The sequence below is a fragment of the Primulina tabacum genome, chromosome 15 (assembly GCF_025594145.1).
Source record: "Primulina tabacum isolate GXHZ01 chromosome 15, ASM2559414v2, whole genome shotgun sequence".
Classification (NCBI taxonomy): Eukaryota; Viridiplantae; Streptophyta; class Magnoliopsida; order Lamiales; family Gesneriaceae; genus Primulina; species Primulina tabacum.
Window position 1 is genome coordinate 6,952,666 of NC_134564.1, and position 72,089 is coordinate 7,024,754.

At 35.8% G+C, this 72,089-nt stretch overlaps 3 protein-coding genes across 13 annotated transcripts; all 3 read left to right on the forward strand.

Annotated features, from left to right (window-relative positions):
* Positions 1 to 12,998: 12,998 nt before the first annotated feature.
* LOC142526418 (ubiquitin domain-containing protein DSK2b-like) lies at positions 12,999 to 18,292 on the forward strand. 3 transcript variants are annotated; one of them, XM_075630799.1, is made up of 9 exons: positions 12,999 to 13,131; positions 13,293 to 13,557; positions 14,708 to 15,427; positions 16,026 to 16,231; positions 16,313 to 16,426; positions 16,977 to 17,032; positions 17,676 to 17,704; positions 17,776 to 17,871; positions 17,963 to 18,292. In XM_075630799.1, exons 2-9 carry the CDS (start codon positions 13,332 to 13,334, stop codon positions 18,109 to 18,111), a joined length of 1,596 nt encoding a protein of 531 aa, XP_075486914.1. In that variant the 5' UTR covers positions 12,999 to 13,131; positions 13,293 to 13,331; the 3' UTR covers positions 18,112 to 18,292. The 3 variants fall into 3 exon arrangements, with proteins under 3 accessions (XP_075486914.1, XP_075486916.1, XP_075486915.1); XM_075630801.1 differs by having other exon boundaries at positions 17,676 to 17,698; XM_075630800.1 differs by having other exon boundaries at positions 13,013 to 13,131; positions 13,306 to 13,557.
* Positions 18,293 to 26,647: 8,355 nt separating this feature from the next.
* Positions 26,648 to 33,246, forward strand: LOC142527286 (alpha-1,3-mannosyl-glycoprotein 2-beta-N-acetylglucosaminyltransferase-like). Its single transcript, XM_075632048.1, has 18 exons — positions 26,648 to 26,815; positions 27,020 to 27,070; positions 28,248 to 28,335; positions 28,811 to 28,873; positions 29,265 to 29,299; positions 29,385 to 29,461; positions 29,574 to 29,619; positions 29,721 to 29,783; positions 29,942 to 30,008; positions 30,107 to 30,175; positions 30,270 to 30,339; positions 30,446 to 30,507; positions 31,545 to 31,634; positions 31,771 to 31,865; positions 32,340 to 32,402; positions 32,484 to 32,522; positions 32,625 to 32,795; positions 32,939 to 33,246. The coding sequence occupies exons 1-18, from the start codon at positions 26,747 to 26,749 to the stop codon at positions 33,047 to 33,049; spliced, it is 1,329 nt and encodes a 442-aa protein (XP_075488163.1). The 5' UTR covers positions 26,648 to 26,746; the 3' UTR covers positions 33,050 to 33,246.
* A 6,918-nt stretch (positions 33,247 to 40,164) lies between these two features.
* LOC142526273 (calcium-dependent protein kinase 26) lies at positions 40,165 to 45,113 on the forward strand. Of its 9 annotated transcripts, none has more exons than XM_075630541.1 (8): positions 40,175 to 40,323; positions 40,821 to 41,719; positions 41,797 to 42,165; positions 42,618 to 42,733; positions 42,925 to 43,092; positions 43,501 to 43,725; positions 44,316 to 44,462; positions 44,924 to 45,113. In XM_075630541.1, the coding sequence occupies exons 2-7, from the start codon at positions 40,972 to 40,974 to the stop codon at positions 44,433 to 44,435; spliced, it is 1,746 nt and encodes a 581-aa protein (XP_075486656.1). In that variant the 5' UTR covers positions 40,175 to 40,323; positions 40,821 to 40,971; the 3' UTR covers positions 44,436 to 44,462; positions 44,924 to 45,113. The 9 variants fall into 9 exon arrangements, with proteins under 9 accessions (XP_075486661.1, XP_075486656.1, XP_075486664.1 ...); XM_075630549.1 differs by having other exon boundaries at positions 44,929 to 45,113; XM_075630550.1 differs by lacking the exon at positions 44,924 to 45,113 and having other exon boundaries at positions 40,176 to 40,323; positions 41,797 to 41,940; positions 42,013 to 42,165; positions 44,316 to 44,445.
* Positions 45,114 to 72,089: the final 26,976 nt, after the last annotated feature.

Consider the following 72,089-nt stretch of genomic DNA (forward strand, 5'->3'; position numbering starts at 1 on the left):
TGGATATACTCCAATCATTGTGTACCTTCATCCATGCACCAGTTACTCTTAATGCGGAAAGAGGATGAAGTGGAAGTGATCAGGCTGATTCACAGCGTATCAATCGAATTCCAATGCAGTAGAAGCTAGATATTAAGATGGAGCCTTCGGTTCCATTAAAATTCGTAACTATAAGATGAATGGACAACCAGGAGCAGTCTACATGGATACTCAAAAAGTGAGAGAAGCAGTAGAGAAGATTCTCAAACCCACTGCCATGGTCTCTTCAGACCCATGGTCCGACCTATTATTGAGGAGGTCGATGATTAAGTTCACTAAAGAAGAGATGGAAGTAGCTGCAAATTCTGAATGGAAAGCCGCATTGCAGCATCTGGTGAGTGAAGTACAATCTCAGAAATCGTGGAACATTGACGAAACTGAAATAATATTTGAAGATGAATGTGATGATAGTGAGGAAACATAATTACAATTGGAAGACATAGTATTAGCTTCGGCGCAGATGGAAGATCGACAACCGGAGACTCAAGACCCTTTGAAAGAGGTGAATCTGGGGACTGTGGAATGTCCTAAACCTAAATATATCAGTGACTTATTATGGGAAGAGATGAAGAGAGAAATTGTGAAACTTCTCATGGAATTCAAATATTGTTTCGCATGGGAATATGAAGATATGCCAGGTTTAGACCGTAAATTGTTGGAACATCGGCTACCAATTAAAGATGGTTTTAAACCATACCAACAGCCAGCTCGAAGGATGTCCAAGGAAATTGAAGCAAGAGTAAAAGAAGAAATTGAAAAATTGTTCAAAGAGAAATTCATTCGTCCATTGAGATACACAGAATGGCTTGCAAACATAGTCTGTGTTATGAAAAAGAATGGGAAGCATCAAGTTTGCATAGATTTCATGGATTTAAATTGTGCCACCACGAAAGAAGTTTATGTCATGCCAATAGCCGATATGTTAGTCGATGTAATGGCAAAAAACAAGTTGATGTCATTCATGGACGGATTTTCAGGATACAATCAAATAAAAATAACGGAGGAAGACGTATCCAAGACAGCTTTTAGATGTCCTGGGGCAATTGGAAAGTTCGAATGGCTTGTTATGCAATTTGGATTAAAAGATGCGGGAGGAACTTACCAAAGCCATGAATACCATTTTTCACGATATGATCGGTCAGTGTTTGGAGGTATATATTGATGACATTGTTGTGAAATCAAAAAAAAGCATCAGATCATCTTGGCAATCTCAGGAAGAGTTTTATAAGGATGAAGCAACATAATTTGAAGTTGAATCCTTTGAAATGTGCTTTCGGTGTACTGGATTGGAATTTCCTTGGTTTTTTAGTTCACCGGCGGAGAGTAGAGGTGGACAAAAATAAGGCTAAAGGGCAGTAATGCCACAAAAGAATAAGAAAGAGCTACAGAGATTCCTCGGTCAGGTAAATTATTTAAGAAGATTTATCTCAAACCTGGCAGGTAAAACTCGAGAATTTTCTTTATTATTAAAGTTGAAAGACTCAAAAGAATTTAGGTGGGAAAAGTGTCACCAAGAAGCCTTTGATAGAATAAAAGAGTATTTGTCTAAACCTCCTGTTTTGATGCCCCCAAAGCGTGGTTTTCCCCTCAAATCAGGCGCTCAAGATTCTATTAGATGTCTTTTGGCACAAAACAACCAAGAGAATCATGAGCAAACCATCTATTATTTGAGACAATCACTTACAAAGGTGGAGGTTAAATACTCAGTAATAGAGAAATTTTGTTTGGCGTTATATTATTCATGTACTAAATTGAGGCATTATATGATTCATTCTAGAGTGTATGTGATTTCACAAACAGATCTTGTCAAATACATGCTTCACAGGCCTATTCTGACTAGAAGCATTGGAAAATGGTCGCTGGCATTGGCCGAATTCACTTTGATTTATTGCCCCCCAAAAATCGGTGAAAGGCCAGGCTGTTGCTGATTTTCTGGCAGACCACCCTATAGTTGATGTGGCAGGGAGTATACCAGTGGATATCCCAGTTTTTTTTGTCAATCAGCCCTGGACTTTGAAATTTGATGGTTCCAGTACAGAGAGGGCATCAGGGGTTGGAGTCGTGATAACATCCCCAATGGGAGTTAAGACAGCTCTGCCATTTAATCTGGACTTTTCATGCACCAATAATCAGGCTGAATATGAAGCGCTAGTGATTGGCTTAGAAATTTTACGAGATTGGGAGTGAACGATGTGTTGATTATTAGAGATTCTCAGCTTGTTCTCAAGCAAATGTCCGGAGATTATAAATGTTCAAGTTCGGCGTTAGCCCCTTATTTTACTGCTGTTTCACAGCTCCTTGATGATTTTGAAGTGGTGACATTCCAACACGTGCCAAGACAAGATAATTGGGAAGTTGATGAATAGGCTCAGATTGCTTCCGGTTTAAGGAAGTCGCCCGAGCTCACCCACAAAATTTTGTTGGTACAAAGGAGAAATCATTCTTCTATTCACCAGCGAGGAGTACAAGTGGATACTTTTGATATTGATGTTGAACTCGCCGGGAATTGGAGAGATGAGATAAAAGATGCATTGAGGAATCCTGAGCAGAAGTAGGATTACGATTTGAAGATGAGGATTCTACATTATGTCTTGATGGAAGATGAATTGTACAGGAAATGGGACGATGGTTTATTGTTGCGGTGTTTGGGTTTCCCAGAGGCCATGAGAGTAATGCAGCAAGTACATGAAAGAATATGTGAACACCAGTCAGGGATCAAAATGAGGTAGCTAATCCGTAGACATGACCATTACTGGCCATCGATGCTAAAAGACTGCATAAGATATTCAAGAGGGTGTCAGCAGTGCCAAAAACATGGGAATATTCAAAGGATACCAGTTGATGAAATGCACGCTGTCATAAAGCTGTGGCCATTTCAGGGGTGGGCCATGGATTTGATAGGTAAAATTTATCCTCCTTCATCTAAAGGGCATTCTTTTATAATGGTGGCTACTGATTTCTTCACTAATTGGGTTGAAGCCCTCCTCATGAAAAAGGTAGAGCACAAAGATGTTATTATATTTGTGAAAGAGCATATTATTCACAGATTTGAAATCCTCCAATCGATCACAACCGACCAGGGAACTATGTTCGTGGGATCATAAATGAAGGAATTTGCTGAGGAATATGGGATTCAATTGATTAATTCTTCACCTCATTATCCCCAATCCAACGGTCAAGCTAAAGTTTCAAACCAATTATTGATTAAGATGTTGAAAAAAATTATGGAGGATAACCCCCGAGATTGGCACCGGCTGCTGTCGGAAACTTTGTGGGCTTATCGAACATCGAAGAGAAGTGATACTGGTCTAAGCCCTTTCACCTTGACTTATGGACATGATTCAATGTTGCCTATGGAAGTGGTGATTCCTTTTTTAAGAGTGATGAAGCATAATGAATTACAGCCAGAACTCTACACGGAAGTAAAGATTATGGAACTGGAAGATTTGGGATGAGTTGAGAATTCAAACGTATAATGCTTTGATGCTTCAGAAATCTAAGGTGGCTAGAAGTTACAAAAAGCGTGTGAATAAGAAAATATTCGAAGAGGGAGACATAGTTTGGAAGGTAGTTCTACCTCTCGGATCCAAAGACAGGGAGTTCGGTAAATGATCGCCCAATTAGGAAGGACCGTTTAAAGTTCATCGAGTGCTGGATGGAAATGCATACTAGTTGGCAATTTTAGATGGTGAGCCACACAGGAGGTGCATCAATGGCAAGTACTTGAAGCATTATTATCCTAGTAGTTGGGTAGGGACATTGAAGGTAAATGATTCATGAAACTGGAATGCAAGGAAGTGTAGTACAGAGTAGGCTCAAAGGCCACTTTGTTTAAAATTGTCATACTGACTTATAGAAAGTTTATGTGATATGAGGAGTAGGCTTTGAAGCCATTCCTCATTGAACTTGTTTATAAATAGTGATGAAACATTTTTAAATAAATAAAAATATTGGCTCATGGAGTTTGTTGTAGTTAATAAATTTTGGTTAAATTGTTTGTTATGTTAGTTGGCCAAATCGATGACAAACTGAAGGTCATTTAGTGCATGTCTCGGAACTTCGGTGAGCATTAATCGGAAAATGTTATTTAACCGTTTGTTGGTGACAAATGTTGACTTGCGGTATTTGCGTTAATATTGAGGACACTCAAATTTTTAGAAAATTTTGGCAGAGTTTTCTCTGTAAATGTAATATGCCAAAAATATAAACACCTATAAATAAATTCCAAGCAGCACAAACCAAGACAACAAAGTATTTTAACAGCAAAGTTGGGCTTCCTAGCTACTTTCCAACATTCACTAAACAAAAACAAAATAAGCCAAATCATGGCAAACAAGTGTGACATATCAAGAATGTACCATACTTTGGTCCAAACATTACATAAAAGTGCCAAAACATAAACCAGGATCGCAATAAGGGTGAAAACTAGTGCTCAAGAGAGATCAAGTTGACGTAACTCTTCCCATTTGGACAAGCACTCAGCCCGAGTTTACTCAGCCACTTTCAAGGTGTCTTCCCACTGTTAATAGGCATGCCTTTGAATTACTAAATCGCCACCCAGGCATTGGATGTCAGCCTTGAGTCTATCACAGGAAGACCTCGCTGTCATGTAGAAGGGTTACCATGTCGGCTTTATGTTGGGCAAGCTCCATCTCTAAATTTTTCACTAGCTCTTCCTTGACATCAAACTCCACGTTCTTCTGATGTAAAGTGGACATGGCGATTTTTCTCTCAGAGAGCATGCCATCCAACTTCTCTTTTTGCCCCCTGAAGTTTCTCACTTGAATCAATGTCTCTGAACAAGTAGAACTTGAAGCCTGAAAAGCTGAGAACATGGTTGGCAAAGTATTTAGCACATCATGCAGTGGGGATGGGGGGAAATCAGGGTTACTTTTCAAAATAGACACATCAGACAAAACGGTGGCCCTTTCCATGGCCCTTAAGGCATTGAGATTCATTCTCAGAAAATGCCGCAGTGAAGCTTTACCCGTGGCTAATTCCAAGTCAGGGGATTGGATGAAGAAACCATGCTAGATGGTCTCAAATCTAAAAAGTTGAAGTTGAAGTCAATATCCTCTTCGACCAAAGAAACCATGGCTCGCCTTGCCGTCAAGTCCTTCAATATCAGAAAAAGTGAGCTGCGGATTATAACGAAAGGAAACGAATGGGGTTGCATTTACCTGGAGGTTGGAAGTGACCGCCAATGGGCTTTCATCCAAGTCGTCGGTGTGACTTTCTGTAGCAAACTTCGTGTGTTTACTAGGAGACGACGGAATAACCAAGCAAAGATAATCATGTGATTCGGTCTCTGGATCAGCTGAGAGAGGGTTACTTGTATCGGAGGAAGAACCGTCATCTTCCACGGTAATGCCACAGCAGACGGGCTTTGAATAGGTTAGATGTTCCAGAAATTGGTTTAGTTGTGGATCGAGTTCGTCTCCTCAATGGTTCAGCCGCAGATTCCTTCTTTCCTCGGTTAGGGGTATGCAATTTGTCAGGGACGACTTGTGGCTCTTTACCTTTTTTGTTGTTCCGGGCAACTGACAGATCCAGCGATTTTCGAACATCTCGAGTACCTACAAAAAAAACATAACAAAGCTTAGGAAGTGACAATAACAGATAACAAAAGTATAAGGGCGAATGTGCGTACCCGAAATTTTTAACGTCGTGGGAACAAGGGAAGTGTACCTTACATCCCACCAATTAGAATAGCCGTCTGATACAGTAATGTGATATTCAATGACAGGGTTATTGAAGAATTGCGCTTGCTCAGACAAATCGATGAGAGACAATGAGGTGAACTTTTTCTGGGAAAGTTCTGTTTTCATCATGTCGTTGATGGAGTGAGGCAGATGCAATGTGCTAGAATGGAGACTCGGGCACTAACCGAGCTGAGAAGGATACAATGCTGGATTGTAAAACTCAAAGGAATGAGTGCTTTGGTCACGAAGGGATGTCCCATCACACACTAAGAATCTCGGGTGAAGAATGGTAACTCAGACAGCATCGACGATAGATCGTGCATCGGTATTCCTCACAGTGACCATGTGTTCAATCCATTAGGGGTGGGCGTAGTTTGGTTAAAACCGAAATAACCGACCGAACCGAAAAATTCGGTTTAAATGGTTCGGTTTTATCGGTTTTTCGGCCGGTTACGGTTTCAAAATTAAAGAAATTCGGTTTTTCGGTTCGGTTTATGGTTTTGATCCTCAGAAAACCAAAATAACCATACCGACCATATTATATTTAACCATAAAGCTTTTTGTATAATGGGCTAATAAATGGACCTTAGTCATATTACAAGTCCAATATTGACAATTGAAATTTCAAATTTTTATTGAAGCTCATATTGTTAAATGCATTGAGATTTAAGATGCAAAATCTATGTGCATTTTGGAGTTGAAAATTGGAATTTAATGACTGTGTATCATTTTATTGAAGAGCTACGGCTTGAAATTGTATTCAAATTGTTATTGAAGCTTAGATTGTTAAGTCATAAGTGTATTGTGATCGTATATGTTCTACTAATCTACTGTCATTTTTTTCTTTTATATGTGTTGCATCCATCAAGCATCAAGTGATGTATAATTTTATTTCTTAACAAAATATTATAAAACCGTATATAACCGACCATATAACCGAACCGTATTACAAAAAAAACCGGACCGAACCATTATAAAATAGTTTGGTTTTGGACCAGATATATTCAAAACCTAAAACCGAAAAATCGAACCATTATAGAGAAAAATCGGACCGAACCGACCGACGCCCACCCCTACAATCCATGGGTAATATTCGAGCCTAATTGTGAAGCAAAGTGGACGACGGGCTGGCCAATCAAATGGCAAGGACTAAAGGAAAAAAAAAGTACCCGCGACAGTGAAGTGACTTTGACAGGACATAAGATCCTTACATGACAAATGTTCAGTGAGAGAGCCAAGAGGAGATGTCAGTTCAGGGAAGTAAGAAAACAACCATACTTGAAGAATCCACATGGCACCATTTACCTGAAGTAAGAAAACAACCATACTTGAAGAATCCACATGGCACCATTGATGTAATTCTCGGTTACTCGTACAAATGATTAATAATGCGTTAATATAATTTAGTATGTGGTTATTTGACTCATTATGTTTCACGTGTTGATTGAGGTATCGATAGTGAGATTGAATATGATTTATATAGTGTCCATGGTGTATTGAGAATGAATATATGTCTAAATAGTGATAGTAAGATGTGTAGATAAAGGTAGTGTAATGGAAGTTGGTATGGAAATGCAGGAAATGAGATGAAAAATATGACAGTTCTTACGGGTTTTAGCATAATGATTTGGATATTGATCCAAAATTGTGTGAGGCCACAACCATTAGTAAGCCAAGATATAAGGTCACAATTTTTATGTTTTGGATTTTTTCCAAATCATTGTGGAAGACAAGCCAAAAGCGCCCCGAAGTGTGTCGTGTGTATCGTCATTCCTACAATGACACATTTTGGTAGATCGAGCATAACGTTTTGCTCAGACCTCCAAATGACATGAAAATAATTGGAGATGCAAGCCAAGACATAGGACTACAACTTTTGTGGTTACCACTTATTCAGATTATGAAATGAAAAGACGTTTCTGGAGCAATTTTTGATAAAACTGTGTGCATGGACAGAAGGTTCGGCGCCCGAGCGGTAAGATCTTACTGACCGAGTGCCCCTACACCAGAAATTCAGTACTTTGGCAGAATGTTCCGCGCTCGAGCGGTAAGATCTTACCGTCCGAACGCCTCTTTGTATATGAAAAGATAAGTTTCAAATTTTCTAACCATCTCCACCATTCCACAACTTCTCTTCACAGCATAAACTCGAAAGAAAACCAAAAACTCTTCCTCCAAGTGATCTTTTCTTCCTCTTCTTCATCATTTTGAAGTTAGAATTTAGTTATCCATCACAAGAACATCCTAGGAGTGTAAGTTTTCATCTCTTTTGATTGTTATATATGTAGGGGTGACTTTCACCTAGTATAAACATAGTGATTGGGTTATTGATATATTTGACAGCATAGGAGCGAGAAACATCGTCTCAAAATAGTATCATACTCTTGGATTGTAAGTTGGCATGTTATTGAAGTAATACATGAGTAATATTATGAATTTCAAATGCTTTCCATTGATTATTTCTATATGTACATTGTTAGTATGTTTATTAATGAAAACATAGCACCATATTCCATTGTTATGTATTAAATATGAAAGACATTCATGAATATTGAAGATATGTGCTATGTCATGAACATGAACATGAAAAAAAAAAGAAAATGACTGATTTTTATATGATATATGAGCTTGTTGACATCATGGGTGGTTTTAAGTCCACCAAACCTATCGGCCAATATATGTTCATGGGGCGTGGGGTTGTCACAGGGCACACTGACGTCCAACATAGTAGTAGCTATATAATAAGGCAAGCACAGTAGTACATGTCAACTAATGAGGCTCAAGTACAGAAATGAACATGAATATATTGTAATGCCCGAGAATTTTGTTATTATAATCTGAAATGATTTATTGATAATTGATGTGATTATAGGCGGAAAAAGATCGGACCGGGGAAAACTGGAGAAGGAATGTTATGTGCGAGGACTGAGCACCTCGCGCATATGCGCGACCCAGCCGGGCGCATATGCGCGAGGTAGGCAGAGAATTGATATCTGATTGATATTGTATCGCTGGATATATTGAGATTGTGTCGTTATGCCATTGAAACATAATTTGATTGAGTTCTGATTATATCCAGTATTTATTTGAGTGGTATATTGATATTATACGCCTCGATATTGTCATTGTCAGATTGAGTAGTGACAGATTCGAATTCGAGACTTCGACTTCGTCAGATCGACAGAGAAAGGTATAAATCAATGTTAACCGAGAGATCGACTCGGGTCAGATTGGACTTGAGTTTCCCAAAAACCACATACTTTATTTATTGCATTGATATTTGCAATTTATGAGATCGATATGCTTAGTCTATTGAGTTATAGTAAAGCGTGTATTGAGTCATGGGCGGAGATGCCTAGTTATTGGCGGATATGCCAAGTTTTTGGCGGATATGCCAAGACACTGGATGTTTGGATTATATTGATGTTGCGTAGGAGCGGATCGGCTTCTATTGCAGAGATTTGGTATATGGTAATATCTAGGAACAGGGATCCCTAGATTAGAAATGAGTCGAGTCTGAGATGACGAGTCCAGAGTTTATTTACAGCTTTATATTGATTCATGTTTTTCAGATTTTGATACATGTTATTGATATCTGTTTCATGCTTTTATATCTGTTATATGATTGCATGTACACATTGTTTATACTGGGAATGTATTTCTCACCGGAGTTATCCGGCTGTTGTTGTGTTTGTATATGTGCATGACAACAGGTGGGACAAGATCAGGGTCAAGAAGAGGATGAGAGATTACAGTTAGCGTGTAGATCCGGCCCGGAAGTAGATTAGGATTCAGCACTTGATATATAGTAGTTGAACCCTAGTTTGACAAGAATGTATTTAGTACAAGACATATACTTTTACTTTTGACATGTATATAATACCGACCACTTATAGCTACATTTCGGGTACTATGTCTATTAATTGAGTGTCATTTTGGCCACCTAAGGACTAATGAACCAATACTAATTCCACATCACTTCATGTACATATTTACCCAGATGTGAAAAATATATGAATGGACACAATTTAGTGAACTATATAATAATGAAATCATACTCAAGTAGAAGCTTTATATCATATTAGATCATATGGATATGAATTACATTAATTTATGCAATTGAAAAATCTCCAGTTCATATGATTGATCCCAAAACTATGAACCACAATGTTGTGTTTCGAGTATCATTTCTGTTGGTCTCACGTGCAGCAATTTAAGATAATAAATATGAAAATAAAGAATAAATTGGACACCGAGATTTACGTGAAAAACTCCTAAAAATTATTAGGGTAAAAAACAGGGGCAAGATGAAAAAAATTTCACTATAATATTTTATGGTGTACAACCACTCACTGTATTTCCAAAGTGAACACATAGTCTCTTAATACGGGAAAACAAAACACCTTACAAATATTATAGAACTAAACACTAAAATGCTATAAGATGAGAAAAAACTCGAAGAAGAGATGAAAGAAATGATCGAATTGTGTCTCTATTTATAATCGAATTTTGAGGTGTGAAACCACGTGCATTTATTGAATTGCGTATGAAATTACTGAAACCAGCCGTCTGCTTCCAACCTTCAAATTTGACAGCATACACATTTATGCATTTCATGGAAAACACGTTTATTTGCCGACAATTTCGGCCATCAACGGACTTATGAACCATCCCAAAATATGTGAAACAATTTTCAACTTAAATTTTTTGCTTATCCACAATCATATACCATAATGTTGTGTTTCAGTAACATTAGCTTTCATGTGTTTTGATCGAGTATGAGAAAGGTAGCAATAAGGTATGTTTAGTTCCAAACTTAGCACTATGTGCCATATTTCGAGTACTAATGTCTATTAATCAAGTACCATTTCAGCCACCTATGGACTAATGAATCATCTCAAAAACTATTAACCATTTTTCCACTCAAATTTACTACTTGAGTAATTATAATATCATCAAATGTCTATTTAAACAACTTGAATTAAACTTTAGTATGAATAAAACATGATTGTTTTAAATGTTTGATTTCTTGAGTTTTATACTCATATACAATTTTTGGGTACTCATGATTTGTTTTTGTTGGAAATGATATATTTTAAAAACCTTTCATTAGTACCGGATATTGTAAGAAAATTCCCAAAATGGGTAAGAGTTTACACTCGATTTTGATACTCTTATCATGTCGGAAATTTGACATAACTCGTTCGAAAAATACTAAACCAACACAAACAAGCAATAAATAAATGAGATAAATTGCAAACCATCATTTGATCCAGTACACCATTCATCTGCAACAAATCCATGAATTTTGCTTCTTTTATTCAAGTCTTGTACCGAATACGATGACTTTAATGCTTAATTCGGTAAACTTTTTACCCAATTATTATAGTTTGGTACTCATTTCGAGGTGAAAATTGACATGAGTCGTTGACATATATAACACTACAACCAATGACCGGAAAATTTTGCATTAAAAACTGGATCTGCACAACTCATCAAAGAAATACATTATACAAATGATAAACCCATAAGAGACCGGGCTTGTAGTCTAGTGGTCTCATCCCTGTCAGTTTAACTGGCTTCTCGAGTTCGAATCTCCCACGTGTGTTGTAATAAAAAAAATTGATAAACCAATAACAAATTATCGAGATAAAACATCAATAAAAAACAAAAAAACATTACGCAAAGAAATCAAATATTTTACAATAACATTACAACAAAATGAGTATCTGACATGATACTCACGGGAAATTTAGGGTCCGATTCCAGCAAGTGTCACTAGTCCAGACACAGGTTTTGAAATTATCCTGAGCCTGAAATCACAAATAAAATCGTTAGGAGGGGGCCAGGAGGGTGACCTGGCGTAGCCCCTCCGACGCTCAAGTCAGAGACTGTGGATATATGGGGGAGCAGCTAAGGGTACTGCTGAAAACAATATAGTGAATCAATCAAATGAATAATCATACCTGATATTTATAGCAGAATACATGGGTCCTTAATGAGTCTGTCTTCCATTTGGGACTAGAGATGGACCAGAGGTAATGGGCTCATCCATGGGATATCATGACACAAATAAACGAATACATTGGGAGTTTATATACCATTGAAAAGCTTGAAGCTTGGTTTTTCAAACGATAAGAGATATCCTACAAAAACAAATTGATTCACAAACTAAACTTGTTGTAAATAACAAAAAATTTCGAAGGCAAAAACTTGTGTGAGACGTCTCATGGGTCGTATTTTGTGAGACATATATCTTATTTGGGTCATCCATAAAAAATATTACTTTTTATGCTAAAAATATTACTTTTTATTGTGAATATCGGTAGGGTTGACCTGTCTCACAGATAAAGACCTATGACCCTAATAAGAGACTTAACTCACAAAATACGACCTATGAGACCGTCTCACACAAGTTTTTGCCTTAAAAAAAAAACTATCAAAATAGCAATAAACATATAATATTATTCAGATGACACATATTTTAAATTTCATATATCGAATCAATTAAAAATAAAAGGAAGATAATAGCTAGGACGGAACGTGCATCACAATATCTTGGAACAAATTAGGAACAAATCATGCGTAAATTCTTTTCTTTGTCTAATATGGTTGTGTCTCCTCGTTGATTCTTTTCCTCCCCAATCCTCCAAACTCCAAAAGTATAGAGACCATTGGCTAAATCTTTTTTTTTTTAAAGAAAAAACAACAAAAAAATCCTAAAATTTGACCGTAATAGAATACAAAACAAAGTTGGGTCATTATTTTTCATTTAATATGAATAAAATACCGGTTAATTACATTCAACTCGACGAGGTTTATCATATTAACGAATCCAACCATATTTAAATAATTAGGTCTCTTGTGAGATGCTCACGAATCTTTATCTGTGAGACGGGTCAACCCTACCGATATTCACAATAAAAAATAATAAGTTTAGCATAAAAAATAATACTTTTTCATGGATGACCTAAATAAGAGATCCGTATCACAAAATATGACCCGTGAGATCGTCTCACACAAGTTTTTGCCTATTTAAATATTACACATATTTCTTTAAAGTTTGTAAAACATAAAAATTAAGCTGATAATTTCAATATTACTCACATCCCTCGTTAATGTAACGCAAACTTGGTGGAGTGAAATATATTTACTATTTAAATATAGTTGGATTTGTTTGTAAATACGATAAATGGTTTAGGAAGATAATTGTAATTATCCTTAAAAGTTAAGGATAATAATAATAATAATAAACTTTAAATATGGCACTAATCGCTGTTACGAAATAGCACTTTTTATCCTCGACACGCAAGAGCTTCGAGGCATATTCCGACCAAAGGTCAACCAAACTAAGCTTCTTCTCTCCACCCCGATCGAATCCACCTCCTCGGTATGCGTCTCCCACCCCTCTCTCTCTCTCTGTGTATGTGTGTGAATATATAAATAGATATATATGATTCATCGTAATCGATTTGATCTCCAATCGTAATCTGATTTGCTAAACTTGAAGTTGTTGCAATCAATTAACATCTGTGGCACTTATCATTCTAGGGTTTTGAATTAGGGATCGAGCTTGTCGAGAAAAATCCAATGGGTACAGAGGGAGAGATAGGCGTCGGCGTCGTGGGAGGGGAAGAGGCGAATATTAACATCCGATGCTCCAACGGCTCTAAATTTTCGGTGCGAACGGCTCTCCAATCCACGGTGGGGGAGTTCAAGGGTCTATTGGCGCAGAATTGTGATATCCCGGCTGAACAGCAACGGTTGATTTACAAAGGTCGGATCTTGAAGGACGACCAAACCCTGGTCAGCTATGGTATGCAACTCTAAATTGCTACCTTGTTATTTGGTATTAAATTTCCTTGTTTTTAGCTATAATCGAATTTTGATGATGTGTAATCATGTCGTTGTGCAGGGTTTCGCGTAGTATTGAATTATTGTTTTTCGAAAATTTCATGTGTTTAATGTTACATTAAGATTTGGTGTTTTGTGGCTTTAGGTTGGGGGTTAACGTACGCTTGGATAAAATATACTTTGTGGTCCCTATGGCGATACGCCTGCATGCCTTGGCTTTGGTGACTTGATTGTTGACATTAGTTTTTTGTGATTGTTTGCATATTCAGCTAAATAAATAGATACGCAGATTAGATATGAAATTTAAATTAGTCGTTCCTGGAATCCTTGAAGTTAAGACAATACACGAACGAGATTAAGACGTGCTTGACGAATTCATAATGCATGTTAAGCGATGTATTCGATTGCTGGGAACATATTGGGGTGGTCAAATTATGGCATTTTTAGTTGACAATTGGTATAGCATTGCCGGAAAATGGGAATTTATTTTGTGTCACCTTTCCCATGATGGTTAACCATTTGATTTTCAATTTCGTGTATTGTTCATTGAAGCCTTTCAAGAAGCACATAAATATTCACTCGTACGTCGTAATAGTACCAATAGGTATCCTCGTTAAAAGAGTGTAAGAGCTTTGTTGGCTGAAAAAAAAAAAGGAGCTGTTCCATATATTGAAATTTGAAAGAAATGTGCTTGTTTGGTGCCTGTCCTCACTTTTCTCCTTTTTTAACGGTAAAAAACAAACGCTAAAAATATTTCTCTTCCTTCAATATTTTCGGCTAAAATAATTAAACTACGTATCATTTTACTTGTCAAATAACGATTTCAAACACAATTTGCTCAGTACTTTTTTCTTTACTGTTATGCAAAATCAATTGTATTTAACTCGTCGACTTCTGTGATGTATATCTGAATGCCAATGAAAATATATATTTTCCAATAACCTTATTTATCTTCTATTTTCCTCAAAAGTCTGAGTTTAACGTGGTGCATTCAACCAAGCACTGTCAAATTTCCCCCTCATATTACCAATTATTGTTAGTACTTTTTAATATTGATGCTGGTAATGTTTGTCTTTATATGTAGCATAAGGTTTCATTCTTTTCTTAAATAGGTTTACAGGCAGATCACACTGTCCATATGGTTCGTGGTTCTGCACCTGCTGCAGTACCACCCTCTGCTGTTCCTCCCAGTGCTGCCCCCAATAATGGGGCCGCTGGGCTTACTGATGGCGGTGCTTCATTGTTTCCTGGGCTTGGTTTAGGGACAATTGGTGGCACAGGGGCGTCTGGATTATTTGGAACTGGTCTTCCTGAGTTTGAACAGTTGCAGGAACAGCTAACTCAGAACCCTAACATGATGACGGAGATAATGAACACCCCTGCAGTCCAAAGCTTAATGAACAACCCTGATGTTATGCGCAGCTTAATTATGAGTAACCCTCAAATGCGTGAGATCATGGACCAGAATCCTGAACTTTCTCACATTCTCAACGATCCCAGTATCCTTAGGCAAACACTTGAAGCTGCACGAAATCCGGAATTAATGCGTGAGATGATGCGGAACACTGACAGGGCCATGAGTAATATTGAATCTTCTCCTGAGGGATTTAATATGCTCAGGCGCATGTACGAAAATGTCCAAGAACCCTTTTTAAACGCAACAACTATGGGTGGTGGCACTGGAACTGATGCTGCATCAAATCCGTTTGCAGCTCTATTGAGGAATCAAGGTGCTGCTCAAAACCGAGAGGGGTCTGATTCTTCGGCCACTGGTCCTGAAACGGCTACAGGAACCACAATTCCAAACAGCAATCCACTTCCCAACCCATGGGGTAATTCTGGTGATATAAGAATTGATTAATTAAAAGCTTATGCTTGCAATTTTATATTGCTTTGTAAAATTTTCGACCTTAAGCTCTTTACTGTTAATTTAACTATTTAGCTGTTTCTGTGTTTTAGTTAGCTTTTCATGCCCATTTTCTTAATTTTCCAGTTACTGATCTGGAAAATGTGAAGTGAATGATTCTCCATGTCTCTCCTTTCCCTATTTGATGTGATTGATTTCTGCCCTTGGGTTCCCCTTCGATGTCTTGTCAACAGTTGTTATCCTATAATTATCTGCTCTAGTTGAAGCAGCATTCATCCTGCTCCTCATGCCTTGTCCTCGGATGGTGGTCTATGTATTCATTTAGTTTTGATAATGTTTTGTCCATGTCTTATGCTTTTCGTGCTTTACATGCTCAACCAGTTGAAGTAGGGAAGCTTATAGAGCCCCTTCCTATTTGGTTGAGTAGTAACTGTTCAACGAACACAGTAGATTCTTATTTTGGTCCGTATAGAGTTTTTCCCCTCTCTGGTTTGTGTAATACTGTTGTTTCTTTCTCTGCTTTTAAGGAGCTCTCTAACTAAGCTTCCAATTCGATATTTTAGGCGGTTCCCAATCAAATAATGCTACAGGAACTAATACAACTGGTGATGCTAGACTACCTCCTACTGCTGGGGTGAGGGGGCTTGGTATACCTGGATTGGAGCAAATGGGAATGTCAGATCCCTCTGTATTCAATCAATTATTGGAGAATCCGGCAATGACACAGATGATGCAAAATTTGCTTTCTAATCCCCAGTACATGGATCAAGTACAACCATTTATACTATAATGAATTGATTTAGTAACTTTACTTGGCGCTACTTTTCCATGAGCTACAACTTGATTGCAGATCCTAGGCTTAAATCCTCAACTTCGCAGCATGCTTGATACGAACCCTCAGTTGAGAGAAATGATGCAAAACCCTGAGATTGTACGTCAGTTGGCCTCTCCTGAAATGATGCAGGTATGTCTCTACAAGTACCTTTACTCTTTCTCTGCAAACAGATGTTTTTTCTTTTCAATTGAGATGGCACAACGTGTGCCATGGTGCCTGGGGATCTTGGAGCTCGAGGCTCAAGGCGTATGCCAATTTGATACTTGGATGATTGGTTAATTGGTTAGTTATTAACCTCATAGTTTCTTCAGTTACAGAAACAATTATAAACTTTTGGATGGAGACTCTCCACCCACTCCCCATCCACAGTTTAGTGTATAAATCTACCATTTTTTTCAGTTATTTATTAATACTTATTTGTCACTTTGTTTAAACTAACTTTATTATTGTTGCATTTGTATAGTTGATAATTTCCATGATAAGCACCAATTCATCTGTACAGGATGCTAGGTCAATCAGGATTAAAACTCATGCTTAACCTGTTGGTTCTTCATATCAAATAATCTGTTGTAAATAGTTCAGTTTTACAGCCTGAGAAAAATTATATATGATATATGAGTTTCAATGTAGGTTATAAGCTGTTCGTGCTTCTTTTTTCCTGTCTTTTTTTTTGTCACAGCAAATGATGGCTTTCCAGCAACAACTCTCTCAACTCAGTCGGCAGCAAACCACTCCGTGAGTGAGAAACTTCTGTTTTATGTATTTCAATTTCAAATATTGTTGACTTGTATCTAGTTGTCTATGTAAAATGATTACCAATGCAACTGTTCTTACGTATGAGTTATTTTTAATGTTTTCTGCTGTTTTATGACTTTCTTCATCCAGTCAAATATCAATTTTTTTTTCTTCTTTGCTCCTGCTCAATCATGCGGTACTTACAGTTAATGTAGTATTTTGTGGTTGGTTATTTTCTTTCCATTAACCTTGCAATTAGTTGGTATTTGTGTTTGAGTTCTTTAAAATTTTGTCAGAAGGTTAATTCTTCATTGGATCGAGCGCCATTAAATTTGATACAAATGCTGTTTAACAAATCTGAAGTGATCTTCATATATTTAAAATCTGAGGTGATCTTCCCCTCATATATTATGCTTTGGCAGTGTTGTTTAGACGCGGATTAGACTCCCATCTAAATGTTAACAAGAGATCATCTAGTAGGTTCCATCATCAAATCCATATAATTCTGTTTGTTTCTCTGCTTTGGTCCTACCCAGTTTTTGCTTTTTTGGGACGCCTCTGTCGTGAATGTGTAAACCAAGTATTGTATTTCAATATCAACTTAGAAATTAGTTGTGACATTTACCTTACTTGCATATTTCAGGGAAGGAGCTCAGAACAATCAGGGTACAAGTATGAACCAAATTTAGAATATTGTGTAGATATTCTTGCGCCTTTGCTTAATTGATGTCTGCAAAATGCAGGAAACCAAAATAATATGGGTTTGGATGTTCTGATGAACATGCTTGGTGGATTCAGAGCTGGTGGTTTGAATGTTCCAAGCACAAACAATCCTAATGGTTAAACTCTCTTTTCGACTTTGGTCCGATATTTATTAAGGGTTTTTTTTTTTAATCAAAATCACCATGTTTTTCTTGGTTGTTACTGTAGTGCCCCCGGAGGAGCTGTATGCTAGGCAACTATCACAGCTTCAAGATATGGGTTTCTATGACAGGGAGGAAAATATCAGAGCTCTCCGCGCTACATCAGGAAACGTTCACGCTGCTGTGGAACGACTTTTGGGGAGCACAGCTCGATAGTGTTTTTGTTTTGTTTGCCTGCATTGTTTGTTTGAGACCTGGGATTATTATGCATATAGTACTTGTTATGGGCCATCTTTTTCCACAGCTATTACTATTTATTCACACCAGGCCTCTTCCGGGACATTTGATCATTGGTTATGGTTATATTAAGTTGAAAATTATACAATTCTTTTTCTCATATTTAACTTGGAGCCTGAAATTTCAAATTGTTTTGATGAATTTATGGTGGATGAATTTGAAATCAATTTGGTTCCAAGTAAAATATAACACTGATTATGACAAATTTGAAATTTATTCATATGTAATTTCAGATCTTTTTCAAATCAAATCTCTTTTTTTTTTCAAATTATATCTTAAATAACTTGTCTGATAATATTGTATAAGCTGAGAAAATTGTTTGGTAAAAGTTTTGGGGCAACTTATTTAAAAATAATCAACTTTCGTTTCAAATTTATTTTTATTACACATCCCCTCAAAACTTAGTTTTAACTACCTCAAATTTTGAAAATACCAATAATATCTTTTTTCTCTAATTATGATATGTGGAATTGTTATACCTATCGAGTCTGTTCTTGAAGACATATAGTCTCAAGAAATACAGTTACGCAAGGTTTCCAGTCTATATATCACACTTAAATGATTGAATTTTTTTTATTTTTTATAAAAGGTCCATCATGCTTCCATATGATAAATTGTACAGTTTACCTTTTTGACCAGAGTGTCACCGGGTTATATCCACCGAGTTTTACAGACTGCTCCTTACAGTCCAACCACACAATCGCAACCGATAGTTTCTGACGCAGATTCCTTCAGTAACACTTAGCACAACCCTATTTCATTCCTACCTCAGGGTATAGAGTAAAACAGTTCAATTTGAAACTAATACATGAGAGGAACGAAAGCCTTGGCTCTTTTATTCAAACATACGAACTATTATTACGTAGTAACCTCCTGTAGAGGAGGAGAAACTTGTTTAGCTACTCTTACAACACACATAAACTTGAAAGAGAAAATATTACAAATTATTTTGAAGAAAAATGAATATGTTGAGTGATGCCTTCATCTTCCTTCTGCCTGATTATTTATAGAAGTTCTTGGCGGATTTGTTTTGCGAACTTCAAACTCTTGCCATAACTTTTAATGCCTTCCAGCTTCTTTTTAGCATTATCTCTTAAGTGGGTCGAGTGGGTAGCTGAGTGGTCCCTCTACTTGAGTTGTCTTCTTCCTAGATTATTAATCTAGAAACAGCTTGTTCTTCTGATCTTATCTCCTGGCATAACCAGTTGATATGTATCTGTATTATATCAGCTGATATCTCATTTCCTAATTCTTGTAGCCGTTTGTGGTAGGCTTTGAAATTTGCCAGCTGCCTCCTTATTGCCTTGATGCGTCTTTTAGAAACCTTCATAATACATTTTATTTAGGTTCTGAATTTTTCCTTGTGTATTTTTACTGGTTCCCATTTACTCTTTATTTATAGGTGTAATTAGGTCCAATTTTCTTTATTCATTTAGTGGGTTAGTCACATGACCACTATTTTTTGTCGGGGAATTGTTTGCTTTTGTTATCCCCACGGAAAAGTGATTAGGTTCACATGTCTACTTATTTTTGTCGAAGAATCTTAAACTTTTGATGTCCCAGAGGAAAACGTGATTGTGGTCCTTCACCACTTGGTCATGTTTCTGCAAGATGCTTCTTGTCTGACAAAGGTCTGAAGCCCTTGCCAAATTTTGGCTCCTTTTGGTTTGGGTATTCTAGGCAGATCTGTTCTGACTATCTTCCCACATTAGCCATATTGCAGAATTTTCGACGAGTTTCTTTACTCCCTGGCAGCTTTCTATTCAACAAAAGATTTTTTTTCTTTTCGAATAGATCTTCCGCAAAACTTGTGGTTTTTCCTGTCACAATATTTAACATGAATGATCCATTTATCGAATTATGATAAAATTTAAACGGAAACTTGACTTTGTCCATCTCAGTAAGACAGACACATAGACCCCATGCTCTTCTGGTGGAAATGTATCTTCAGTTATTGAAGCAACAAGGGGTGTTTCTTCTGACGGAGGATCTTTGATAAATTTCTGAACATTTGTATATGGTCTCCTTAACTTGATGAAATGAAAAGCTTCGTGTGAGCCTTTTCATGCCTGTTCTGGGGCTGTACAGAAGAAGTATAACTCCAGAATATCTCCTCTGGACAAATAATCGTTATTTGCCCAAGTTTCATGTATCGCTTCCTAGATCCATTTTGGTAACCCTGAAATTTCTGGGAAGCTTGGCGATGTGGATAAACTGAGGCAAGAGCCCCGAATTCATACCAAGCTTTGACATCATTTGGATATGAATTTGGTTTCATCCATACCCTATGATATTTTCCTAAAACATCAACCCTGATAGTAGCTGGGTTAATGTCTACTCTTATTTTTAATTTCTCCCAGTTTTGTTGGTAAACCTGAAATGGAGAAATTGCAGCTTCCTTAGTATCAACATTAGATTTACCCTTGTCAATGTTAGGTCTATGGTTAATCTTTCCCTCTTCAATCCCCTAGGTGAAGGGTTGACTTGAGGACTCGAGATAAGGATCTGGAGTCTCAATTTTTGTTTCAGCCGACTCATCTGGAGATGATCCCGACTTAACACTTGTGCTAGGGGTAGTTGAATCCCCTGCTCCAGATATATAGTCCTGTAATCGAAAACTCTTCATTTGGAAAACCAGTGGCTTCCCAATGCCTTGGAGGATAGGCCTTTGCACTACAGACCATAACTGAGTATAAGCCTGTAAACATCATTTGATTCGATCAGAGACAGTTCTCTTATCGGCTTGTTATAGTCTTCCCGCAACTTCTGCGTTTAAGACCAGCTTGTTAAACTCGTTTTGAAGCATTTCAATGTGTTCCCTCAAATGCCTCTGCATCTTAATGATGACATCGATATCACCGCTGTCCATTTATTGTTAAAAAATCTGCAAGAATATTTTCATTAGATTTAATTATCACAATATCAAAAATATAATTCTGACATAGTGCTTGACATCTTAATAATCTGACCTTCTCGGGTTTAGACTCAATTCTATTTTTTAAGAAAGATTTTACATGTGTATTATCAACTTTTAAAGTGAAATTTCTTTGCGAGTAAGAATAATGACCATTTTTCAGAAGCTTTCTTTACTGCATAGAATTCGTTTTCGTTGATATGCCATCTTATGGCTTCTGCATCTGAAAATAGTTCAGTGCAATATTTGCATGGCTGTTCTCCATCTAGAGTGAGCTTTGATAAGACTGCCACCCACCAATGATCACTGACATCCGTATATAATATCAGATCATCTTCATCTTGAGGAATAACCATTTTTGGAAGATTTTTACAAATCTCCTTTAGTTGACTAAGTTCTTGTGTGTGTTCTTTTGTCCATATAAATTTCGCATTTTTTTCAGTAATAGACTCAACACTTTCCTGTGTTTTGCTAGGTTTTTAATAAACATTCCAACAAAATTAACAACTCCTAGAAAACTTTGAAGTTGTTTATTTTCTTTTAGTTCGTTTGGAAAATTTTGCACATTTTCTACCATATGATCCTGCAAAATTATTCCACAGTCATCGATTTATATTCCTAGAAATTCGATCTTTCTTGTGGCAATGACTGCTTTCTTTTCTGATTGAACCAGTCCATCTTTTTTACAAAAATCATAGAAAATCTCTAAATGATTAATATGTTCTTCCATATTTTTAGATGCTATCAACACATCGTCAGTATAGACGAACATAAATTTGAAATAATCTTTAAATAGATTATCTATTTTCATTTGAAATATCTGTGGTGAATTAGCCAATCCCATTTGATATACTTCGCAGATATAATGTCCTTGTGGTATGGAGAAAGCTGTGAATTTCTTGTTTTCTTCCCGCGTCCGAATATGATAAAATCCGGACTTACAATCAAATTTAGAGAATATCTTTGCATTGCGTATGCAACTGATTAGATGTTCTCTACTAGGTATGAAGTACCCATCAAACTCCAGAATCTTATTAATTTCTTGGTAATTAATAACTAATCTGGGTTTGTTCTTTTTTATTTTACCGTGATTTATTACAAGAAATCCTGGGCTACTGTATGGTGAATTCATGCTTTAATTAAACCAAAGTCCAGATGTTCCTTAATTATAATCTGCATACCCTTTGATCAATTATATTCATTGGGATAGGTTTGCTTCGGAAAAAATCATATTCTTTGCCTTCCTTAATTTTAAGGCAAGCTTTGAGTTTTATCCACCATGCCAAGGGATCTTCATTGTATTTTTCTTTGATCCTTCTCTTGACATCTTCTAATGATATCTTAGATTCAAACTCTACCTCATTCTTATGTAGAGCTATCTTAAGGCATTCTATTTTTTCTGCTTGGAGCTCTTTATTTGCACTTAGTTGGAGCATTGTTTCTCCAAACCGTCTAGAATACTTCATTTTTGGGTTTAGAAGTTTTTCTTTATCACCTCACTTGCTGCGAAACTGGATTGACAATTTTCTGTAAAGTGCCTCTCTTAGTCTCTGGAATATGATTTTTTATCACAAGGTGTTGTGAATACTAATATTCTAGTCTCATTTTCTTGCATATAAGACTTTAACATTTGTAGGAAATTGTTTCCTAGCAGAATGTCAGCTCATGTATCATGAAAATAAATCAGTGGTGTTTTTACCTTATACCAAAGTGTTTGTCCAGCACCTCCGATCACAATTTATGTCATCTTAATCCCCTTACATAAGATTAAGATTCTTCTGGAAAAATCTCTTCCAGCAATCTTTGGTAATTCTTCTTCCAAATTATTTGGAAAAACTCCTCTTTTTCTGTACAGATTCCCGCACCCGAATCAATATAAACAGCAAAATATCATGCTTTATATTGTTCGTACAACATTCCTATTGGGATGTATATTGAGAATGAGTTTGTGGTCATTGGATTTTCCACACCTATCGTCCGCCATAAACTCCATTCCATACTCTGGATGTTTCCAAGATTTGTGTTCCTCGATAAACTCTAGTCCAAGAACCAATCAATCTGGTTCTTTCCCTGACATTCCTTTGATATGAACTTCCAATTCTCCGATCTTAATCATTCTTTGGTAAGTTTCTATCATATGTTGTCCTAAATAGTATATGGTATTACAAGGAAATTGATTCCTTTGTTTCGTAATATAAAATGCTATTTCTACTTCCTTCCACCCTTCTAGGCATCTAAGCTTTCTTATTGTAGAAAAGTTTTTTGGCTCCTGTTGGGTTTCTTGGACATGTATTTTTCCCCACCTGTAACTAGTAATTATATCTCCTTGAAAAGATAGCCTTCTCGATTCCAATTTAAGACTTTGATTTCTTTGTAGAATCGACTTGTCTTATATTTGGATATCTGTTTCCTGAATTAATAGAAAATCAACTCTTTCTAGATAAATTGTCTGAGCAACTTTTCCGAATATCTCAGGTATTTCAATGAACTCATTTCTAGAAGTTTAATGAATCCTTCTCTATTGAGATCAAGCGTTTTTGCTGCGATTCTCATAGCAGATGCCCAATCATCTATTAGTTCTTCTCTGTTTTTGAAATCTAATACATCTAGGTTAAGCATAACCCCATAAGGATGTATAGGTTCCAGATCAGATTTCCCACAGGGTATTTGGTTCAAAGGAATTTGATTCTTCCTTGACCTTGTTCCCGCTTGGTGCGATTCTCCACCAGTGTAAAAGTCTAGTTGGGATTCTCTCATATTTATATTATGAGATTCCTCACTTTCTCTTGGTGGTTCCTGCGAAGATGACCAGGTTATGGTAGGTTGTTCGCCCCCATTTGTGTTCATCTTCAAATCTACAACCTTGAGATTTGCAAAAGATTCTGCAAGTTCTTGTAGATCCTCTAGACCAATCCTTTCAAAAGTTGTCATCAGATTGATTTCTTTTCTAAAACTGTTTGATTAGATTGATCATTTTTTCTTCTTCAGTTAAAGGTTTTGGCATCACTTTGGCCTTCCCTCTTTGATGTAATATGGGTTCAGTTCCAAAGGATGGTGGCAACTTTCCTTCTGAAGTTCTCTTACTAGAACTTGGTTGTTGTTCTAGGATTTGAATTCTTGTTTGAATGTCCTTTAATATTCCAAGAATTTCTTCCTGATTTTCAAGGATTTTCTCCACATTTTGTGGTACATAATACAACATATTGCATAATTTTATACCGTCTTTTGAATCTCTCTAAGATCTCCCGAGAGTTTAGAGGAATCTGATACTATTTCTAAGAATATGTTATTTTGAATCATAAGTTTGGCTTAGGACTTTGACAAGTTCCTTCTTGATATCTAAACTTAGTTAGATCTTCCTGTTTCAAATATTCCAGAGTTCTGGAATAAATCCTATAAATACTTAATCTCGAACCTGGGTTCGGATTCATTTTAATTGAGAAAATTCTCCTCCTCAAACATTTAATTACTTAATAATAATAATTTGTATGTTTGAAATAATTTTACCTAGATTCTGATACCATTTTTCCCCGGAAAAATCAACCATTTGATTTATCAATTATAAGGGCAAATAAGGGTATTTTTGTCTTTTTAAGTGCTTTTTAGGTAGTGGAACCAAAGTTTTTTAGCATAGGTAGTAAATTTAAAGTTTAATTTGGTTTGAGTATTTTTTCACAATTTACCCAAAGTTTTTCAGAAAAACTTGTAGAATATTTGAAATAAGTCATTCAGAAGAGATAGATGAGATAGATAGGTTAAATCGTAATTTATTTATTTATTTATTTTTTATATATTTTAGAAGACTAAAATATCTTAAAATATTTTATTATATATTTAATAAAAATAATTATTTGGATTATTTTGCGTTATCATTTCTTTTTTTTTTAATCATGGTAATGTGAAAAGATATTATAATCTATTCTATTTTATTAAAGTTGAGGACATGATAGTAACCATTTAAAAATGACATTAACTTTACCCGTATATGACATCAAACCGCTAGGGATGTAAATGAACCAAACTGTTTGCTAGATATTCGAAGCTCGGCTCGATAAAAAGCTCGTTTGAGTTCGTTTGTTAATCATATCAAGCCAAACTCAAAATCGATTTCGAGCTCGAAAATTTAATCAAACCAAACTCAAGCCTAATGATATTAGGCTCGTGAACTCGCAAACATGTTTGATAATAGGCTCGCGAGCTCGAGCTCAAGCTCGATTTGTTTAGGTGGCTCGTAAGCTCGAGCTCGACTCGTTTAGGTAGTTCATCAGCTCGAACTTAGCTCATTTGTTGAGTTGATAAATAAAATTATTAGTACTAATGTTAATGGAAGGAATTGAACACAAAACATTATTGAAAAAAAGATTAATTTACAGCACATAGCCACAATTACATTTTTTATCTTACTTGTATATCATTATACTGAAATGTTTTTTAAAAGATAATAAATTAACAGAAATACATCAACTTATTCTTTTTTTCCCAAAAAATTTACATTTCCAAGTCATATATACGTCGAGTTACTTTAAAAATTATTATCCTAAAATATTATATTAAATTGAATATAATGAATTCATATTGATTAAAAAATAAAATTTATTTGGAACACAGCGAATGGAGTATTAAAGGAGTAAAATTATTGCAATGTTATTTATATGGTGATATCAGCGTGTGACAAATATTTGTTATCTGGATGTTGGATGTATTATTTTGAGATGTTCAATAATATAATGAGTTTATGTTTTTTTAGTTGTTCTTTTTGTCGTTTTGATTATTTATGAATGAATTATATTTTTATATTTGATTTAAAATTAGTTCATAAATATATTTAATTTTTAACAAGCTCATAACAAGCTCAAACTCGAGCTCAATTCTATGCTTTACGAGCTCGAAAACGAGCTGAGCTCAAGCCAGACTTGTTAATTAAACATGATAAACGAGCTATTAATGAATCAAGCTCGAGCCCGGCTTGATTAACATGATAAACGAGCTTTTAACGAGCCGAGATCGAGCTTTTTTCGAGCTTAGTAATTTCAATACAAACCGAGCTCGAGCCTGATAATAGGATCTCGAATCGAGCTCGAGCCTCAAACAATCCTAAATGAACCAAGCTCAAGCCTGATACTGTTTGGTTTGGATTGTTTACATCCCTACATCCCGCCATCCGCCGCAACCCATCATTAGGCGGGGCGGAGCAGGCCGACCCGCTTATTTTTTTAAGAAAAAATGCTACACAGTATCACAGTAAACATAGAATAAATATATATTTAAGTCAAATAGTTTCATAAAATACTTAAAAATATTGAAATAAGAAATTAAGAAAGCATACAACATAATCCAGAAAAGTTAAAATGCTTAAACCAAACATGAAGAAATTAAATAAATACTATAAAGTCAATTCTCATTAAATTTCGTTTAATCTTGATCTTTTACGTTAGCATAAAAATCCAAACAGTCTGATATTTTATTAACTAAATTCGTTCAATTTTTTAGTGGGGCGGACCACTTCAACGGGCATGACCCAAATTTGACAAATCTAATTGGGAATAATGATATCGAATTAAGCTGATATAAAAGGAAAATCACAACGGCGGAGTGAACCGTACGAGGCGGAGGGGAACTGAAGACTAAAGGAAAGAAAACATGGGGAACCGGTTCTGCGATTACCGGTACCTCCTCCTCTTCGCCGCTGTCCCATTCGTCTACATCCAGGTCAAACATAGGTTCACTTTGATTTTGATTTCTGATCGGAAAACCAGGATACAGAATGATTGTTTAATCCCATGCTTGTCTGATTCCTATTTCTTATTAGGAATTAAACTTACTCATATGCTGCCACCAGATGAAGCAAAGACCAGTGTTGCTAATATAAGTAATTGCTGACATGATTATTGTTCTTGGTGTCCTTACCCGCAGATGCGACTTTTCACTGCTCAATCAGAGTATGCTGATCGTCTCGCTGATGCTGTACGTTTTGCTTTGTTTTTTTATTCAGCACCAATGCTCAATTCTATCTACAAGACAAGATTATGAACGGGGTCAATCGAGAAACTGTGTTTTGTGGTGCGGGAGCAACCACTGAATGTATTTGGGGCTGATATTCACATTTCTAGCAAAATTACAAATAGAATTTCGATATGTTCATTTTATGGCATCAGTGGTCCATTGACCTCACGCCTGTTATTGGGTCTTAAGATTCTGATGTAGATGCTCAATATCAAATGCCTAGCTCTCTCATACTGTAACACGTTCTTTGCTTACCTTCTACTCTTGATTGGGGGAGCTACTGTTGCTATATCGAAATTAAAAAATTTATTTAGATTGACGTCTTGGCTGAGCAGTGAAAGCTGTATTTTTTAGTAATTTTCTTTTACTATATCCTCATATGTAGTCATAAAAACTTTTGTTCTCAGGATGGGTTAGAATTAGAATGAACTAATCGTCATTAAGAAAAAGATTAATTTTTTAGGTCCGATTTCCGAATATGTTTTCATACAGCAGTAATTTATGTATATTGTCATAATAAAATTCAGGTGACCTTGTTGATTTGATATACAGAGAGGGAATATATGGTGTTAGTTCATAATTATAGAAGTTTGTAAATGCATTTATAGATAATATTTAAAACAAAATTTTTTGAAGATATTAGAAAATTTTAGACTTTTTAGATGACTTTCATAGCCCCAGCGATAATTGGATGCTAGATTTTGAACTATGCGTTTCAAAATGTCTATACCTTGGATTTGGCATGCTTTATTAATTAAAGATTTGATTTAGAGACCTTCTGGTAAAACTTCCTGGTAGTAACAAAATTAGTTTGGTCCAAACAGTATAACTGTAGAATGGTGTAGTGTATAATTAATAAAAAAAATCAGAGTATGTTCAGAAATAATAATACAAAAAATGTATTGGTTTGCACATACATTCTTTTACATTTTTTTTTTCAAACCAAACAATGAAGCATGTCATACTTTGTTTCCCTGAATGGAATTCATTATTAATATAGTCCTAATACTTTTACTTGTGTATCATTGAGTTACCGGATGTAAAAATGCTTTACACTTTCTATATTATGTCGTCATTCAAAAGGCCAAACGTATATCATAGGATATACGGCACCTAACATGTACAGTATTGATGACAGATTGAATCAGAAACTCAGTGTACTAGAGAGACACGACTGTTAATTGATCAGATCAGTCAGCAACAAGGACAAATTCTTGCTCTTGAAGGTGCTTTATCTTTTATGCTTCTTTCCCCGATGACTGGCTTTAAAAAATGCATTGCAAAATCTTACTGCTTAATCCATAGATTTTAATGCTCTTCCTGCCAGTAACTGAAAGTTTAAGAAAGGATCCATTCGGTCTTGAAATATCATAAAGATCGATTAGTGAGCTTTGGGATCAATACAATTCAAACTGCCTATACTTAATGATATAGGACAGATTGTCTCCTGATACGAGAAAAATTGATTATGTGATAGGGAAGAGCTAGATTACTGAGCAGTTTTCATGTATAATCTTTTATACTCGTGCCCGGTCAAGAATGATGAAGCAGCTCGTCTGTTTCACTGCTATTTTTTCTCATTTGTTTTTCTCTATTCTCATTTCTGGATAAGGAAGTATTTTTTATCACTGGACGATGTGGTGTTATACTGTTATTGATGAGAAAAAATTATTGTTTATCTTTTGCGTGCTACAATTTCAGAGGAAAGGAAGCGTCAAGATAAGGAATGTGGACAGTTGAGAGCACTTGTTCAAGATCTTGAAAGTATGTTTACACAGTTCCTTCCTTTATTTCTCATTTGTCACCTAGTTAATTGCTTTCTTTCTGTGCATGTAAAGAGTTAGTTTTCATTCTGCAAATATCTATTATCAGTCCTTTTTCTAGCTTCTGGATACTTGCCTATTAAGGATAACGTCTCTGTACTATTGGCCATTTCTTTTTGTACTTCTGCATGGTTCTATGGCAAATTAAGTAGGATGATAATACAAACTGCGACTTTTGTACTTCAACTTGATTGGCTCAAAAATTAGGTTCTTCCCATCTTTCACCTTTTATTTTTGTTATATATTGAACATTTGACCTCTAGTCCCTTTTGTTGCCCATGATCAATGCCTACATTTGTTAGTAGTGTGATCGTTTCTCTATCCAAATTCAGGGAAGGGTGTAAAGAAATTGGTTGGTGATTTACAGGTTTGTACAAAATATTTGTTTCTTTGTGTTGTTATATGCTATTTTCTTGAACTCTTATATATCGAACATGTTATTTGTTTATCAGGTTCCAGTAGCAGCTGTCGTGGTTATGGCTTGTAACCGTGCCGATTACCTTGAAAGAACTATAAAATCTATTCTAAAGTATGATGTGTCTCCATGCATCCTTTTGGTGATTTGAGTTGCTATCACAACACTTTTAGCTGTCAGCTGACATTTTCTTTCATCTCTTTTTTTTTTCTTTTTTCCTTACTAGATATCAAATTCCTGTCGCATCAAGATATCCTCTATTCATATCACAGGTACCTAAATATGGGACATCTGACATGAGTTTGGAGTTTTTCATTGAGAACAAGGGGGACACTTTGCAAATGCAAATTACATTTGCATTATTTTTTTGCAGGATGGATCAGATCCTCTTGTTAAGAAGAAGGCTTTGAGTTATGATCAGCTAACGTACATGCAGGCACTTGTTTTCTTTCTATCTTTACATTCTAAAATTATTTCTTACTCAGTTCGCTTTACCTGCTTATTTATTGGATTGGATTTCTTTTAAGGTCTTTAAATTTTATTCCTGGTTCTTGTTCAACCACAACAGTTTTAATATACTTTCATGTGCCCCAGCATTTGGATTATGAACCAGTGCATGCTGAAAGGCCTGGGGAGTTGATTGCTTACTACAAGATTGCACGTTAAGTTTTTTGTTAATTTGTTTTCTGTTATTTGCCTTCCTTTCTGTTTGAGGAAAGATTCTCTGGCTGACATAGCCTAATTTTGTTTGCCGTTCAGGCCATTATAAATGGGCACTGGATAAGTTGTTCTATGAACACAAGTTTGACAAAGTAATCATTCTCGAAGGTTCCTGTTTTCTTTATTCTTTTTTACTTCCTTTTCTTTTGTTTCTCTTTTTGCCTCTGGTTCTTTCTTTCACTGAATAAGCCATCATCTGCAGATGATATGGAAATTGCTCCTGATTTCTTTGACTATTTTGAGGCTGGAGCTGCTCTCCTTGACCACGACAAGTGAGTTGTTCTCTCCAAGATATGATGAATTTTAGATCCATTGACAATTTGACATCCTACGTCGATTTCTGATTGGAAGTATTTGATTGAAATGCACCAACGATAGATCTATCATGGCGATTTCTTCATGGAACGATAATGGGCAAAAGCAGTTTGTACACGATCCTTGTAAGTTCCTCAGTTGTCCTATCGATCTGCTAAACTTTCGCAAAAATGTTCCTAGGTTAATGCTATTATCTTCTCTCACTGATAGAAATTGTTCTACGTGACATTGTTGATTACTGTGTTTCTGGGCTTTGATGATGTTTGTCATTCTTGTTCCTTGAGATAACTTGGTTGGGTAGGTTAGTTCTTTCGTATCACTTCCCACACCACTGTTTGTATTGAGTGTTACTCATAATGAATGATAATTCATTTGTATGTAAAATGACTACTTTTGTCGTTTTCCCATTAAACCCGTTATCCCCTGTTTGTTTCCCCTTTATGTAATCAAAATTAGTTGTTCAGTTTTGATTACTTTTAATCATTTAGTGAATCTATTTCCTTCATTATCGTATGAAACAAGTGCACACGATATGCTATATATTCATTCAAGCTATTTTCTAATATTTTTAAAAAGTATTGTATAGATTATAAGCGTCTGATTTTCAGTGTTAACATTAAATAAGGATGAATTGTTGAAGGATCATTAAATTTTGTGAAGCAGGTTCTTTGAGTTCCCGTATGCTATAGCATTTAGTTTTGAACTTAAATCACCAGATTGTTCCGTCACTGATTCATTATATATCTTTGCGTATGGTTCCGTCGCTAAATTTCTTGAATTCATGAGGTTCTTCTCTATCCTCATTTTTTAACTCATGGTTCCGTCTCCGAATTTCTTGAATTCATGAGGTTCTTCTTTATCCTTGTTTTGTTACTCACCAATCATGCTTTACATTTATTTCTCATATTTTTTGTGCTGAGATGGGATATGCTATCACTATTTCTTTCGTGTGCTAATTGATATTCATCTTTATTGAACTGTTTGAAATGAGATTTTTGTTAGGTTGTGTACCGTTCAAATTTGGGAATTTTTACAATCTGTGGATGATTAAAGAAGATGCAAAGCTTCCACAGTTCCACTATTTTTTTTATGTACATTTTTTAACAGCCTATTTGGTCAAACATCAGTAACCTTTCTGCATCTGTTTTCCTATCTCTTGCAGATATTCTTCATCGCTCAGATTTTTTCCCTGGTCTTGGATGGATGCTCTCTAGATCCATATGGGATGAATTGTCTCCTAAGTGGCCAAAGGCATATCCTTCAGCCGTCTTAATAGTTGTAATATTTGACATCAAAATCTTAAATTATTTTATCCGTGCTCCGTCTAGATTTTTTTCTCTTTGGTATCTTTCGCTTCAGTCTTATGCATTTTCTTGACCAAACAATCACTTACTGGGATGACTGGTTGCGGCTGAAAGAGAATCATAGAGGGCGTCAATTCATTCGCCCAGAAGTGTGCAGAACATATAACTTTGGGGAGCATGTAAGACTTGTGCTCATTAGTAAAAACACTTATGTCTCTATGTACGACTTGTTCTCTTTTTAGAGGTTTCCGATTACATTAGTCTATTAGACATGATTAGGGGACAATATATCAAGCTTTAGGTGTGAAATTGATTTTTTCACATCCATGTTCTTTTCTTCAAGAGGAGAGTATTTACCATGACATGTTCAATTCTGGTAGATATTTTTGACTAAAATTCTAAATCATGACTGATGGTTTTTTAGAGATTTCTATCATGGAAAACAATTTTGACCTTTTTTGGGTTGTTAAAGAAGGCTCGGCCGGGTATATGTTTAATGTTTGACATGAAATTTTACTGTTATTTTTGGTTTTGTCATAAGTTGACTTGTTAAATTCTTGTCTGCTACGTGTTTGGAAGCTATCATAAGTAGTTCTTGTTACATTTTTTCAGTCGAACTTGCTCTTACCAGGCTTCCTATTTTTTCTTCATAGGGTTCCAGTATGGGGCAGTTTTTCAAACAATATCTTGAACCTATCAAACTGAATGATGTCCAGGTATGTAACTAGTATGGTCCATGTTACCTTGCTCACCTTGTGCTAGCCTTCGTCTGAAAACTGTTTTTACTGGTCTGGAAGGTTGATTGGAAGTCAATGGACCTGAGCTTCTTGGAGGAGGTAAAGTCTTGCCTTTATAAGTGAAATATATACCATGCAACTGTGCTATGACAAGGAGGAACGTAGTCTATCTAGATACTGAGATTAGCTCTACTTTTATAGGATAAGTATGCAAAATACTTTGCGGACCTGCTTAAAAAAGCGACTCCAATGCATGGAGCTGATGCTATTCTCATGGCACATAACATTGAAGGGGATGTACGTGTCTCTTACCGTGACCAATCAGATTTTGAGTACATTGCTAGACAGTTCGGCATTTTTGAAGAATGGAAGGTACAAATTGTTCTTTAAGGTTCTCTTCCATTCTCAATAGTTGCGACTTGCTCCCCATTGTTGAATCGTAGCTGACTTATTTATCTCCTTCCTGATTTCAAACTCTCAGTTTATCGTAACGGGGTTTATATTTATATAATCAGGATGGTGTCCCGAGAACAGCGTATAAAGGAGTAGTTGTTGTCCGTTATCATCCACCGAGACGCGTATTCCTAGTCGGCCCAGATTCTCTCCAACAATTTGGAATCAGATAGACCTAAAGGCAAGGCGGTGTCTGTAAGTTTATTAGGAACTTTGACGGACTGAATTCCTTAATGCCGGTGGCAACTTGTATTCACAAGACTCGTATTTGTTTTGAGTTCTTGCTAATGCCATCAACACAAATTCACAAATTTTCCATATTGATCATCACACATTTTAATAGAATTGTGGTCCAATTTGATTTGTTTTTTCTCCCCGTCAAACTTTAAGCCTAGCGGTGGATGGCTCAGAATACTTTTGTTGACGGACTATTTGGACAGTCTCTAATAAAAATAATAAGCTATTAATGTCAAATGTAAAATGACCAAATTGTTGAAAAATATATTTAAAATGTGTGTATTGAATATTTGAATGTTGAATATTTGAATGTTGAAAATAAGAGTTGTAAATATTGAAAATTAGTATGTGGTGATGTAGGTAATGATGTATTTTATTTTTGGATTATTTGTAAAGATTTTCTATAAATATATCTCTCATTTGTGAAGAAAATCACAATTGAGTAGAGAGAAAAATATTATAAAGTGTGTAGTTTGGTAAATTTTGAGAGTTTGAGATTTTTACTTTTTACCATAAATTTTTACTTTTTCACAACACGTTATCAGCACGAAGCTCTAAAAGTCCTCCATCCTTTTCCAAGCTTCAAACAGAAGAAAAAGGTAACAAAAGTAATAATATTTATTTTACTGTTATTTATTTATTGTGTATATATTTAATATATAATATAATATTATTAATAATAATAATAAATTTTTCAAAAACTTGTTATAAATCTTGGGAGAATGTTAAGACGACATCTCACACTCCCGGTAAGGGATACGACAAGTATAAAAGTCTATAAAATTTTTAAATAAAATATCTTATGACACATCATTATAATAATATGACATGATATACATAATTATTTAAATATGTCTAATATTTTATACATCATATTATTACCATAAAATTATACAAATACATACCTTTATTTTTTTATACACCAACGGTCATAAACGGTAACAAAATGACTAGTTTTTGCCCTATAAATATGATCTCATAAACACATTCAATTACTCCAACTTTCTCTTCTTCTCTAAAAATTATTCTTCACTAAATTTTCGAAGAAAAAAAAAGATGGCTTTCTCAAGGTTATTTTTAATTATTTTGGTTATCATACTCACGAGTCTTTTATTTATCGGAGAATATCCTACTCGTGTGTTTTCTTTATTTTTAGAAATGCTTGTACTTGTTGTTTATCCATTACTTTGTATTGCAATATTCATTAATTAATAAAATGCATCGTAATTTTTTTTTAGTACCACCATGTCAAATTTGACAAAGCTCGAATTTGTTGCGCTCGACATCACGGGAAAAAATTATATGCCATGGACTCTCGATGTAGAAATGCATCTTGAGTCATTGGGTCTAAGTGAGACAATAAAAGAAAATGGCATATCGACATCACAAGAAAAGGCAAAAGCCATTATATTTTTGCGTCGACATCTCAACGAGGGATTGAAATGTGAATATTTAATTGAAAAAGATCCCATGGCTTTGTGGAAAGGATTAAAAGAAAGATTTGAACATATAAGGGAAGTTATACTTCCGACCGCCCATGATGAATAGAATATGTTAAGATTCCAAGATTTTAAGAAAGTCAGCGATTATAATTCAGCGATGTATCGAATAATCTCGCAGCTAAAATTTTGTGGACATGAGGTCACAGAATCGGAAATGCTTGAAAAAACATTTTCCACGTTTCATGCATCAAATATTACTATACAGCAACAATATAGAGTACGTGGATTTGCGAGATATTCTGAACTCATCGCCTGTCTTCTTGTGGCGGAAAAAAACAACGAGCTATTAATGAGAAATCATCAGTCCCGACCCACTGAATCAACAGCATTTCCAAAAGTAAATGCTGTAAGTAAAAATGAATTTAAACCTGGAAACCAAAATCAAATTCAAAGACAAGGTTTTGGTCGAGGTCGAGGTCGAGGTCGTGGACGTGGACGTGGACGTGGAATTGGCCGTGGTCGTGGTCGAGGCCGTGGTTTTGAAAACAATAGAGATAGTTATTTTTATAATTCATCTCAAAAGAGCGTCCCAAACCATCCACAGAAAAGGCATCATGAGAATACAAGTGTTAATGAAAATCACTCATAAAGATATGAAAGTTCTTGTTTCAGATGTGGTACTCCAGGACATTGGTCCAAAATTTATCGAGCCCCTGAACACCTTTGTAAACTTTATAAAGAATCATTAAAGGGGAAAGAAAAGGAGACCAACTTCACTGAACGCAGTGACCATTTGAGTGATTCAACTCATTTTGATGCTGGTGATTTTATGAATGATTTCTCTGGAAATGATCAATATGTTGGTGGGATATAAATGAACAATATTGATGCTGCAGATTTTCTCAATGATTTCTCTGAAAATGAACAATATAGTGGTAGAATATAAATGTACAATAATTTATTTTTCATGTATCCATATAATGTTTTATTGTATAATTATGATATGTGTTATATTTAAATATATATTTTCAGTAATTTTATTTCATTGCATATTTTTTTGAAGTTCAAAAAATGAAAAATGCTATGAGCAAAGCTGAAGTTTGCATACCTGATAGTAGTACAATGCACACTATCCTCCGAGATAAAAGATATTTCTTGGAACTAAAACCAACAAAAACAACGGTGAATACAATATCAGGTCCTGTAGACTTGATTAAAGGATGTGGTAAAGCACAATTTTTGTTACCTAATGGTACAAAATTTTTGATCAATGATACTTTATATTCACCACAATCGAAAAGAAATTTGTTGAGTTTTAATGATATATATTCCCATGGGTATGATACTCAAACAATGAATGAAGGGAATAAGAAATATATGTGTCTTAATGATATATATTCCCATGGGTATGATACTCAAACAATGAATGAAGGGAATAAGAAATATATGTGTCTTATCACATATAAATCAGGAAAGAAATATGTGATTGAAAAACTACCAATGCTCCCTACTGGATTGCATTATACACATATAAGTCCGATTGAATCAAACATGATAGTTGATAATTCTTCAATATTAACCAATTGGCATGATCGATTGGGACATCCTGGTTCAACAATGATGCGAAGAATTATAGAAAATACACGTGGTCATCCGCTGAAAGACCAGAAGATCTTTCAGAATAATAAGTTTCAATGTAAAGCATGTTCTCTTGGAAAACTTATTATAAGACCATCACCAGCCAAAATCCAAACTGAATCACCAATGTTTCTTGAACGTATTCAGGGTGATATTTGTGGACCAATCCATCCACCATGTGGACCATTCAGATACTTTATGGTATTGATTGATGCCTCCAGCAGATGGTCACATGTATGTTTATTGTCAACTCGAAATGTTGCATTTGCAAAGATCACTTGCTCAAATAATAAAATTGAGGAATCAATTTCCCGATTATACAATCAAGAAAATTAGACTTGATAATGCTGGTGAATTTACTTCCCAAACTTTCAATGATTATTGTATGTCTATGGGAATCATTGTTGAGCATCCTGTTGCTCATGTACATACACAGAATGGATTGGCTGAATCATTGATTAAACGTCTGCAAATGATTGCTAGACCAATGATTATGAAAACAAAGCTCCCTATTTCTATATGGGGACATGCAATTTTACACGCTGCTTCATTAATTCGCATCAGACCAAGTTCATATCATAAATACTCCCCATTGCAGCTTGCATTTGGTAAAGAACCAGACATTTCTCATTTGAGAATTTTTGGATGTATGGTGTATGTGCCTATTGCACCACCGCAACGAAAGAAAATGGGACCTCAAAGAAAGGTTGGAATTTATATCGGTTATGATAGTCTATCAATCATTCGATATCTTGAACCTCAGACAGGCGACGTGTTCACAGCACGTTTTGCTGATTGTCATTTTAATGAGGAAATCTTCACAATGTTAGGGGGAGAACAGAAACATACCGAAAAGGAAATTACATGGCATGTATCATCATTGTTACATCTGGATCCAAGAACAAAACAATGTGAAAAATATGTACAACAAATTGTACACTTGCAAAGAATAGCCAATCAAATACCAGATGCATTTGCTGACACAAAAGGGGTAACTAAATCATATATACATGCTGCAAATGCCCCTGCTCGAATTGAAATTCCAAAGAAACAAATTGAAGATACTCTTGATGTCATTAAACGCCTGAAGCGTGGAAGGCCAGTTGGTTCCAAGGATAAAAATCCTCGAAAAAGAAAATTTATAGAGAAACACGATGATCACAAAATAAAGAATGATGTTCCTGAAGAAACACATGATGATCACAAAATAGAGAATGGTGTTCCTGAAGAAACACATGATGATGAAAATATTCTGTCAGAACCACAAACTGACGAGAATCATGAAATCTCTATCAATTACATTAATACTGGAAAAATATGGAACCGAAAAGATATAGAAGAAATTGATGATATATTTTCTTATAATGTGGCAATCGACATCATAAATGATAATGAAGATCATGAACCAAAATCTTTTGGTGAATGTAAAAATCGGCAGGATTGGATAAAATGGAAAGAAGCCATCCAGGTTGAATTGGATTCGCTAAATAAACGTAATATTTTTGGACCTATAGTCCTTACACCTGAAGGTGTAAAACCTGTTGGATACAAATGGGTTTTTATTCGAAAGCGAAATGAGAAAAATGAAATAGTGAGATATAAAGCTCGACTTGTTGCACAAAGTTTTTCTCAAAGGCCTGGAATTGATTATGAAGAAACGTATTCTCCCGTGATGGATGCAATTACGTTTCGGTATTTGATTAGCTTGGCGGTATCTGAAAATTTAGAAATCCGTCTTATGGATGTTGTTACAGCTTACTTATATGGATCACTTGATAGTAATATATATATGAAAATCCCTGAAGGATTTAAGATGCCTGAAGCACAAAGTTCAAAACCCAGAGAATGTTATTCTGTGAAATTACAAAGATCATTATATGGGTTAAAGCAATCTGGTCGAATGTGGTATAATCGACTAAGTGATCACTTGATGAAAAAGGGATATGTAAATAATTCAATATGCCTTTGTGTTTTTATTAAGAAAACAACATCCAGATGCGTAATTATTGCTGTATATGTTGATGATTTAAACATCATTGGAACGAATAAGGAAATTCAAGAAGTTGTGTCATACTTGAAGGAAGAATTTGAAATGAAGGATCTTGGAAAAACCAAGTATTGTCTGGGTTTACAAATTGAACAAAAAGAATGTGGAATGTTTGTTAACCAGACAAATTATACAGAAAAGATCCTTAAACGTTTTAATATGGATAAATCAAATCTTTTAAGTATTCCAATGGTTGTTAGATCATTAAACATAGAAAATGATCCATTCCATCCATGTGAAGAAGATGAAGATATTCTTCTTGGTCCAGAAGTACCATATCTAAGTGCTATCGGTGCCCTTATGTATCTTACAAATTGTACAAGGCCTGATATATCTTTTGCCGTAAATTTGTTGGCAAGATTTAGCACATATCCAACAAAGAGACACTAGAACGGAATTAAACATATATTCCGTTATCTACGAGGAACGACAGACTTGGGACTTTTGTATTCAAAAGATGCTAATCCAAGTATAATTGGTTATGCCGATGCTGGATACTTATCTGATCCACACAAGGCACGTTCCCAAACTGGATATGTTTTTACTCGTGGAGGCACTGCAATTTCTTGGCGTTCACAGAAACAAACGCTCGTAACAACTTCATCAAATCATGCCGAGATTATTGCACTACATGAAGCAAGTCGTGAATGTGTGTGGTTAAAATCAATGACCCAACATATCCAAATCTCATGCGGATTATCATTCGACGAGAAGCCTGTGATACTATATGAAGATAATGCTGCATGTGTTGCTAAAATGAAAAAAGGATACATAAAAAGCGACAGAACTAAACATATTCCTCCTAAGTTCTTCGCATTCACCAAGGAGCTTGAGAAGAATAAATATATTGATGTTCGTCACATTCAATCAAGTGAAGATTCATCAGATCTCTTCACAAAGGCGCTTCCTACGTCAATATTCAGAAAGCATATATATAATATTGGGATGCACAATCTACGAAATTTGTGAAGAATTGTTCGTGTCAACATGAGGGGGAGTTTACGTGACTGCACTCTTTTTCGCTTGCTATGGTTTTTATCCCAATGGGTTTTTCCTAGTAAGGTTTTTAACGAGGCAGTATAAAAACACGTAATGAAGACAATCATTATGATCATCATCACAAGGGGGAGTGTTGAAAAATATATTTAAAATGTGTGTATTGAATATTTGAATGTTGAATATTTGAATGTTGAAAATAAGAGTTGTAAATATTGAAAATTAGTGTGTGATGATGTAGGTAATGATGTATTTTATTTTTGGATTATTTGTAAAGATTTCCTATAAATAGATCTCTCATTTGTGAAGAAAATCACAATTGAGTAGAGAGAAAAATATTATAAAGTGTGTAGTTTGGTAAATTTTGAGAGTTTGAAATTTTTATTTTTTACCATAAATTTTTATTTTTTAACAACAAAAATAATTTTGACTGATGGTTTAGAATAATTCTTTGAAGCTCTCATTTACACATTTACCGAATTACATACATAATAAGCTTCTTTTATTAATATTCAATGAGAACGGTTTCAACTTTGGTTTCTATTATTACTATTCAATAACTTTTCGCTTTTCTGTCTAGATTAATTCTCTGTAAATAAGCATTGGAATTTGAAGGAACATGACAGATAAAAAAAAAAAAGGAGACTGAACCCAAATAGAGATTCAGCTCTTGAAAGTTTGATGAATTCAAATTGGATCTCAAAAATTAATAAGTAAACTTGATTCGTTTACATCCGTAACACGATTTCTCCGACCAAAATATAATTTTAGTTTGTCCATACATATAATTAAACTCGATTAATTAATTTATACCCGTAAAGATCTCGGGGACCCAAGTAAAATTATAATTCTCAAGTCTCGACTAACTAAATCTCGACTTTGACAAATTTAATCACACCGTATAATATAAACATAAATTAATAGAGTTGTAATTATGGTAACGAAAAAAAGTATGTATTGTGTTTGTACAGAAGCGAGTCATTTCATGTATATTGTCCTTGTCCACCACTTGCTTCGGTCATGTTATGTATAAAAATAACTACACGAGGACGATTTGACGCCGACTCCTCCGGCTACTTTTCCCCTGGTACAGATTCCCTTCCGTCTGATGATTATTAAAATTCCATTATGTTCTTTCTTTCTTGCTTATCTTCGTCAATCTTTTTCCTTTTAAGTAATAGTAATTATATGAATAAAGGCGCTACCTTTTGTTGAATTTTTTTCAACTGTTTGTTTCATGCATACATGTGATCTGTGTAGGTATTTTTGTGCCCTTTGGTTTGCTCGATCTGTAGCTGAAAGTCAGATTGTTGTTCGTTTCTTGATTTGTGTATGATTTTGCTGCTGACATGTTGCTTGCTCTTTCGTTATTGATCGGATCTGATCCATGATGGATTTTTTGTAATCCCCTTTTAGGAATTTCTCGTATTTCCTAGTTTGCCTTTCTTTCTCTTTTTAATTTTCTTTATCTTCTGGTTCTCGAGCTCGGGGTAGAGGGCTCTAGAGCTGGTGTTGGTGCCAATATTCGTCTTATCCCTTTCTGTCAGCTTTGTTTAAATTTCTGTTCATTAACTATGCTGACAGGTTGGTTCTGATGCTGCAAGTCTTTCGTTTCTTTGTCTCGGTGAGTTAAATTTTCAGAATTTGCGCACATAATGTGAAAGATAATCGGATGCGGGAAGGGCTGCTAAGGCACTGTTTAAGGTGATATAAGGGAAGGGAGCTCTGTCGTTTCATGGGCAATACATGCCGTGGGTCTTTCAGAAGCAAACCATTACAGGGCTACAACCAGCCCGAAGACCAGTCAAACTCTAAACACAACACCACTTCCAGCTCTTCTGACAGTTACTCTCCCACTGGGAACTCGCAGCATATTGTTGACACACAACAAAACCACAAAAAGAACCCCAATTTGCCAGCCCTCACCAGTCCCAGGAAAGAGAGTGTCATGAACCGTGGCGCTAATAATCAAGCTTACTTTGTGTTAGGTCACAAGACTGCTAACATCCGGGATCTTTACACCCTTGGGCGTAAATTAGGACAAGGCCAATTTGGCACTACCTTTTTGTGCACTGAGTTGTCGACAGGCATTGAATATGCTTGTAAATCTATATCAAAAAGGAAGCTTATTTCCAAAGAAGATGTTGAAGATGTGAGAAGGGAGATTCAGATAATGCACCATCTGGCTGGTCACAAGAACATAGTCACCATTAAAGGAGCATATGAAGACCCCCTTTACGTTCACATTGTGATGGAGCTTTGTGCTGGTGGTGAATTGTTCGACCGCATAATACAAAGGGGGCACTACAGTGAGAGAAAAGCGGCTGAACTGACTAAGATCGTTGTAGGAGTTGTGGAGGCCTGCCATTCACTTGGGGTTATGCATAGAGATCTTAAACCGGAGAACTTTTTGTTGGTCAATAAAGATGATGATTTCTCTCTTAAAGCAATTGATTTTGGTCTATCTGTTTTCTTCAAGCCAGGTATACTGCAAAATACTTCTTTGATAGCTATATCCTTGTGTTGTTTGCCTATATGTATATGTCATGTGATGCTACAGGTCAGATTTTCACCGATGTGGTTGGGAGCCCATACTATGTTGCACCAGAGGTTCTTTTGAAGCATTATGGCCCAGAAGCAGATGTGTGGACAGCAGGGGTGATACTGTACATATTACTGAGCGGGGTGCCACCATTTTGGGCTGGTAAGATGTCATATTCAAGTAAGCAAATCCACTGTCATGTGCAATGTATTGATGGTTATCCCGATTGTTCAGAAAATCAACAGGGGATATTTGATGCGGTTTTGAAGGGACACATAGATTTCACTTCCGACCCTTGGCCATTGATATCTGAAAGTGCTAAGGATCTTATTCGAAATATGTTATGCATGAGACCTTCAGACCGGTTTACTGCCCATGAAGTATTGTGTATGTTTTCTTCCCCTAGATGGTCGGAGCTACTGTTATTTGTTTAATGTTGGATTCCTCGTATGTCTTTCATTTCTTCCTAATGTTTTTATTTTGTGTCATGTTATCTAGAGTATCTTGCATTGTCGTCGATCAATTGGGAGACCTTTTACTGATCTGTATTCTAGAGCAGCTTGGATTTCTGTAAACCAAGATTTTCATTGTGCAAATATCAAATCACCCAAGTAGTTGCTGTAGTTTGTCATCATTCCTACATTTAGTGTTAAAAACATAATCATAACTTTGTAATTTTTTGGATTTATTTTTTTATCAATTGATGTTTCTTGCTATAGTGAAAACAGTGATGTTAGAAACTTCCTTCCATGTCATTGATTATGGTTTTTGCTGGATAATGATCTTTTAATCCTTCTCTTATCTTTTAATTCTTGTCTTGTCACATATAAAATATGTAGGCCACCCTTGGATATGTGAAAATGGTGTTGCACCTGACAAATCCCTGGATCCGGCTGTACTTTCCCGCCTTAAACAGTTTTCTGCTATGAATAAATTGAAGAAAATGGCGTTGCGGGTATGAGATTCGCCTGAACATGCATTCTATAATATTGAGCTTCTAATGACTTTGTCAACTGAAAATTTGGTCATTTATGCATATATTCGTCATCTTTTTCAATTTGCAGAACCATTTCAATCAATCTACATGCTACTCACGTGTCTGCTGAAACATGATCAAAGCATTTATTTATGAAGTGAAATTTTCAGGTGATAGCTGAAAGCTTGTCAGAAGAGGAGATTGCTGGCTTGACAGAGATGTTTAGAGCCATGGACACTGATAATAGTGGCGCAATCACATTTGATGAACTCAAAGTTGGTTTAAGAAAATATGGATCAACATTAAAGGATACAGAAATTCGCGATCTTATGGATGCAGTATGGTTACTTCTTTTCAATAATATATATGTTCTTTGCTTAATTTCCTTTTTATGCAGTCATGTTATTTGCAGTTTTTCCAGATTTATATCTGAGTATCTGTCATTTTTCTTGACGTATTATTTGGTTGAGATCATGATTAAAATGGGCAAAGACAGATTCAGCGGGATATGCCTGGACTTTCTGTAATCTTGTTGCTAAAACTTCATGCTAACTGAATCCAGTGGTTCGGGTCTTCCAAAAACTAGAAATCTTAGTGGTGAAAATGAAATTCATTTATGCATTGAATATTTATGTTGTCTTATTCGTAGTTTCATCTTCCTCCTTGATATACTGTTGCATGCCAACCATCAGATTGGAATTAGATTTGTGGCCATTGTTGTTTCTGAGTTATTTTTACGGTTGCAGGCTGATGTAGACAATAGTGGAACAATTGACTATGGTGAATTTATAGCAGCAACAATTCATTTGAATAAACTAGAACGCGAGGAACATCTTTTGGCAGCATTCCAATATTTTGACAAGGATGGAAGTGGTTATATTACAGTCGATGAACTTCAACAAGCTTGTATTGAGCATGGTATGACAGATGTTTTCCTTGAAGATATTATCAAAGAAGTCGATCAAGATAATGTAAGTTCCTTAGCATCATAGTCTGTCTTTGTTCCTTTGTTGAGAATGTGGAACACTGCAGTCAGAAATGTTACCTGTTCAGTATGTACAACTTAGCTGTATATGTATTCAGCCCTTATCAGCTCTTACTCTGGCTTCAAGGTTTTTCAAAAGGAATTTGATTAAGCCATAGCATTGATTACCATTTCATTCTTTAAGCATTTCATTGTTTTACTCTAGTTTGTGTATTTGCAGTGATTCAAAAGGTTTTACTTTATAAATGGTGTCCGAACATGATATTATTAATTTTATTTTTAGAAGAAACATGATATTGTTTATTGAGGTTTACTATTATTCTTTGAAATATGTTATCATTATTTATTAAATGCATTTCATCATATTTTAACAGTTGGTAGATACTATATTGATGTAAACTAGTTGTAAGCAGTATTCCCATGATTTGGAAATGCGTTAAAGATGCCTAAATTTTTTTGTAAGGGCTGGAGCTGTTTTGCCTGTTAGATCTTATTTGTTCTATTCAGGAGGTTTTGACCTTCCTATTACTTTATTCGATGGATTATGTATAAACTTTTTTATACATGTTCTTATAGGATGGAAGGATAGATTATGGGGAATTTGTTGCTATGATGACTAAAGGAAATGGCGTTGGGAGGCGAACCATGCGGAACAGCTTAAATATTAGCATGAGAGATGCCCCTGGAGCTCTATAACTTCATTATTCAAAGCCTCTTTTACAGGTAGTTGCCAGCTTTTCTGCCATGTTACTTTCTTACTTTATGAGAACATCATATATAATTAATGAACGTAGTAAGAAATGCACGTAGCAACTGAAGTAATATGAAAATTCTTTGCACTAATGTGATCGTTTACAGTGAAACTTGTATTGTTCTTTAATATATGTCCATTGGAGTTTGTTGAACAAGTAATTAAAGTATTTACACACTTGGCTTGTTTTATATATTGAAGAGATTACTATCCCACTAGTTAAAATGTCAGCTTCAAAGCTTAACTTTCAATTGACCGTTTTCTTTATTTTCTTCACTTTCATTACTGTTGAGATTCATATAATTGCAATGATATATCCAAGCTGCTATATCTACAATGCGTATATGCCTATAATCGTCATGTAATAATAAATCTAATGTTGTATTATACTTGTTTTCCAATCTATCTAAGGTATATATATAATACTGTACAGAACAGGTGGTCGAGGAGGTATCAACAATCAGCAGTATCTGGGGAATTCCGTGGCGTGTAGTTTATTTTTGTATCGATTGAGTTACAAGTTACCGAAGTTGTTTTGTTGTTAGAGGGCAGGGAATACTCCCTATATGTTGATGTAAAGATTCTTTACTTGTGTTAACTAAACTTTCAAAATTTTCGAGACATGCTGCCATGGAGAGACTGAACTTCAGAAACAAATCGATGTATTGATGGATGAAATGTGGCAAGATCAAACAAGATTTGTTTATCTTCTTGTTTGATCTTGCCATAAATATGCCACAAGGCAAGAAAGGGGAATCCACATCAACGTTTGATACGAGGGATTAGGTGGGTTTATAGTTTTTTAATCCACCTAATCCCATGTTTGGTAGGATTTTTATTTAATCAAGTCAATCTCTCCTATAAATGATTTGGTTATATTAACTGGGATAAAATAATCACTCCTCACCTCTTAAGATTATTTATCCAATTTTTAATACTCATATTTTTTCAATTTTACCCTTCTTCTATATCCAACGTCGCCGCCAGCCGACCGCCGTCGTCGGTCGACAACCGACAACTGTCGGCCGCCGTCGCAGCCACAGGCCGACCACTGCCGTCACCGTCGGTCGACCACCTCCGGCAGGCCAACAACTGCCGTCGCCGGCCGGCCGAGCGTCGTCGTTCGAAGTTTATGGGCAATTTGTCATCAAAAGATTCTTAATTATCTCATTCTTAACTGTCATACCAAACATAATATTATTAGATCATTATATATTATATTTCAACTTTATCATGTCTCTCTTAATCATTTCATAATTTTATTCTCCAACCAAACGTAACCTAAAGACTTTTACTGGGATTAAATGAGTCCCATGCTGTGATAAGAAAGATATTTCAATTGGGTTTTTGTGTACACTAAAAGAAATTAAATACTCGACTTTTAGGCTACGTTTGGTTGAAGGATAAAATAATGAAATGATTAAGAGAGAAATGATAAAAAGAATGATTGAAATAGATAATGATAAAATAATATTATGTTTGGTATGATTGTTAAGAATGCGATAAATAATAATCTTTTGATGAGTTGACAAAATTGCTTTTCCAGTTTTGTGGCGGCGGTCGGAAGCGGCGGCGGCGGTGGTCGGCCGCAAGGGCGGTGGTCGGCGTCGGCGGGCGACGACGATCGGCGGCGGGCGACGGTTGTCGGTCGGCGGCGATTGCGGAGGTGGTCGTCCGACGGTCGGTGGAGGGAAGTGGTGGTGAGTTTATATTTAGGAGAAATGTAAAATTGAAAAAATAGGATGTATTAAGAGTGAGATAAATAATCCTAGGGGGTGAGAAGTGATTATTTTATCACACTTAATATAACCTAATCATTCATAGGAGGGATTGACTTGGTTAAATAAAAAACGTACCAAACATGTGATTACGTGGGTTAAAAAAAAAATCCACCTAATCACCCAATCAAACGGGGCCTTAGAAGCTAAGACCTCAAGATTCAATGATAAATAGTGACACTAGACACTTCAATGCTGCAACAACCTACAATTTCTCATGTCAAAGTGACACCAAGTAGGCATGTGAATGAAGGCCACATTTTCTCAGGTACGTGTATCAGTGGTGGGAGCATTTATTTGTCCCAATGAGCTGGCCTAGTAAACTAAAAGTGGCGGCAGCCATTTAAGACTTGAATCACATTGGAGAAAATAAACTTGCAAAAGTAGTGGTTACTAATTGACTCACTTGGTACATCATAAGAACGAATTAATGTGCATTTACATTTCTATTTACCTACGTACATTAGAGACTTTGATTAGCCATACATTTTCAATTTTATAGAACCATTTAGAACATGCATCAAGGGTTGTTCATATTAATCTTGTGATTTTCGTTTAAGTCTGCTATGTGATATTTTGGAAAAAAATATATGTCCCAAATTCGTGGAGTTGATCGGTTCGTCATGTGATTTCGAAATAGAGTTGAATATGGAACTGGAGGAAGATGTGAAACAAGAGTTTCAAGAAAAAAATAATTTGAATTTTTTTGGTGTTGGGGAAATTATAATATCCTCATGTCGTGTTATAGAGTAGATGAGATGAATGGAACAGAAACAAAATCGAATACTGCTGAAAATAAGAACAAGTGTGACTAAATACGTCCAATCTATCGCATGTACTCAATATATCTTTGGTAAGGATCTTATTTGCTGTAAAACTCCATGTAATAATGATAATATAAAAATGGATATAATTATTTTGATCTTTACATTTTAATTTTATTAATACGAATGAATCTTGGTTGTTGTGTGTGTGTGTGTGTGTGTGTCTATATATATATATATATATATATATATTTGTGTGTGTGTGTTATAGTATGCGTGAAAATTTTCTTATGATGTATGCCTAAAATCATTTTAGCACATGAGTTTTTGGTTTATTTTAAAATCAGTGCGCATGTTATTGAAGTTGACTTGATTGGTACATATTTGGCATTACATGAAAATTAGCACAGATGATTGAAATTGACCCAAATAGTACATGAAATATCATATTTATTTTATTTAATTTAACAAATTGGGTTTTGCTTAATTGACCCTTCTCACCACCACCACCGTCCCTCTTACACTTAATTATCTTTAGTTCAACATAACGATTTTTTTTTTTTTTTTTTTTACTTTGCATTAAAACTACAACTATAAAGAAGTCAAAGATTAAAAAATAATTATTTTGATTTTTTTTATGAAAATACATTTTTCAAGTGTTTAGAAATAATAATAGTCTCCTATTAGATAACGATTGAAACGTGGAATTAAGTTAATCCATTGTACGCTTTTAAAATATTTTGAATTGTGTAATTATCAGTACTAGTAGTAAGTTTTGGTACGTTCATTTAAATGATAAATTTTACCTCTTCTTGGAAGATATTATTCAACTTTACTTTTTTAATTATATTTTCATATAAATAACAAAATACCACCTATTATTTTCAAGGATAAATTAGAGATAAATCTCTAAACATAAAAATAAATTTATCTTAATTCTCTATTCTAAAAAAAATGTTTAAACTCCTTAAAATAATAAAAATGACAAAAATACCTTTATTATTGATTTTACTGGGTCGTAAAATGGTATTAGACCCTAGTTAAATTTTTTTCAAATATACAAATTTATTATTACTGAGTAATTAAATGTTTGAGGAGGAGAATTTTCTCAAATGTATCTGAACACAGGTCCGAGATTAATTATTTACAGAATTTATTCCAAGACTTTAGAATATTTGAAACAGGAACATGTAACCAATGTTAGATATCAAGAATAAAGTGGAACTTATCAGAGTCCTAAGGTAATCTTATGATTCAAAATAAATGGTTCTTATAAATAGTACCAGATTTCTCTTAAATTTCCAGCGATCTTAGAGAAATTCAAAAAACAGTACAAAAATATGACAATATACTGTATTATGTACCACAAAATATGGAAAAAAAATCATTGAAAAACAAGAGGAAATTCTTGGAACATTAAAAGAGATTCAAACAAGAATTTAAACTTTAGAATAACAACCAAATTCTAGTAAAAGAACTTCAGAAGAAAGGTTACCAACATCTTTTGGTACTGAACTATTATTACACCAAAGAGGGAAGACCAAACTAATGCCAAAATCTTTAACTGACGAAGAATGAATGATCAATCTGATTAAAACTGTCTCAGAAAAAAATTAATCTGATGACAACTTTAAAAAGGATTGGTCTCGAGGATCTCCAAGATCTTGCAGAATCATTTGCAAATTTCAAGGTCGTAGATCTAAAGATGAACACAATTGGGGGTGAACCACCCACCATAGCTTGGTCATCTTCTCATGAACCACCAAGAGAAAGTGCTGGGATTTAATAGTTTCAAAGGTTGAAAAACTAACCAGTAACCGATCAGAAGATCTTAATTGAACTGATAACTGAATCGGTAAAGCGTAACTGAACTGAAGGAGAGTTGGAAATTTAATGGAACTAGTAAGAACCAACTTAAGTTCTCAAAGGATTTATTAAAGTCTCCAAACGCATGAATCGAAGATTGACGAACTGATACCAGATCTAAAGAACTGAATAAGTGATTCGTAGAACTGATATAGCTTAACCAAAAAAAACTGAACTGGAATGTTCAAACTGAAAAGACATCAGTTAGAACTGATGTAGTCCAGCTAAACTGATCAGTCGACTAGTTTGACTCCTGATCAGTTAGCTACATCATCAGTTGCAATTTGAATATCAGCAGACAAACTGACAGTCCATAAAAAAGTAAAACAGATGAAGCAGAACAGTCTGACACATCGTACCTCTGTAAAAAAGGTCATCTACATGGACTAGAAGACGACTCAACGGATATTAATCATTAAATGCATTCAATGTTACCGTTGGAATCGAAGACTATTTATAAATGATGAGTTCAGTTGAAGAAAAGGTTAACGAACAATTCACGAACAACTATCAGTCAGTTGTGATTCTGAAACGTATGCTTATTCGTTTTCTTAAAAAGTACCAGAATTTTTTTTTAAACCTCCCTTAGCATCGGCCGAACCATAAAACTATTTTTGACATCATTTTAAAAATAAATCAACCATCTAACATTTAAAAATCCAAAGAAAAATATTTTAAAGCATAAAATCGTCAAACAATTTACCAACCTAAAAACATTATTTGAAAAGTATAGCCCATACTATAACCTCTCAAAAATCTCTCATAACATAAATAAAAGTCATAAAAATATCTTTAATATAACTTAAAATCATAAATCATAAACTAGTGCGAAAAACTAGCGTCGGTCCTCGGGTTATGTGCACCTTCAGTCCAGCAAAGTCAACCATCAAGACCTCCATTATCATATTATCATAATCACCTGCATCAATCACACCTAGTGAGTCTAAAGACTCAACACGTCATATCCTTGATAACAAGTAATACGTAATACAGTTAACATATAACAGTGAAAAATACTTGTACTTAAAATATCATTTTCATGAAGATGCATAAACTTAAACATTTTCGTAAACATTTTCATGATGCATAAAAATATTTTCAAAAGACATAAACATATCACTTAAACATATTCATATTCATGTCCATATTCGTATTCATATTCATGTTCGTATTCATGTTCATGGTCGTGTTTGTTGAATTCAGATCGTGATTGTGACTCGTATTCTTGATCGTATTGGGCGATGGATCCATCTAAAGAAACCACAGTACTGGGCGGCGGGGGACACCAGCAACATTCTCACCGGTCAACTGGGCCCTGGCCTACGTATTAACATATCATGGCATTGGAAATACGATCGTCGGGGCTCCCTCTAGGGCCTTTTCCCATAAATGGGCTCATCTGGGGCCTTCTCCCCTCACGACATCTCCAATCATATTCATCATATTCGTATTCGTATTCGTATCCGTATCCAAGGAAACACGATCGTCGGGCTCCCACTGGGACCATAACCCTCCCGATATTTCCAACATATTCAGTAGTCACAATCCCTTCAAATCCTTCAACATGTCGTATTTCTATCACTTATAAAAATATGCATATGATATCATTTTTATTTTGAAACCAAGCATGCAACATATCTTTTAAATGTCCAATTTAAATTATAAAAAAAAATCATAGACATTTAAAAATCATAACTTAACATATTAAAAATCATAAACATCCATGAACATTTTAAAAATCATATATCAACGTATAAAAATTCATAAACATGTGAAATAATCATATTAGTATATTCAACAGCAAATAGGGCACTGCCATGACGTTTACTAATTTCTAGGTGTAAAATGACCGTTTTACCCCTGAACATAAAATTTCCCGTTTTTGAAATTTTCTTAATTTCATTGACTCTAACATGTCCTAAATAATTATTTAAGCTTACATGAATTTTTTCATATTTTTATTTAGCTTAATTCGACGACTTTTAAATTAATATTTAAATATAACGTATTAATGCGTTTTAATCCCAAATTAAACCAAACCTTAATATAAAATTCCCGAGCCACCTTGAACCAAAACCTAACCAACCCATCTAGGGACCCTACTGTGCAATCCGAGCCCGAAAAACAAGACTTGGCCCGCCCAAAACACTTCTGAAACTTGACCCAAAAATCTGCTTGTGTGTGTGTTTGTAGTGTCCTTGTTGCATTGGGACTCCTAGCCGCCTAGGACTCTACCAACCCTTAACCACCGACCACCCATGACCCTAACCTTCCCTGGACCACGCCCAGACCAAGCCCAGACCAACCCAAGCCCTTGAACACAAGCAGCGAAGCTTCTGAATTCTGCCCTACAGCCTGTGCGCATGGCTACTCTCCTTGGTTTCATGTTTTTCCTCGGCCCTCCTGAACCAAACCATACCAGACCTTGAACCAGCCCCTTGTGCCCCTTCTTAGGATCCTAAGGACCTAACCTAGCCCAGCCCAAAGCCCATGGCCGAGCCTATTTCTTCTTGCACAGCAGCAACAGCCTGCGCTGTTTCCTTCAAGCTCTCGGGTAGGAGTCCTTCTTGGATAGGACTCCTCCCAGCCCACTTGTCTTGAGTCCTAGCATGGCTAGGACTCTTCCCCTGACTAACACATGACCCTAGCCTAGCTTGGTCCAGCCCCAGCCCCAGCCAAGCCAAGCGACAAGCACCCATCAACCGAGCCCTCAAGATTCACATATTCGTAAATGGGTTTCTAGCTTCTGTTAATTTTTGTGCAGCTTATTGTGCATGTTTCTAGGCCCTTAAAATTATATAAAACAACCCTTAATCCATACCCTAATCATGGCTGCCCCTTAGACAATACAAATACATGATTTTGGTAAACAAAAACTCAAATTTAGAACTCATGTGCATGAAATTTCGAAAATAATTATCATGGCCCTTGATTTTTCATTCAAAACATGCAATAAAGCATAATATGGTGTGATAATGTTTGAAAGAAAGAATAAGCGTGCCTTTGCGTTTTAAACGCACGAAAAACCATTGACGACGAAGAAGGACGACGACGAGGGCCTACACTTGATTTCTCTTCAAGCTTTTCGAAAACTTTCTCTTCCAAAAATCTGGTGTGTGCCGTGTAAAACTTTGCAAGGGAGAGTTTGATTTGTTGGGGGAGGTGGGACGTGTGCTTTAGGGATTAGGGGGTGGGTTATGGGGTTTAATTGTATAATATATAGTTTAATTAAACACTAATCAAGCCTTGGCCCACTAAGAGGTTAATTAGGTCCCATTAGTACTTAATTAAAATATTAAAAATAATTTAATTTAACTAAGTTTGTGAATTTATTAGCCGGGTTGCCAAAACGCTCGCATTTTTGTTAAAAATCCAACATCAATAAAAATTACGTCCCGGCGTATAAAATCACCTCAAAACCCCATATTTTCAAAATTAATAAAAAAGCATCACCTATATTTTAAATAGTTAAAAACATTTATTTAATAAAATCATTTTCCATTTTTTAGCCATCGGTCTTCGTTCCTCGATCGCAACTCGAATAACCTTTTAAAAATAAATTTTAATGCAACCATGTAGAAAAATATATTTTAAACATGTAAAAATGCACCACATAATTAATTAATGCAATTAAATCATTTAATTAAAATACAAGAGAATTTAATAATTGCATGCATGTGGTTTGCGTGGACCTTTAAATTTTCGGGGCGTTACAATCTCCCCCCCTTAAATTGAATTTCGTCCTCGAAATTCGCTTATCCTTAGTAACCCAAATTTTAGACTTAGTTCTAGGATCCCAAAAATCCACGCTTCTGCTGCACTACTCTGATAAAACTTAAATTCTAGAATGTTCTTACGTCTCTTTGATCCCAATTAAATTTTTCTTCTAAATCCTTATTTTCAAATCGCAACTAAAAAAGACCTACAATGACTAAGCGCTATGTTATTATTACCTCGAATTTCGAATTTTCTTAAAATTCTCAATATAAAATATGGATGACCATACTTATCTTATATTACTTTCCTTAATTTATACCCAAAATGTTCGTCGACTTATCATATTTCAATATTAAAATCCCAAACGCATCTGCTGACGCTTAGATTTTTCAAGCCTAATATCGATTCATCCTTAAAAATTCTTGATTAAAATTTCTTATAATACTAAAACCAAGATATCCCAAGATTCTGAATATTATTAAAAATCTAAATCATCAAAATTCTTACTATTTAACCCATTCAATTTGTTCTTATTGCTAACTAGTCCCCAAATTCCTTAGCAATTGCAAAAATAAATTCTTAAGTTCCTCAGAAATTATCTTAATTGGTCCTTAATTTCGAAAATCCTACGATTAACCCATAAGTTTTTATCATTCTTAATTTCCTTCTACGGGTTTCCCATAACATAATTTCGATAAATTTAAACTTATTTACCCAAAAATCAATTCCTATAACCAATATTACATTTCATCAAAACTTAAAATCTCAATTTATACATTTTCTTATTCCCAAGGTCGTTGTAAATCCTCGAATCATTATTCCTTACGTCTAATTCCCAAAAATTAATTCGACTAGTAACCATGAATCATAAATATTTTCTTAGAAAATCTACGTGTCCCAAAGCATTCATAATATTCATGATCAACTTATGGCCCAAAAGTAGAATGTCAATACTAAAACCCAAAAATCAACATAGTCTAATTCCACCACGAAGCCAACATGCGTTGAAATCAAATAATTTCTTATTTCATATCGTAACACGTATAAAAATTCTAAAGCATATAAAACATATATTATCATGAAGCAATTAAACAAGTGACATAAACATTTAATTCATATAATTATGCAGGTAACATCATAAAATCATATAAAGCATGTAAACTTACAGACTGAGGCTTGACGACTGATCTTTCTGACGCTGATGGTGGCACAACCCTTTACAAGACCTTTGCTCTGATACCAACTGAAACGTCTGCTTATTCGTTTTCTTAAAAAGTACCAGAATTTTTTTTTTAAACCTCCCTTAGCATCGGTCGAACCATAAAATATTTTTGACATCATTTTAAAAATAAATCAACCATCTAACATTTAAAAATCCAAAGAAAAATATTTTAAAGCATAAAATCGTCAAACAATTTACCAACCTAAAAACATTATTTGAAAAGTATAGCCCATACTATAACCTCTCAAAAATCTCTCATAACATAAATAAAAGTCATAAAAATATCTTTAATATAACTTAAAATCATAAATCATAAACTAGTGCGGAAAACTAGCGTCGGTCCTCGGGTTATATGCACCTTCAGTCCAGCAAAGTCAACCATCAAGACCTCCATTATCATATTATCATAATCACCTGCATCAATCACACCTAGTGAGTCTAAAGACTCAACACGTCATATCCTTGATAACAAGTAATACGTAATACAGTTAACATATAACAGTGAAAAATACTTGTACTTAAAATATCATTTTCATGAAGATGCATAAACTTAAACATTTTCGTAAACATTTTCATGATGCATAAAAATATTTTCAAAAGACATAAACATATCACTTAAACATATTCATATTCATGTCCATATTCGTATTCATATTCATGTTCGTATTCATGTTCATGGTCGTGTTTGTTGAATTCAGATCGTGATTGTGACTCGTATTCTTGATCGTATTGGGCGATGGATCCATCTAAAGAAACCACAGTACTGGGCGGCGGGGGACACCAGCAACACTCTCACCGGTCAACTGGGCTCTGGCCTACGTATTAACATATCATGGCATTGGAAATACGATCGTCGGGGCTCCCTCTGGGGCCTTTTCCCATAAATGGGCTCCTTCTGGGGCCTTCTCCCCTCACGACATCTCCAATCATATTTGTATTCCTATTCGTATCCGTATCCAAGGAAACACGATCGTCGGGCTCCCACTGGGACCATAACCCTCACGATATTTCCAACATATTCAGTAGTCACAATCCCTTCACATCCTTCAACATGTCGTATTTCCATCACTTATAAAAATATGCATATAATATCATTTTTATTTTGAAACCAAGCATGCAACATATCTTTTAAATGTCCAATTTAAATCATAAAAAAAAATCATAGACATTTAAAAATCATAACTTAACATATTAAAAATCATAAACATCCATGAACATTTTAAAAATCATATATCAACGTATAAAAATTCATAAACATGTGAAATAATCATATTAGCATATTCAACAGCAAATAGGGCATTGCCATGACGTTTACTAATTTCTAGGTGTAAAATGACCGTTTTACCCCTGGACATAAAATTTCCCGTTTTTGAAATTTTCTTAATTTCATTGACTCTAACATGTCCTAAATAATTGTTTAAGCTTACAGGAATTTTTTCATATTTTTATTTAGCTTAATTTGAAGACTTTTAAATTAATATTTAAATATAACGTATTAATGCGTTTTAATCCCAAATTAAACCAAACCTTAATATAAAATTCCCAAATTGAAAACTTAGACTTCTAATAATTATTTAAGCTTAACCCTAATTTTTCATAATTTTATAAAGCATAAAACTAGGCGTTTCAATTAACTCGTTAATTAGCGTTTCGTGCGGCGATTAAATCCTGAATAAATCCAAAACTTAATATTTTGATCCCAAATTTTTAACATAGCATTTTTATGATTTATTCTACCCTTCTAAGTCATGAGCCACCCCCGTGGACCCTTGGATTTAAATTTAGCTTTATTATTTTTGTTTTGACACCTTATCGAACGCACCGAGCTATCTCCTAATTTATCCGAGCCACGCCCGAGCCACCTTGAACCAAAACCTAGCCAACCCATCTAGGGACCATACTTTGCAAGCCCAGCCCGAAAAACAAGACTTGGCCCTGCCCAAAACACTTCTGAAACTTGACCCCAAAATCTGCTTGTGTGTGTGTTTGTAGTGTCCTTGTTGCATTGGGACTCCTAGCCGCCTAGGACTCTACCAACCCTTAACCACCGACCACCCATGACCCTAACCTTCCCTGGACCACGCCCAGACCAAGCCCAGACCAAGCCCAGACCAACCCAATCCCTTGAACACAAGCAGCGAAGCTTCTGAATTCTGCCCTACAGCCTGTGCGCATGGCTACTCTCCTTGGTTTCATGTTTTTCCTCGGCCCTCCTGAACCAAACCATACCAGACCTTGAACCAGCCCCTTGTGCCCCTTCTTAGGACCCTAAGGACCTAACCTAGCCCAGCCCAAAGCCCATGGCCGAGCCTCTTTCTTCTTGCACAGCAGCAACAGCCTGCGCTGTTTCCTTCAAGCTCTCGGGTAGGAGTCCTTCTTGGATAGGACTCCTCCCAGCCCACTTGTCTCGAGTCCTAGCATGGCTAGGACTCTTCCCCTGACTAACACATGACCCTAGCCTAGCTTTGTCCAGCCCCAGCCAAGCCAAGCGACAAGCACCCATCAACCGAGCCCTCAAGATTCACATATTCGTAAATGGGTTTCCAGCTTCTGTTAATTTTTGTGCAGCTTATTGTGCATGTTTCCAGGCCCTTAAAATTGTATAAAACAACCCTTAATCCATACCCTAATCATGGCATGCCCCTTAGACAATACAAATACATGATTTTGGTAAACAAAAACTCAAGTTTAGAACTCATGTGCATGAAATTTCGAAAATAATTATCATGGCCCTTGATTTTTCATTCAAAACATGCAATAAATCATAATATGGTGTGATGATGTTTGAAAGAAAGAATAAGCGTGTCCTTTGCATTTTAAACGCACGAAAAACCGTTGACGACGAAGAAGGACGACGACGAGGGCCTACACTTGATTTCTCTTCAAGCTTTTCGAAAACTTTCTCTTCCAAAAATCTGGTGTGTGCCGTGTAAAACTTTGCAAGGGAGAGTTTGATTTGTTGGGGGAAGTGGGACGTGTGCTTTAGGGATTAGGGGGTGGGTTATGGGGTTTAATTGTATAATATATAGTTTAATTAAACACTAATCAAGCCTTGGCCCACTAAGAGGTTAATTAGGCCCATTAGTACTTAATTAAAATATTAAAAATAATTTAATTTAACTAATTTTTTGAATTTACTAGCCGGGTTGCCAAAACACTCGCATTTTTGTTAAAAATCCAACACCAATAAAAATTACGTCCCGGCGTATAAAATCACCTCAAAACCCCATATTTTCAAAATTAATAAAAAAGCATCACCCATATTTTAAATAATTAAAAACATTTATTTAATAAAATCATTTTCCAATTTTTTAGCCATCGGTCTTCGTTACTCGATCGCAACTCGAATAACCTTTTAAAAATAAATTTTAATGCAACCATGTAGAAAAATATATTTTAAACATGTAAAAATGCACCACATAATTAATTAATGCAATTAAATCATTTAATTAAAATACAAGAGAATTTAATAATTGCATGCATGTGGTTTGCTTGGACCTTTAAATTTTCGGGGCGTTACAGATTCACTCTCGAATTTATTCAGTTTACAAATCGTAACATTTAGCTCTAAAGTAATTGATTTATTCATAGCATTCAGGTTACTCGTTAGAGCTATTTAGGTAACAACTGATAAGTGATAAGAAGAAAACTAAGAACTTCAGTTTGACATTGAATAAGTCCAGCTGAAGTGGGTTATTACAATTTTTTGTATCAATCAAAGTCTTTTAATGAATTCATATACATTGAGATAGAAGAGATGACGTAGTAACAGTTGAAGTCTTCGAATATCTATAAAACTCTGTGTCCATCATTTTATTCATTCTGTTATCGATATATTAGCCAAAATATTTAATAAATCCTTCAATTTGTTTTCTGCACTACTACTACTAGTTAACCAATCGATATTGACACACAAGATCTCAGAACTAGTTCCTTAAAGAACTGATTCATATCCGAAAATATTTCCAAAAAAACCGAAGTGATTATTTAACCTCAACATTCACAAAATTCAAAATCTATAATGCTCAGAATGTTCAGTCGAAGAAGGCCGGAGAAGAAGACGCAGCTATCAAACAGAAGAAAATAGTCAAGATTAAATCTGCTGCTCCAAAGTATAAAAGGAAACTAGTTTTGTCAACTAGTGATTCTGTAACGTCCAAAACCCAACCTATGTAAATCACATGCATGCAAATGAATTAAATTATATAATAATTTTATTTAATTGATTTTAAATGCTTGCATGATGCATATTATATGATTAAAAGTATGATTGCATGATTAAATGATTATATGGCATGATTTCATGAAATCGAAGGATTTTAGCTGAATATTGGATAATAGGCTGGGAAAAAGAGACCTGGGAAGGACGAAGATAAAAATAAATATTTTTCATTAAATATTTTTAGGGCTTCTTCATATGATTAAAAATGATTAAATTTTTCTAAAAATGTCAGAGTTCAAATTATTTTATGAGACGAACTCGAATTTATCCGGGAAGCCGGTTTTGGGCAAACAAGAGACTTTTAAAATATCAAATGCATTATTTTTGAAAACTAAATTTTATAAACTTTTATTTTAAATTAAATAAGTGTTATTGGGCTCAATTAAATAATTTGAGTAGGCCCAATTTCCCCTACACTTGAAGGCCCAAAACCTAAGTCTATTAACAAGCAAATTAAATCAATATAAAAAAATCTAGTCTTTTGAAGCAAACCACCTGACACACAACACACACTTCAATTTTTGAAAAACACAAGGAGGAAAAGCTAGTGTTCTTCGCCGTCTGTTCGTTCCTTTTCGTGCCCTCGTCGACGATCGTACATTCGAGCGTTTTAAACGCAAATGCACGTTTTCTAAACCCTTTGACGCATCATTCAAACTATTATATGTATGTTTTATGTATTTTTGCATGAAAGACATTGGTGTTCGAATTTCCTATCATTTCGATAATTATTTTCAAAGTTTTGAAGATTTTTACGTATATATGAATGTGACATGATTTCCAACGAGTACGCTGTCAACCTAGAATGTCTTATGGATAGAAAAAGGAAGATTTAAGGAGGAAACGAGGCTGGAATCGAGTTGGCTAAGGATGGGAAAGAACTAGGGTTCCTACGTGTGCTAAGGGATCATGGGCTTCAGCTAGGAGGGACAGCCGCGTGTGGCTCGGTTAGGGACCGTGCTGAACATGGTCAGGTGTTAGGAAGAGTCCTAGTCACGTATCGTGGCTAGGGAAGGGTCCAAGCGAGGTAGGACTCTTCCCATGCACTCCCGCGGTCGACTGCTGCGTGGGGAAGTCACGGCTCGGTTGGGGCTGGCTGTGCTGGTCTAGTATGGTCTATGGAGGCTGGTTAGGGGTCTGGACAGGGGCTGGGCCAGGGTGGCTTTTCCGTGGTTCGAGTAAAAACGGGGGTGGCTTGATGAGAGAGGGTCCGCGACTTAGGAGGCTTGCGCGTGGATGGTCTTGTAAGCTGAGGGATGGTGAGCTAGTCCAGGAGGGTGCGACGAGGGTCTAAGAGGGCTAGGTTCAGGTATGGGCAAGGGTGGTTCGGTGATGGCTTCGGTGAACTCGAGCCGTGGCTCAAGGGAGTAGCTTAGGGTTCGAAATTAAAGTTTAATGGTTAAGGGGTTCGAACCATGGTCCACGGGGGTCGGTTCATGTTCACGAGGGTATTTTAGGTATAAAAAGTCTATTTTTAAAATTTAGAAAGAAAATATTAAAGTTTGAATTAATTCGAGAATAAAAAGCTTCATGAATTACTGATTAAAGAATTAAATCGAAATCCTCGAATTTACGTCAATAAAAATATCTAAAATTAAATTTAAGCTTAAATAATTATTTGAGATGGTCTAGAGCCAATACAAGTAAGAAAAGTCAAAATCGAGAAAATTTACGTCTAGGGGCAAAACGGTCATTTTACAACTGATAGTACGAAAAGGCTTGGAAGTGTCCCAAAGGATCATAACGCATGATAAATGATATAATATGATGATTTTGATGAAAATATGATATTTTATGATTTATGGTAAAGCTGTGCAATTTTTACTATTAAAATGCTATTTTTGGAAAGTCATGATATTTTATGCTTTTAAAAGGAAAAAAGAAAAATGTTTTGAGGGATGTGAATCGAATGTGACAAAAGGATAGAGGATATGTGGGGGATCCGTTTTAAGAAGGAACGGTGAATTTCTAATTTTATGGGAATTTCGTGAGGAAAAAGACCTCAGAGGGAGCCCGTTTACGGGACAAGGTCCCAGAGGGAGCCTGATGATTGTATTTTCATGGCGCTGCCTAGTGCCCGTCCCCATGCGCTATGATTAGCTAAGACTGATCATTCGACCAGATGATAAAAGGCTAGTCACTTTCAATGATCAAACTTCACCCAAAATGATAAATGATGCAAAGCTTTACGATTTTATGATTTTACGGTACATGGTTTATTTAGGCTTAAAATTTATTTTAAATAAAAGTATGATTTTAATGCATGTGCTTGTATATGTATTATTTGCTACTCATGTTTAGAACGTGTTGAGTCATTAGACTCACTAAGTTTGAATGCTGCAGGTGATGATATTAAGGGAGGCGCTGACACTTGAGTGGATCGAGTACGACAATAAATTCTCGAGGGACTTTTATTTCCGCACTAGATTTATAGGGAAAATTTAAAAGATTTTGTTAAGGATTTTATTAGAGATTTTATCCTCGATTTTGAAGTTAATTTTGATCATGTTAATGATAGAAGTCGAATTTGGTAATTGACGATTTTAAGGATTTTATGCACTTGAGGTTTAAATTGTTAACTTATTTTGATTTATGAAAATGTTAAGTTATTTATAAATGGTGATTTTCAGATGAATAGAAAAAAACAATTTAGTAGAATTTCAAAGTTAAAAAGTGATGGTCGTTTCAGTTGGTATCAGAGCGAAGGATCCTCAAAGGGTTGTGTACTGTCACTCCGAGAATCTCAAGAAGTCACACCTCAAGTATGTGATTTTTTACTACTTTATATTTTATATGATAAAATTCTTTAATGCTTTCATGATGTTTGATATAGAGGATAGATGCATGTTATTTTAAAATGTTAAGTGCATGTTGGTCATGTGGTTGGGACGAATTGTACACAGATGCCTCCTAGACGAGTTCTACATAGGGATAGACAGGATTCTAGTGCCCGTGTACTAGCGGGTATGGCTCGTTTACTAGAGCAGCACATGGGAAATGGTCCGAGGGGACGACCATAAGCTATCTATGAGCAATTTAGGAGGATGAATCTTGAGGATTTTTGTGGCACTACTGATTCATTCGTTGCTGAAGGATGAATTCGATCTTTGGAGGTTATTTTTTGTTATATGGATATGGTGGACGCTGACCGAGTTCGTTGTACCATCTATCTGCTGAAGGCCGACGCTTTCTTATGGTGGGAGGGAGCAGAGGGAGGAGTGAATCTAGCGACATTGACTTGGGAGGACTTCAAGAGGGTGTTCTACGACAGGTATTTCACATTTGATGTCCGTTCTAGGCCTAAGAGAGAGTTTACGAGTCTCCGTCAGGGGGATCTCTCTGTGGTTGAGTTTGTGCAGAAGTTTGATAGGGACTGTCATTTTGTACTCTTGATTGCGAATGATGCAGCAGAGAAATTACGACACTTCCTTGATGGACTGAGGCCCACGATCTATCGTGATGTGATGCTCACTGATCCTGCTGATTATAATACTGCCGTTGCCAAAGCTTTCAGAGCCGACCACTCACTCAAGGATATTGATTGGGAGATGTAGTGAAAAAGGAATCGTGCCCCGCAAGCTAATCAGCAATCGAGTCAGCAGAGTAAGAAAACATTCACGAGACCACCAAAGCGGCCGGGACAGCCAAAAATACAAGGACAACCACCTAAAGAAAATGTCCCGAAGACAGTATAGAAGCCACAATGCAAGGAGTGCAATTGTAAACATTATGGCAATTGCATGTGGGGCACCTACAAGTGCTTCAAGTGTGGAGAGATGAGACACAAAGCTGGGGATTGCCTGAATTTTTAAACTATAGAACCTAGATGATAGGAAAATTTCTAAAACTGTAGAACCTTAATCAAGAATAACACAAAATTTACCAGGACGAATATTGCTAGCGTGAATAGCTACGTACGCTTTATTAGACTCTGGAGCTACACATTCTTTCATATTTGAATCTTTCATGAAGAAATTGGGAATCTTACCAGTAGATGTAGAGACATGATTCAGAGTTACAGTACCTTCTGGCGAGCATATGGTCTCTAGTAGCATGGTTAAGAACATGCAACTAAAATTACAAAAGAATATTATACGAGCGGACCTTATTGTGCTGCCAATGCCCGAGTTTGACATTATTTTGGACATGGATTGGCTCACACTGAATGAGGCTACTATTGACTTTCGGTGTATGACAGTATCTATTAGAACGCCCGATGGGAAAGCGTTCATCTTTGAGGCTGCACGAAACAATCAAATGCCACATATCATTTCATGCATGTGTGCGAGGAAGCTTATTCAAAAGGGTTGCTAAGGTTTTCTATCCATGGAATGCGCCGGTGCTATTTGTTAAGAAAAAGAATGGGAGCATAAGACTATGCATCGTCTACAGAGAGTTGAATAGCGTGACAGTGAAGAACAAGTATCCATTATCACGAATTGAAGATTTATTTGATCAATTGAAAGGAGCCTCGGTATTTTCAAAGATAGATCTTAGGTCTGGATATCACCAGCTGAGGGTTAATGAGACGGATGTACATAAGACAGCGTTCCAAACGCGTTATGGACATTATGAATTTTTAGTGATGCTTTTTGGATTGACTAATGTTCCAGCGATCTTCATGGATCTCATGAATCGTGTATTTCAGTCGTATCCAGATCAATTCATTATTGTTTCATCAACTATATCTTGATCTATTCCAAGAGCCGTGAGGAGCATGCTCAACATTCGAGGATGACCTTGCAAGTTCTACGAGAGCGGAAATTATATGCAAAATTCAGCAAGTGCGAGTTTTGGCTAGAGAGGGTGACATTCTTAGGCCACATTGCGTCAAAAGAAGGAGTAGAAGTCTACCCATCTAAGGTCGAGTCAGTCAAGCAGTGGCCAGTGCCTAAAAGTGTGACGGAGATACGTAATTTCTTGGGTTTAGCCAGTTATTATCATAAGTTCATCAAGGGTTTCTCGTCCATTGCAGTACCCTTGACATCTTTGATGAAGAAGAATGCGAAATTTATATGGGGGCCGGAATGTCAAAAGAGTTTTGATCAGTTGAAGCAAGCATTGACTACTGCGCCAGTAATAGCGATGCCGAAAGAACAAGGGGAATATGTGCTGTACACCGACGCTTCGAAGCTAGGATTGGGCGCAGTTCTTATGCAGCATGAGAGATCCATAGCGTATGCATCAAGACAATTGAAAATACATGAAAAGGATTATTCGACACATGATCTTGAGCTAGCAGCAGTCGTATTTGCGTTGAAAATTTGGAGGCACTACTTGTATATGAGAAATGCAAGATATTTACGGACTATAAATGCCTTAAATTTGGAGGCACTAATTGTATGGTGATAAATGCAAGATATTATGTGTTTTGTATCCGAATGCTTGACATGTCAACAAGTGAAGACAGAGCATCAAATACCAGCGAGAATTCTTCGACCACTTCCCATTCCCGAGTGGAAGTGAGAGAATATTAATATGTATTTCGTGGTAGTATTGCGAAAGACAGTGAAGGGACTCAATGCCATTTGGGATGATAGTAGACCGTCTTACTAAATCAGCACGATTCCTACCAGTGAAGACGAATTTTTCCATGACTCAGTATGCGGAGTTATATATTTGAGAGATAGTTAGACTGCATGGTATTCCAGTGCTATAGTGTCAGATCGAGATACACGTTTCACTTCATCATTTTGGAAAAGTCTACATGCAGCATTGGATACTAAACTACTATTCAGTAACGCATTTCATCCTCAGACCGACGGTCAGTCTGAGAGAGTCATATAGATATTAGAGGATCTACTCTGAGCATGAGTGATCGATTTACAAGGGAGTTGGGAATCAAAACTACATCTGGAGGAGTTAACCTACAATAACAGTTATCAATCATCTATAGGAATGACTCCATACGAGGCACTCTACTGAAGGAAATGTAGATCACCCATCCATTGGGACGAGGTAGGAGAAAGAGCTACATTAGGATCCGAGATAGTTCAGCACACCGCAAAAATGGTAGCCAAGATCCGCGAGATGATGAAAACTGCTCAAAGTCGACAGAGGAGCTACGCGGACCAAAGGAGACGAGATCTCGAGTTTGCAGTAGGTGATCACGTGTTCATAAAAATAGCACCTATGAAGGGTACTATGAGATTTGACAAGAAATGCAAACTTAGTCCAAGATTCATTGTACAATTTGAGATACTCGAAAGGGTGGGAGCATTAGCATATCGAGTGGCATTGCCACCTAATCTTGCAGGAGTTCACAATGTCTTCCAATATCGATGCTTCGCAAGTACATGTCAAACCCTTCACATGTACTGAACTTCAAGCCACTGCAACTCGCACCAAATCTCTCATATGAGGAGAAGCCTACCAAAATCTTGGGTAGACAAGAAAGGAAATTGCAGAACAAGGTGATAAAGATGGTTAAAGTCAAATGGCTAAATCACTCGGAGGAAGAATCCACTTGGGAGATGGAGCCATAGATGAGGAGTCGATATCTCGAATTATTCGGTACGTCTTAATTTCGAGGACGAAATTTTATTTAAGGGGGGAAGGATTTGTAACGTCCAAAAACAACCTACGTAAACCACATGCATGCAAATGAATTAAATTACATAATAATTTCATTTAATTGATTTTAAATACTTGCATGATGCATATTATATGATTAAAGGTATGATTGCATGATTACATGATTATATGGCATGATTTCATGAAATTGAAGGATTTTAACCGAATATTCGATAATAGGATAGAGAAAAGAGATCGGGGACGACGGAGATAAAAATAATATTTTTCATTAAATATTTTCAAGGCTTCTTAATATTATTAAGAATGATTAAATTTTTTCTAAAAATGTTATATTTCAAATTATTTTACGAGACGAACTCGATTTTATCCTGGAAATCGATTTTGGGCAAACAATAGACTTTTAAAATATCAAATGCATTATTTATGAAAACTAAATTTTATAAAATTTTATTTTTCAATTAAATAAGTGTTATTGAGCCTAATTTAACTAATTTGAGTATGTCCAATTGTCCCTACACTTGAAGGCCCGAAACCTAAGCCTATTAACATGCAAATTAAATCTATAAAAAAAGCTAGATCTTTTGAAGCAAACCAGCCGACATTCAGCACACAAAACACTCACTTAAATTTTTCAAAAAAAATTCAAGGAGGAAAAGCTAGGGTTCTTCGTCTCCGGTTCGTCCCTTTTCGTGCCCTTGCCGACGATCTTATATTCGAGTATTTTAAAAGCAAAGGCACATTTTCTAAACCCTTTGACGCATAATTCAAACTATTATATGCATGTTTTATGTATTTTTTCATGAAAAATATCGGTGTTTTAATTGCCTATCGTTTCGATAATTATTTTCAAAGTTTTGAAGATTTTTACGTATATATGAACGTGACATGATTTCCAACGAGTATGCCTGCCAACCTAAGATGTTTTATGGATAGAAAAAGGATGGTTTAAGGAGGAAATGAGGCTGGAATCGAGTTGGATAAGGATGGGAAATATCTAGGGTTCCTACGTGTACTAAGGGATCATGGGCTTCAGCTAGGAGGGACAACCGCGTGTGGATCGGTCAAGGCTTGGGTAGGGACTGTAATGGACGTGTTCAGATGTTATGAAGAGTCCTAGCATGTCTAGGACTCATGTACCGTGGCTAGGGAAGAGTCCACGCGAGGTAGGACTCTTCCCATGCACTCCTGCGATCGTCTGCTGCGTGGAGAAGTCACAGCTCGGTTGGGGCTGGCTGTGCTAGTCTAGTAGGGTCTAGGGAGGATGGTTAGGGGTCTGTACAGGGCTGGGCCAGGGTGGCTCGGCCATGGCTCGAGGAAAAACGGGGGTGGCATGATGAGAGAGGGCTGCGACTTAGGAGGCTTGCGCGTGTCTGGTCTTGTAAGCTGAGGGTTGGTGAGCTGGTCCAGGAGGGTGCGACGAGGATCTAGGAGGGCTAGGTTCAGGTATGGGCAAGGGTGGTTCGGTGATGTCTCCGTGAACTCGAGCCGTGGCTCAAGGGAGTAGCTTAGTGTTCAAAATTAAAGTTTAATGGTTAAGGGCTTCAAACCATGGTCCACGGGGGTCGGTTCATGTTCACGAGGGTATTTTAAGTATAAAAATTCTATGTTAAATTTTTAAAAGAATATATTAAAGTTTGAATTAATTCAGAAATAAAACGCTTCACGAATTAGTAATTACAGAACTAAATCGAAATCCTCGAATTTACGTCAAACAAAATATCTAAAATTAAATTTAAGCTTAAATAATTATTTGAAATGGTCTAGAGTCAATAAAAGTAAGAAAAATTCAAAATCGAGAAAATTTACTCTAGGGGCAAACAGTCATTTTACACCTGGGTAGTACGAAAAAGCTTGGCAGTGCCCCGAAGGATCATAATGCATGATAAATGATATAAAATGATGGTTTTGATGAAAATATGATATTTTATGATTTATGGTAAAGCTGTGCAATTTTTATAGTTAAAATGTTATTTTTGAAAAGTCATGATATTTTATGTTTTTTTTTTAAAAATGTTTTGAGGGATGTGAATTGACTGTGACAAAAGGATAGAGGATATTGAGGAATCCGTTTTAAGAAGCGACAGTGAACTTACAATTTTGTGAGAATGTCGTGAGGGAAAATGCCCTAGAGGTAGCCCGTTTACGGGACAAGGCTACAGAGGAAGTCCTGACGATCGTATTTCCATGGCGGTGCCTAGTGCCCGTCCCCATGCGCTATGGTGAGCTAAGACTGATCAGTCAGCCAGAGGATAAAATGCTAGTCACTTTCAATGATCAAATTTCACCCAAAATGATAAAAGATACAAAGCTTTACGATTTTATGATTTTACGATACATGATTTATTTAGGCTTAAAAGTTATTTTAAATAAAAAATATGATTTTAATGTATGTGCTTGTATATGTGTTATTTGCTACTCATGTTTAGAACGTGCTGAGTCATTAGACTCACTAGATTTGAATTCTGCAGGTGATGATAATATTGAGGGAGGCGCTGACGCTTGAGTTGATCGAGTACGACAGTACATTCCCGAATGACATTTATTTCTGCGCTAGATTTATAGGAAAAGTTTAAAAGATTTTGTAAGGATTTTGTTAAAGATTTTATACTTTATTTTGAAGTTAATTTTGATCATGTTAAAGGTAGAAGTCGAATTTTTGTAATTAATGATTTTAGGGATTTTATGCACTTGAGATTTAAATTGTTAAATTATTTTGATTTATGAAAATGTTAAATTATTTATAAATGGTGATTTTAGAATTAATGGAAAAAAGTATAATTTCAAAGTTAAAAAATGAGAGTCGTTTCAGATTCAGAAAAGACTCTCTCACCACAACTGATCAAGAAGCCTAGGTCACATAAGACCAATCCAGCTGCAGTCACATCAGCTCTAGCTGAGACACCAATCTTTGCAGTGCCTATCCAATTATTCCAACTAGCAATAGAGCTCCGATCCAAAAAGAATGAGGACTATCCTCAAAGGATCATAACTGAATCCGAAGAGACTCTGAAGCTGATCGGGATTCCAACACCTCTCACCTCGGTGGTTCACCCAACAATTCTTCCACAGGCATGACCAAAAGATGTGCTAATCAGAGAAGTAGTGGACAACACTGGTTTGGGAGTAGAAACCTCACGCCCTAACTGATCCAAAGGGTAAGGGAAAACTGATCGAGGAACCAAGGCTGCACAATTCCATTCAAACTCAGATCGATTTTACTATGGATGAAATCAATGAATACACTGAGTTGAAGATGGAACATTATGATGAATGAGTACAGTTTAAGATTTTCACCCTAGCCAAACAGTTCAAGAAGAAATCAGTTCTCAAGCGCTCCATCTCCTTGAAGTCTGCAGTGATGAAGGTAGTGATGAAGAAATCTGGAACCAACTGCTGAAGAGCCTACAAAGACTGTTCCTCCATCAGTTTCTAAAAAAGCTCAACCCTCATCCTCCACAGCATTAATCATCCCACCATCTTCTGAACCAGCAACTCAATTGACTATTTATATTGAAGAAGAGATATCCTTAGCAAATGTAGATGAGTTGCTGCTATTAGTTGCTGAAGATATTCAGCAGGAGTACAAGGAAGACCAAGTAACTGATGAAGTTGTTGTTGAACCAGTAGCAGAGTAAGAAAGTGCTCCAACAAATGAAGTGGAAGTACAAACTGGAGAAGTTTATTTGGGAACTGAACAACTTACTGACGATAAAGCAAAGCCAACGGTACAGGAACCATCAATTTACCAGAACTGATCTCCTCTAGCTTTGTGGTTCATGAGAATTTCTTTATCTCAGAAGCCTCTCACAAACTGATCTCTTCAAAGAATACTGCTGAGGCACGAAGTGCTTCAACTGATCATTAGGATCAGCCTCATAGTTTTTCTATACAAGAAGAGACACTCAATGAGGTAGCAGAAGATATTGACCAAGATGCTAGCCCTATTCAGTTAACAGTGGTGGAATTCAGTCAGAAAGGGAAAGGAAAAGCAAAGGATACATCTGAAGATCTCTCCCCTGAATTACCACTCACAACTGACGTGATGCTGGATAGTATATTGTCAAGTATGACTGACCTTGGTTCAAACATATCTCAAGTCAAGTCATGTCAACTCAACTACTACATTCTTTAAGTCTGGACACTCTCAAAGATCATACAATGAAATGCTTAAAGAAATTGTCCAAGGATGTATCCGCGTTATTCTCATCAGTTGAGAAAATGAAAAGAGAAACAGTTACGACTCCTGCATTGCGCTCCTCCCACGAACTACTCAGCAACAAAATTGATTTTGTACACTCAAGCCTATCTAAGAAGATTGACATTGTTCAAGATCAGCTGGTTGAAGTATCTGCATATGTTAGCTCAACATTCCTTCTATTTTCCAAATTAGCAGGTGTTGACAAAAAAAGAGAAGAACAAAAGAAGACAACAAAGACAATAAAGAAGCGTAGTGAACCAGACAGTTCAACTGATAAAGGAACATCTGATAAGAAATAAAAGAAATGATAAAGTGTCATGCATCAGTTATACAGTCTGAGGAGCGTCTGTATATATCTTGTAACTTTTCATTTTTGGAATGTTTTTACGAATATGTACTTATCTCTTTCAAAATTAATGAAAAGTTCTTTCTTATTTTTATACGAATCTGTACATTTCTGAAGAACTATTTTATCTACAATCAGTTTCAGTGAATCAATTAATATTAGATTAATCAGTATAACAGTTCAGAAATCTTTTCTCAAACACAGAAAATGGGAAAATTGTTGGGATTTATTAGTTTCAGAGTTTGACAAACTGACCAGTAATTTTAGTTTTAATGCAAAATTGAAGTTTTAATGCAAAGTAAAAGAAATTTGTTTGTTTTTGTGTTGAACTAAAGATAATTAAGTGTAAAAAGGACGTTGTTGATGTTTGTCAAACTCTGAAATTAATAAATTCCAACAATTTCTCCAATACTTAGAATTTTGAACTGTTTCACTGATATATCTGATATTCTTGATATTTACTGATTTTATGAAGCTGATTGTAGATAAAATAAATCTTCAAAAATGTGCAGATTTGTACAAAATAAGAAAGAACTTTTCATTAATTTTGAAAGAGGTGAGTACAGATTCGTACAAACATTTCAAAATAAAAAGTTACAACGTATATACAAATGCTCCTCAGACTGTATAACTGATGCCAGACAATTGACCGTTTCTTGACTTTATTGTCAGCCGGTCCTTTGTCAGTTGAACTATCTGGTTCACTGTGCTTCTTACTTGTCTTAGCTATTTTCTTATGTTCTTCCCCTTTTTGTCAACACCCACCACTCTTAAAAAGAGAATGAATGCTGAACTAACTTGAGCAAAAACTTCACTAACTTATTTTGCACAGAATCAATTTTTTTTAATAGGCTTGTGTGTAGAAAGTCAATCCTGTTGCTGAGTAGATATTGGGAGATGATCAGTTTAGGAGTCATAATTGCTTCTCTTTCATCTTTTCAACAGTAGTAAATAAGGCATATACGTCATTGGTCAGTTTCTTTAAATCTTTCATTGTGTGGTCCTTAAGTGTGTCAAGACTTAAAGAATGCAGCAGCTGAGTTGACTTTACTTGATAAAGCATAGATCCAAGATCTTGCAGACTGGACAGTATATTTTCAATCATCATATCAATCGCAAGCGGCAGTTCAGGGAGAATTATTCAGAAATGGCTGGGGCTTTCCCTTTTCCTTTCCCGCTGATATTGACAACTGCTAATGCTCCACGATCAGTATCTTGGTCCACATCTTCAGCTACATCTTTGACAACTTCTTCTTGTACAGATAAAATCTGAGGATGATCTCGATGATCAGTTGATGCAATTGGCACCTCAGCAGTCTTTTTTCCAACTAAGATCAGTTGTTGAGCGGCTTTTGACATAAATAATGTTTCAGGAACCATCAAGCTAGTGAAGATCAGTTATGATAAAACTGATTTTTCCTGAACAGTTGGCTTTGCTTCAACAGCTGTAGTTAGTTCATTTTTCGATTGAACTGATTTAGTTTGTACTTCAGTTGCAGTGGCCCGTGAACTTACTTCCTCAGCCACTGGTTCAACATCTTCTTCAGCAGCTTGTTCTTCCCTATATTCCTGTTGAATATCTTCAGCAACTGACAACAACTCATCCACATTAGCTAAGGCTAGCTCTTCTTCTGTGTACATGGTGTGGGGACCCGGACGCTAATTCATTCCTTAATCGTCTTTAGGAATAATTCAAACACTTAAAATAAACAGGGTCTAAATTTTTTTTTTAAATACAAAGCGGAAACGTAATGTAATTCAATTCAAATTACATATTAAACATAAGCATACAAATCTTGTATTGTCTACAATAATTCAACTAGGTTCCACTATATGACAGTGCTGAATCCTAAGTTGCCTCAGAGCCCGGATCTCCACGCTATCTGGTCCAGCTTCGTTCTCTTCTTGACCCTGATCCTATCCCACCTGTTGCCATGCACACATACAAACAAGACAACAGCCGGATAACTCCGGTGAGAATTACATTCTCAGTATAAATCATGTATACATGCAATCATAAAAACAATATAAAAGCATATAACAGATATGTCTAACATATATTCAAATCAGAATATAAATCCATATCAAGAATAAATCCTATTCTAAACATGTACCATCATCAGGAACATAATTCATCATGTACCATATTCCTGGAACATAATCAACGTAACTCAATATAAACTGTCAATTAGACTCATGACTCCACATTTAAGACTAGACTCAATCCTAGTCTAGGGATCCCGGTTTCAGATGTTAGCATTCCATATCGATCACCAGTAATAGAAGAAATACCGATTCTATCAACATCGATATGGTATCGATCACCAGTAATAGAAAAAATACCGATTCTATCCACATCGATATGGTATCGATCACCAGTAATAGAAGAAGCTCGGATTCTATCCACATCAGTATAGTATCGATCACCAGTAATAGAAGGAACTCCGATTCTATCCACATCGATATAATATCGATCATCAGTAATAGAAGAAGTTATAATTCTATCCACATCGATACGGTACCGATCACCAGTAATAGAAGAAGCTACGATTCTATCCACATCGATATAATATCGATCATCAGTAATAGAAGAAGTTATAATTCTATCCACATCGATAGCCAAACATCCGGTGACAGACTTTGGCACAATCGCCAATACACTATCTTGTGACATCGTGCAATGTGCCTGTGGCGATCCCACCACTATCAGGCACTTCTGTCACAAGATTACTCGTCTAATACCTGCTGTCTATAAATCAAGAGAACAAGTACATCAATCAAATCAATACAATAAGATAAAGTATGTGATTTAGGGAAACTCGAGCCAAACCTCACTCGAGTTGTGCAATCCCAACTCAACATTAATTTATACCTTTATCTTCTCGGTCTGACGAATACGAAGTCCCGCATTCAACTCTGTCCATACCCAATCTGATAATGACAATCGAATAA

Excerpts from the sequence above, each read along its gene's own strand:
- LOC142526418 (XM_075630799.1), top strand. The coding sequence starts at position 13,332 with ATGGGTACAGAGGGAGAGATAGGCGTCGGCGTCGTGGGAGGGGAAGAG. Across the intron at positions 16,232-16,312 it reads ATCCCCAGTACATGGATCAA|ATCCTAGGCTTAAATCCTCA; the intron begins GTACAACCATTT and ends ACTTGATTGCAG. Across the intron at positions 17,705-17,775 it reads TCAGAACAATCAGGGTACAA|GAAACCAAAATAATATGGGT; the intron begins GTATGAACCAAA and ends TGCAAAATGCAG.
- LOC142527286 (XM_075632048.1), top strand. The coding sequence starts at position 26,747 with ATGGGGAACCGGTTCTGCGATTACCGGTACCTCCTCCTCTTCGCCGCT. Across the intron at positions 30,009-30,106 it reads TGCTTACTACAAGATTGCAC|GCCATTATAAATGGGCACTG; the intron begins GTTAAGTTTTTT and ends TTTGCCGTTCAG. Across the intron at positions 30,508-31,544 it reads GCAGTTTGTACACGATCCTT|ATATTCTTCATCGCTCAGAT; the intron begins GTAAGTTCCTCA and ends TATCTCTTGCAG.
- LOC142526273 (XM_075630546.1), top strand. The coding sequence starts at position 40,972 with ATGGGCAATACATGCCGTGGGTCTTTCAGAAGCAAACCATTACAGGGC. Across the intron at positions 42,166-42,617 it reads TACTGCCCATGAAGTATTGT|GCCACCCTTGGATATGTGAA; the intron begins GTATGTTTTCTT and ends TAAAATATGTAG. Across the intron at positions 43,093-43,500 it reads TTCGCGATCTTATGGATGCA|GCTGATGTAGACAATAGTGG; the intron begins GTATGGTTACTT and ends TTACGGTTGCAG.